Source organism: Nannobrachium achirus (assembly GCF_963921795.1).
Source record: "Nannobrachium achirus genome assembly, chromosome: 2".
NCBI lineage: Eukaryota > Metazoa > Chordata > Actinopteri > Myctophiformes > Myctophidae > Nannobrachium > Nannobrachium achirus.
The window spans coordinates 1,227,678-1,299,766 of record NC_137811.1 but is presented as its reverse complement, the minus strand read 5'-3'; the positions used below and the strand labels follow the sequence as shown (position 1 = coordinate 1,299,766).

Sequence of the window (72,089 nt, the reverse complement as noted above, 5' to 3'; positions counted from 1 at the left end):
TGGCAAGATCGCGGTTCCACTAGTTTTTAGTAGGCTATAGTGTAGGCTTAGAAGCCTTTTCAGAAGTTAATTTAATGTTCTCCATTTAATGATTTCCTTTATCCCCAGTCTTTACTCTTTTATTACCTTTGCTATGGTACTGATGAGGCTGCGCAGCATCTCGTCCGTTGATGTCACATAAATAAATAAATACACATTCACCAGTAACACAATCAAAGACTGTTTTAAGATGTTGAAAGGCTACCTTGGTGGGAACATGTATAAAATACACTATTTGACCAACCTACAGACGATTAAATGGCTACAACGTTTCAATGCATTCACCCTGTTATTCTCAATAGTAGTTTAGAATGTATAGCCTACGCCTTTTATTCATAGAACTATCCTTTTTACTCTTGCTGTTTTGCATTCATGTTTAATCAATTATTCAATCAATTCACAATGCTAAATCCTCCTTTCACCCAAACCTGTGAGCAACATGAGACACATTGTTTAAATAATTCATTGTGTACATAGTCTGTATAGCCTACAGTATGACAATAGGCTATATGGGCCAATCAAGCCTGCTAGCACCTTGATTTTCATGCAAATACACCAATACCATGGATTATAAAGAGTGTCATGTCATCACCAGATGAGTCAAAAGAAGTAGCCAACCGATTTTACAGATATGTTCCAATGTCAAAACAATATAATTATATTGAAATGATTAAATGTCTTCTTAAACTGGTACCCTCAATTTAATAAAGACATATTAGGATTTCCATTTCCATATTATTTAAACGTTTATTTGGCTCAATAGTAAAATGTAAAGAAGACTGTAGAATGTAATAACATATTCAATCAGTTCAATGTATACATCCTTTGTAGTTTTATTTTAGCAGCTTGTCGGATGTTTAATTGAACCATATTTCAGTATGTGTAGTTGTTACAGTGACAAGTTGAAGGCATATTTTGTTATTATTTTGATTGAGAAGATGTTTGTTTGGCGTTCCAGCTGTGACTCTCCACCCCCATTGTTGAAGGTCTGGACTGGGTTTGCAGCAGAGCTGAGTAGGGACTCCTCCAATGTGTTGTCTCCTTGAGATGAAAATGAAAAATAATGTTCAAATGAATACATTGATGAACACATGATAGAAAAAACATGATAACATTGGGATTAACATATTTGTAAATTGCTATGGAGTGGGGGTTGACACACAGATAAAGACCATAGTTAGAGACAAAAGGAAGGAATGTAAGGGTAAGCATGTTACGTGGGGGAAGGGGGATATATTCAGAGGTGTAAAGCCAAGCAAGTACTGTACTTTACTTGAGCAACGTATTGTGAGCTTGTAATCTGCTATTTTCAAATATTGTATACATTTGAAAACTTGGGAAATGGTTTGAGTAGTCTACTTTTCCACCAGTGGAAATACTATACGAGACATGATACAGCAAAGACCGACAAAGTAAAGACTGATACAGAGCTCTGTAGCTAATTCAAAAGAACAAAAGATACATTTATATTTTGCCGTTCCCAGATTAAACTCTGCGTGTGTAAACACAACAGTAGCTCGTTTGATACCCCCTCGCTCGCCCCATTATTACTGGATCGCGTTTTACTTTTAGCTTAAGTTTACAGTATTTTATTTATAACGGTAGTTAGGCTATTGTCCCAGTTTGAGCAGCGAGATGTTTAACTGCACTAAAATACAAAATGTCGTGCAGCAATACCGTACACAGCTGTAGTGTATGTACTGTACTGCAGGCTGCAGCATTGTTGAGCCAAAGTTATGTAACGTGTTGTTTATAATCTCTAGTTGAAATATCGTCAGATTAATATTTTTAACTAGAGCACTACAGTGCTAACCTGGCATAGTCATACTAAATCACACACTGCAGTTAACTGCGTGAGTATATATATTTCTGTCTTTTGTTAACATCATGGGTGGATAGTTTAGCTGTGCTAGGCTAACTTTATTCAACTGCAACACTAGTACTGTTATGCAATGTGCACACTAAACACAGAAAATAACGAAATACTTACAGTTGAAAGACGCTGAGTTGGTAGTGATCCACTTGTGAGAAAGCGCTTTTTCAAACCCAACTTTGTGGTTTGAACTAAACTAAGGTCCCAAGTTGTGTAAACATTAGAATGAGGAACTAGGTTCAATTGCTTCCCACCGGAGCCTAAACGCTGACGGAGTGCACTGGGGAGGAGGGGTGAGGCGGTGAGCGGAGGGGGGTGGGGAGGAGGGCGGGGATCGGTGAACCAATAGGATTCGGCGCTGGATCCAGGCGGGAGATTTGAATCCGCCCCCCAATGCCAAATCGTCCTCCTCTAAAGACAGACTAATAATAGCCTAACAAACAGGCGTGTGTGATGACCGCGTGCTTAATCCCGTTGTGTGCCTGCCCTGACCTGATCTGAGTGAACTTGGTAGGCCTACTGTTCCCACCGGGATTGGTCGCCAAACAGCGGAAAAATAGCCGATCTACAAGCTCAGAACGTGGTGGGTCTACAGACTCTATACACAACATGCTTGCGAGTTTGCAGATCTGCTATTTTCGGTGAGCTAAAGCCATAGCCTATAAAACTTTGATTAAATAACCCATGTCACGGCGACCCCATGTTGTAATTTGGCAGAGCCTATTTATTGTTAAATCAAGTAGGCGTATATGGACCTATATAGCAGGGGTTTTCAAAGTGGGTGACGGGGCACCCTGGGGTGCCGCGACGGCAGTCCAGGGGTGCCGCGAGATAATTTGATAATATTTGGAATTTATTTGGACACTTGAAAAAAATATTTTGTATCATTTTAAACTTGAAGTACAAAGTTATTTTCAGTCAGTTCTAACCAAAATGGCTATTATCTCAAAATCTTAATCACTAAAATATCGTCTCTGTCGGGCAGAAAGCTTGTATCTCCAAGTTTCAAATGTGTACGTCTTTTGGTAAAGCAAAGCCCTGCTTCATCATACAAGACTGTCGCACAAAACTAGTGAAAACAGCAGATCTACAAGCACATCGCGAGGCGTTGTATGCTTGTAAATCGGTTAAGTACATTTTATAGATGATAAATACAAAACAAACGGTTTTGGACATACAAGGTTTCCACCCGACAACGACGATATGCTATAAATATCAGGGGCTGGGAGTGAAAATTATAATGTAGGGGTGCCTCGGATAACAACAAAAATATTTATGGGGTGCCCTGAGACAAAAAAGTTTGGGAACCCCTGCTATATAGTATATAGACTATATTTATTTATTCATTGCTCCTAATAATTAACAAATTAAGCACTGGTGTGGCATTACAGCTACAGATGTCATTTGTTCTGTAGGATCATTATTCATTCATTAATGGGGAACGGCGCTGGGTGTCCCAGAACGGCGGGGTGACAGGCGGTGGTCCGCGGACCCCCCGGGGAGGAAGCAGGAGCCGTGGCGGCTGCCTGGGTGTCGGCGCCGCCTCGGTGGGGGCACAAAGCCATAGAGCTCTGTCACTTCTCAATGGAGTTTAAAAATGTAAAGTACTGTATATCTGTGAAGTGCCTGTATTCATTCATTGTATATAAATCATGTTTTAATTGTCCCTCCATCAAACCATCAAGCTTGAAGTAAACGTCGCATGTAGCTGGTGATGTATAGCTCTCCAATAGAGTAGCTCTCCACTAGCATTGCAGTAGACTTCCCTACCGAGACCTCTGCGACGTCACAATGCGGAAATCTCGGGAGGAGCGTTATTCGTGGCCACAAATAATTAATTTGTGGGAAAGAAATAATGTAATCGTTCCCTCATCGTTTCCCTAACAGGTGAAATATGTTTGAGGTTTGTCTTACAGGAGCTCCAGAAACCTTAGATAATCACACAATTTTAACCACACGGTAGTGACAACTTCACATGATACTTAAATTCCACTTTTTTAACATGGTGGGTAAAAATAATAATGCATTCACCAGAGTGCTCTTACCCGTAGCGTACATCCACAGCCAAGGCGTATGGCAGGTCCAGGCCGGTGTTGACCAGAACTGCTCGGTGTTCCCCGGTCAGTTTGGACACCTCTATGGTGTCCCGCCCATAGTCACTCCAGTATAGGTTTCCTCCTACCCAGTCAACAGCCAGACCAAATGGTCTTTCAATTGACTGGCTGTGAAGGACCTGTAACAAGAAATGTGCTCTGGATAAACTCACGTCTTATTACTCTCTCTCTTTCTTAGGCAGGACAATGCTATAGCTTTAGTCACATTTTAGTCATCTGAAATGTTTTATTGTTAGTCTAGTTTTAGTTTGCTAAATGCCGGAATATTTTTTACTAAAATGTTTTTTTGGCCGGCTGTGATGGTGTCTTAATGCCTGATTTATGTTGTGGGAGAGTGACACCTGCACACACCCAAGCATAAAATGAGTCTATCAGATTTAATTGTTGGGAAAAAAAGGTCAATGTATTTAGTCATGGCTATTTTATTTTATTTTATTTTTACATTTTTATCTCTTTATTTTGTGACCCATTTTTCACCCAGTGCCAATTGCCTAAACTGTAATCCTGGGTGCTGCTCTCCCTATGCCAACCCGGGGAGAGCCCTGAACTGAGCTCATGCTTCTTATCACCTGACAGGAGAGAGTTTCCCTGCCCTGGTAAAACGTAGCGATGAGATTTAGCCTCTCAGACCCCAAAACTATTATTATTTTTATATTATATTGTGTTATCGTTGGATAAGGTACTAGGAGAGATTACATGCAAACATTGATCCAAATAACAATTCTTTACATTCTCTAATTGTTTGGACTTATTGTAAATTAATTAATGCACATGGTATAACAATAATTTAACCATTAATTTGACATTCTCAACAGTCAAAGATCTACAAGGGTCCATTTGGTTACCAACTCTCCGTCATTTAGCAGGGGACCACCTGGAACCCCCTCAAGGACCACTGGTGGACCCCGGACCACTCGTTGAGAACCACTGAATTAGTTGAATAATATGAATAGCATCTTGCTCTCCAATCTGGTGCGGTTACACATCGCCACTCCGTCATGTTTCCTTTCCGACACTAACCCTATCTCTTACCCTAACCATAAACATAACCTCTGTGGAAGTGTTGCCACTCCGACAATAAGAAGTCAATGTCGGAGTGGCAACACGTCACAATGGAAAACCGTCACCATCTGGTATTGTTGCTTTTCTCCATTCTCCTTTTTGCAGAGTGGCTTCAGAACTGCACATAAGTTCATCCAAACCGTAGACTCCAAACTGATCAAATCACATAAACATGTCATCTTGTCTTTCATCTTTCACCAGAAACGAATGTTGCTCCAGTGCTTTAATCTTATAACATAAACTGTATGCCGGGGTTTTGTCACTTTAACACATTTACCGCCACGGCCCGAGGAACCTGAAAAAATGCCGCTGTCTCTCTCCACCAGGCCCGAGGAACCTGAGAATTTAATATGCTTTAATCGCTATAAAACAATTAAAAGTATGATCGCTGATCAGACTTTTTTTTGTACACTAGAGTCCCCACTATCCGTTGAAACCGGTTACGGATGTCCGGGACGGGAAACAGGGGGCGGGACAACCGCTCACTGAATCCTGCATTGCTTCCTTGTTTACGCCAAGGAAGATCAAAGAAGGAATGGACACCAACGTCATTTTAGGCTCCATGGCCATCCGCCATGACACTTTGGCCACCCAAAATAACATTAGCGTCTATGAGCACTTCGTCACTTCTGCCACCCAAAAGTGTCATGGCGGCGTCCCATGGTGTGCCAACCACAGACATAGAAAGGTAGACGCCTCTTCCGGCTGGGGGGTGCTGGTCCAAGACTCCTGGCAAGCCTCCCAATAACTCTATGCAAGCCTCCAGAATTCTGAGGCGGGGCTCTTGGGAATTCTGAAGGACGCTTCCTTGTGCGTCACAGAATGGGAAGCTCGGTAGTCCAATCAGATGCAGTCCTGGCAGGACTCCCTCTTTCCCATTGGAGGGGGCAGAGTGCCTTCCGCAGTTCCACAGTTATGCACTTCCGCCAGGGGTGTTTGACCAGTCGCGCTAATGAACTGCAGCGGTAGAGGAGGTATCTAGCTTTTTATATCTGTGGTGCCAACTTCCGGGTGTTGTCTGTTCCTGCCTAACCTTCCTTGGTTTACGCTGGCTCATTGATCAGAGCAGACATGCATGTAATGGATTATCGAGGACTGTTGTTTTTGAAAGTTTACCACGTCATGTTCACAGAGTGTGTTTACCACGTCATGTTCACAGAGTGTGTTTACCACGGCATGTTCACAGAGTGTGTTTACCACGGCATGTTCACAGAGTGTGTTTACCACGGCATGTTCACAGAGCGTGTTTACCACGTCATGTTCACAGAGCGTGTTTACCACGTCATGTTCACAGAGCGTGTTTACCACGTCATGTTCACAGAGCGTGTTTACCACGTCATGTTCACAGAGCGTGTTTACCACGTCATGTTCACTGAGCGTGTTTACCACGTCATGTTCACAGAGCGTGTTTACCACGTCATGTTCACAGAGCGTGTTTACCATGTCATGTTCACAGAGCGTGTTTACCACGGCATGTTCACAGAGCGTGTTTACCACGTCATGTTCACAGAGCGTGTTTACCACGGCATGTTCACAGAGCGTGCGCGATCGGTGAACCGTTGTGCACGATGGACAAGCACGCGCCCACGTTAAAAGGTAAGGACATAACACAAATAAAATCGGCGTAGAAAGTCTTAAACAGGCGATAGAAACGTCAATGTTTAGATTCCACCGACGTCCGACGCCATTTTGAGCGCCTGAATTCATTAGGGGCACATGTTTTAGCATAGCACCGGGCCGCTCCCTGACCGTAGTGGCACAGCGTGTCGGGTGCTACACCAAAAGGGGTGCCCCTGATGAATTCGATGACCGTCATACACAAGGGACGGCGCTGAAATGTGACGTCTCTATACAGGGACATGGTGCATGCACACTGAAACTAGTGCAGTCTCTGCTGCTTCTACTTAATCTCAAGTTGCTATAATAGTTTAGATAGTTTAATTTGTTTTTTTAATGTATTGTGTAAGATAAACACTATAAAGATTTATTATCAGTTAAAACTGGAACAGCTAAAAACAATTTTCACTAGTGGTTCTCAAAGTGGGGTCCTGGGTCCTTGAGGGAGTTCCAGGGGGTCCCCAGATAAATGATAGTTAGGAAGCAAATAGAACTTTATGGGTCTGTAACTCGGTGAACAAATGGAACCAAATGCTGTTCCATTTGTACTGTAGTATTTTAACATTTAATATAAATTGGGGTCCCACAGTGATATAAATATAATTAAATGGGTGTCGGTAGCCTAGTGTATTTAGAAATCCTAATTCTATGTTCAAACATTAGCCAAATTGTAAAATAAATATAGGCAAACATTTTGAAAATAGCCGATCTACAAGCTCACGTACAGCACTCGAAAAAACATTTTATTGAGGACTCATACAACTTTTCTGGGACCCATTTGAATGACCACCTGTGGGTCCTGGGACCCATTACTTTGAAAACCTAGTAACATCACTGCATTTTGACCTGGGTGTAACAGACATGATTGCGGTGTGAATTGTTTTTACCACCACAGACCAAGACGTCCCATTAGTCTGACTTAGGGTTAGGGATAGGTTTAGGTTTAGGGTTAGGTTTAGGCAGTGTTTTACTGAGGTTAGGGTTAGGTTTAGGTTTAGGCATAGTTTTACTGAGGTTACGGTTAAGGTTAGGTTTAGGCAGAGTTTTACTGAGGTTAGGGTTAAGGTTAGGGTTTGGCATCGTCGGACTAATGGGACGTCAGAACAAGTCTACACACCCATTCTCAGTTGGGTTGATTTATTCTGTATTATGAACAATGGCAATCCTAATGAAACACTTGCTCGGGTACAGGTATATTCCACAGTGATCACGTTTTTCGTTACGACTGCCATTGTCCATAATACAGAATACAGTAAATCAACTCAACTGAGAATCTCTGTGGTTTCACACGGCAATCACGCTGTTACACCCTGGTCAAAACGACTTCCCACGGCTATGGTCAACACGATTCCTTGTATTTTGAATATAGTTTCCCTCCCCAGTCATCTGTCCTCATAGTTGTCATTGTCACACTGACCTGGGTGCCACTGCCATTGATGTGCATGCGACTGATCATGTCGGTGCCCGTATCTGTCCAATAGATCATCTGCTGCCGATAGTCAAAGTCCAGAGCCACTGGAAACATCAATTCCTGTAACACCACAGCAGTTGTTTAAGTCTCTGACAGAAATACATTCTGGCATTATAACTGTGTGGAATATAGGATAGGATGTGTTGCTAATGGTTTTCACCTGTTTGAGCGTTGAGACGTTGGAGCCGTCCAAGTTCATCTTCTTCAGGCTTTTGCCATTGACAAAGATGAGGAAGGGCTCCATGTCTAGAGAAAGTAAGATAGAATGACAGGGACAATGTGACCAATCTCTAGGTTAAATCAAGGATTTTACTGTGCATATTATTATTATTCAAGGCAGCAGTGTTGATAGGCTACAGCAGTGGTTCTCAACCTTTTCAGGCCGCGACCCTAAAAATAATCATTTTTTAACTGGTGACCCCACCCTGATGAGCACTAAGAGTTGAGGCATTACATTTTGTATAACACGGTTCTATTTGTCCAATGTTTAATTTGTCATTTTAGAGGTTAGGGTTAAAAAGTCCTTAAATGCCACTTTAGAAATGTGCAGATACCCTCTATACACTTAAACTTTATGTTGGTTTGTTTTCAGTTGAGTGAGAAAACAATGTTTCACATTAAGTTAATCATCCGGGGACCCCCCTAAAATAATTTGGGGACCCCCCTGGGGGTCCCGACCCACAGGTTGAGAACCACTGGGCTACAGTCCTGGTTTATCATCAATGTTTTCATGCATTCAACTATGTACAGTATGAATGTTTATGATCTGCAGTCTATATTTGGATTGATTGGATCAATGGGTCACCCAGGGGCCCCTGGCAGAGCCCCAGGGCCCTGGGAGCCACATGTGGCCCCTGGTGTTGCAGACCACTGAACACTGTTTGTGCCAAGTTTGGTGTGGATCTAGGAAATGTTAATATAGGGTAGTTAAACTAAGAATGGACTGCTGTCATTAAAGCCAGACTGTGACAGTCTGGAGAAACCCTAACCCTTACCCATGAAGCCCAATGAATCATAAGGTTGTCGGGTGGAAACCTTGTATGTCCAAAACCGTTTCTTTTGTATTTATCATTTTTAAAATGATTTGAACTAGCGAAAATAGCTGACCTACAAGTAGATCTGCTATTTTCACTGTCTTGTGCTGTCTTGTGCTGTCTTGTGCTCTCTTGTGCGACAGTCTAGTATGGTGAAGCAGGGCTTTATTTACAAAAGAAACGTACATATGTGCAGCGCCAGAGGAGACAGAAACGCCGCTATAGGCAAGCTCCGTCAGACCTTACCTTTCAGAAATGAACACGGTGGGCATTACTGTAATAAGCCTCTGAAAATCCACTTATAATCATCCTTGCGACTGCACTTGGTTTTGGGTAAATTAATTCCTCTAACTCTGTGTGCCCTTCTCTGGTCCTGCCTGGTAGTGTATTCTCTCCAGTCATTGTCAACAGTTTCTTGAGCAGAACATGACGGTGTACACCGTGGACTCACAGCCTGATAATCTTTATAGTTAGTCTTTTTGACATGTTTGCTATTTATATTCGTTCGCTATTACTACCTGTCAGTGGTTCCTGTTTACTTTAGTTCAGACTTGGCGGGTTGAGTTGAGTGGGTGTGTTTACCAGGGCAGGGCTGCTGCTTGGCCATTACCAAGGTTATTATAGTAAACTAAAACTAACGAAAAAAACGAAAACTAGAATGGAAAAACATTGTCGTTAACTGAAATAAAAATAAAAACTAAGCTTTAAAAAAAAAACGAAAACTAACTGAAACGGTATTGTGTGTTTACAAAACTAACTAAAATAAACTAAAATTATATTATTTGTCAATTTATTTTGGATGTATGGATTGGATCTATCTTCCTCCTTCTCCCTCTAATCCTATGCTCTAACCTCGTGCCGCCAGGGCTCTTCTCCCTATCTCCCTCTGTGCCAGTTTACCACGCCCTTCGGACACGCCAAAATGCAGAACCTGGTATCATGGTGGTTTTGAAAGTTCATTTGGGATTACTTTGAATATGACTGTGTTTCAGATAAGAGTAAATGCCTTGTAGAAAATGATAATAACAAATCTAAAAGTCCATTTGAACAGCACGCATAAGAAGGCTAACCTAGCCTACCTTGACAAGGTAAAGGACACCGCCCCAGGGGAGCCAAAATACAGAACCTGGTATCATGGTGGTTTCGAAAGTTGGAAAAAAGCATCCCATTTGGGATTACTTTGAATATGACTGTGTTTCAGATAAGAGTAAATGCCTTGTAGAAAATGATAATACGGCATGCGGTGCATTACTCAAGGGGAAAAATCCCACAAATCTAAAAGTCCATTTGAACAGCACGCATAAGAAGGCTAACCTAGCGTGCCTTGACAAGGTAAAGGACACTGCCCAAGGGGAGCCTCCCTCCCCCGAGACAGATGCCAATCCTCGGCCAGGCAGCAGAAGAAGAAACCCATGACCAAAACAGTCATATATTCTGTAATTCTGTTCCTTAGGCATGGAATGAAAGTGAAAATAAATTATCGCCCTTTTTGCTGGGGACCCCCTCAAGGACCCCTGGGGGTCCTCAGAGCCCACTTTGAGAATCACTGGCTTGGTTTTTAGAGTATATAAAAACCACCAGGTGAAAGAGAGAAGTTGTATGTCTCAACACTGCCACTCTCCACAATATTATGTTTTGTTGATTTTTTATTAGACAATACTTTTTTCAGAGATGTTTTAATCTCACCCCTGACAAATACCTTATATTACGTAAAAGACTAAAACTAACACTAAAACTAATCAAAACTAAACTAAAACTAAGCATTTTCAAAAAATAAAAACGAAACAAAACTAGCAATCCCACTTTAAAAACGAATTAAAACTAAACTGTAATGGAAAACAAAACCTCAAAACTTATAAAAATAAAAACGAATGAAAACATCCAAAACTATTATAACCTTGGCCATTACGTGGGCGCCTCTCCCTCCTCCGAGGCGGCTTCAGATGCAGTGATTGGCACATTTAATAGCTGCACGCACCGGGTTGGCCAACACTGCCGCTGCCCGTTTTTCTTTTCTTTTTTTTTCTTCCCTCCCTCGTTCGCCCTCACTCGCTCTCGCTCTCTCTCTCCCTCTCTCTCTCTCTCTCTCTCTTCCCCAACACATTTTCGGCGCCTCTCAGAAGTGCCGCTCTAGGCAGTTGACTAGTTCGCCTTCATATAGAGCGTCGCAGCGGAAGTGGATTCCTGGGGTCACTTAACTCAGTCGGTGCCATATTTAAAGTGGGATCTCTTATATTGCCGTTTCGCCAACAAAGGGTTAAAAAAAATAGTGTGCACGCTGGTGCACACATTCGTGCACAGATCATGCACTATGCATGTGCATGCTTTTCACAGCTTTCAAACAAAAAATCCGCTTGGAAATCCGTTCAGGCATTAAGGAGAAGGCAGCCCTTATGTTTTCTTCAAATGTAAACAAACATGGCTGCCATGTTTGAAAGATGTGGTTGGTATGGGGGTTAAACATGCAATTTCGCGATCGCGATCATGCCTAGTACACTGTTGGAGGTCCAAAATATTTTTTTTCGAAAAAGATTTTTTTTAAATTATTTATTTAAAAAAGACGTCCAGAATACGTCTGGCAGGGAGGTCCATAGTTAAAAAGACGTTTTTATTATAGAAACGTCTTTTTTGGCAGGGTGAGTGTTAATATTCCCCATTCATTTTCGCCATAGACTTTTACAAATATATTTATAACAATTATGTTAAGCCTCGAACCAAGCCATCCAGGATGGAGGTGAATCATGACCATATAACCTTTGATCCTATGTGAAAACATATTTTAATACTAGAAAAGAACATTTCTAAGAAATTTTAAGTGTGCCTGCAGCTCACTAAGTATGTGCAACCTTGTATAGCAGTTGGTGTTAGCATTAGCATTTGTTAGCATTAGCATTATCATGTGTTAGCATTAGCATTTGTTAACATTAGCATTTGTTAGCATTAATATTTATTAGCATTAGCAGCATTAGCATTTGTTAGCATTAGCGGTTAGCTGTTGGGACTGTAGGACCACCCACCGAGTTTGAGACCAGTAACGTGTTAGGAAGTGGAGACATGGCTGTTTTAAGCCCAGCCAATAGGAAGGCAGAGGGGGTGGGGCTTAAGTAATTACAGATAATTCCTATTGGCCATGTAAGTACACACAGCGAGTTTCGAGACGGTACCATGCTGCAAACTGGATATATAGCTGTTTAAAGCTCAGCCAATAGGAAGATAGGGGCGGGGCTTAAGAGGGGCGGGGCTTAAGTAATAAGTCCCTATTTGCCGTTTAAGTCCAGACACCAAGTTTCAAGACGGTACCATGCTGTGAACTGGAGTAGTGGCTGTTTAAAACCCAGCCAATAGGAATACAGAGGGGGCGGGGCTTAATCAATTACAACTCATCCGTATAGGCTGGAAAAAGACCAAAGTTGTTTGTGCATTTTAAAGTTTAAATGACGTTGCTAGGCAAAAGTATGGCAGAGTTATGTGGTGCCAAAGTTTCTGGGTTTTTTCCCAGAGTCCCCCATTCAAAGTCAATGGGGTTTTTTGCGCGTAGTTTTTTACGAATTACGTCGCCATGGTAACGCGGATCAGAAAGAAAAGTAATAGCACACCATTCCCGGCCGAGCCGCACATTTTGATGTATATATTGCGGGGGTGGCGTAAATCGTGCGGCAGTTATTACGTGCCGAAATTTCCCCCATTCTAAGTCAATGGGGTTTTTGGGCGTCGTTTTTTGCGAATTATGTCGCAATGGTAACGCGGATCGGAAAGAAAAGTAATAGCACACCATTCCCGGCCGAGCCGCACGTTTTGATGTATATATTGTGTTTAGCGATTTTCAAAATGTTCTTTTCATAGAAAAAAAGGTTATATGGTCATGATTCACCTCCATCCTGGATGGCTTGGTTCGAGGCTTAACATAATTGTTATAAATATTTTTGTAAAAGTCTATGGCCAAAAAGAATGGGGAATTTTAAGTGACCCCAGGAATCCACTTCCGCTGCGATGCTCTATACGCGCCGGCCCTGCATATGTGAAACTTGGAGTGTAGCTCCCTTCACAACAAACACAGGTCGGCGTCGGTTCTTTATGAAAACGGGCAGTTTATTCTCCTCCTCTCTTCTCCTCCAAACATGCCGTGAGAACTAGGTTCACACAAATAATAAACAATAATCAATAAACTTGTACAGTACTCACAAACATACAGTACATGAAATGAAAATACAGAACATGAAGAAAATGCGCAACGCGCAGTGTCCATTATACAGCGTCCACATCAAAGTCAAATCTAAATATAGAATACCTCGGTGGCCGCTATTGTGAACGGAGGTTCTTCGGTATGCAACGAAGGTTGCATACAGTTCTTATAGTCCTTCTTTTCAGCGTTTTCCTTTGTCCTTTTTAACTTAAAATAAACTTTTAGAGGTGCATCTTATTTGACTGCAAGACACAGAGCTCAGCTAGTGCTCCTAGGCAGAGTGCAGGTCTGTTTGTTACACCTGTGAGCAATGACATGTAATCAAGCCTACATCAAAGAGGTCCCGTGTGCAGCTAATAGACATGCAGGGAATCATTGTTCCATCCCATAATGTTTTAACCACATATCTTCATATTATGCATTTTAACCTTACATGAAATCACTTATGAACCCAAATATTTATTTATACCATGAACTTATTTTAGTTATTTATACTTTATGGATTTATGACCATTAATTATTGTATTTTAGCATTTTTAGTATTTTTATAGTTTTTTAGTCATCAACAGCACTTACATGGAGATACAAGGTTTCTGCCAGACAGTGATGATATACTGTAAGGGGAGCAGCACAGTGATGACGCTGGCAGCATATCAACTAGAAAAGAAAATTTCCAAGAAATTTTAAGTGTGCCTGCAGCTCGCTAAGTCTGTGCAACCTTGTGTAGCGGTTGGTGTTAGCATTAGCGTTACATTTTTTAACATTAGCATTTTTTGCATAAGCTTTAACATTATGGTTCTTCATATGACACCACCCACAGCCATTTCGACTAATTAGTGGCGTTTTGGCGCATTTTTGGCCGTTATCACGGGTCGCACTTTAACAACAGTTTTTTTGAGAAAAAATTGTTTTGTGAGAAAAAAAATTGTTTTGTGAGAAAAAAAAAAGTTTTTTGAGAAAAATTTTTTTGAGAAAAAAACATTTTTTGAGAAAAAAAAATTGAGAAAAAAAAAATTTGAGAAAAAAAAAATTTAGAAAAAAATTTTTTGAGAAAAAAAAATTGAGAAAAAAAAATTTGAGAAAAAAAAATTTTTGAGAAAAAAAAATTTTTGAGAAAAAAAATTTTGAGAAAAAAAAAAATTGAGAAAAAAAAAATTCTTTTGAGAAAAAAAAAATTAGAGAAAAAAAAATTTCAGAAAAAAAATTTGAGAAAAAAAAAAGAATTATGACACCAGCCGCGAGTCTGTACGACAAACGGTTCATGAGTTATAGAGGCACTTCCTGTTTGGCGAAGGACACTTCCTGTTACAGAGGGGGCGGGGCTTAATCAATTACAGCTCATCCCTATTGGCCGGAAAAAGACCAAAGTTGTGTGTGCATTTTAAAGTTTAAATCACGTTGCTAGGCAAAAATATGGCAGAGTTATGTGGCGCCAAAGTTTCTGGTTTTTTTTCGGAGTCCCCCATTCTAAGTCAATGGGGTTTTTGGGCGTCGTTTTTTGCGAATTACATCGCAATCGTATCGCGGATCGGAAAGAAAAGTAATAGCACACCATTCCCGGCCGAGCCGCACATTTTGATGTGTATATTGCGGGGGTGGCGTAAATCGTGCGGCAGTTATTACGTGCCGAAATTTCCCCCATTCTAAGTGAATGGGGTTTTTTGGCGTCGTTTTTTGCGAATTACGTCGCAATGGTAACGCGGATCGGAAAGAAAAGTAATAGCACCCCATTCCCGGCCGAGCCGCACGTTTTGATGTATATATTGGCGTAAATCGTGCGGCACTTATTACGTGCCGAAATTTTGTGGCGACATTACTTACTTACTTACTTACTTAAGTATGGCGGATTACAATAAGTGTTTTGCCATTGCATGGCAGGCACACTTAATTAGCCAGTAGCTATGCCCCTCCCAAAAAGCTTTTGTCCAATGCTAGCTTAGAATAACTTCCTGCTTGCCAAGGTTTGCCTTGGTAACAGCCTTGGCAAGCTGCCGGTTGCTAAGCTAGCATTGGACAAAAGCTTTTAGGGGAGGGGCACAGCTACTGGCTAATTGGTCCAGGTAAATGGGTAACATACTTACTACTTTTCATCCACACATAGTCTATGTATCTGATTGGTTTCTCAAACAGACATTAAATAAAAATCACACCCAATGTGAAGTGAGCGGTGGTCGTGCTTGCATAACGTCTTCAGACTAGGATCTAAGTCTAGGGCTGGCTACAGACATTTAAGCACTAAGTTGAGTGAGAGTTGTGTGGGGGAGGCGGGGGGCAGAGATAGCACAATGCATTCCGGATGGAAGTCACATGGTTTGAAGTCTAGTGAGAGTCCTGTGGTGTTCTGTTGCATGCATCAAACACCACCCAACTTGCTTAAGCACAACCACAGAGAGTTGTAGGCAAGCAGTAGAGGGCAGACAAGCTGCACTTGATGAGACAGAAGGGCAGGGTTTAACTGCCAACCAATAGGAGAGAAAGGCCATGATGCAATCCCACACAGCTGTGTTCACTTGTAGTTTGTACTCCACAGCAGCAGTCTGTCTGCACTGCAGTGACATGAAACCTCCATTTCAGAACGAAAACTATTATAAATTAAAGTTAAGTGCGTGTCACAGTAAACATTCAACAATAACAATGAATATTACAAATATGTCTTTACATGTCATACATGGTGACAGTGATGCCTACACAGATGCAATTGATTGAATGTGCTATTCATAATAAAATGTAAGCTTTATACAGTGGTGGAAAAATACTCAAATTCATTGCTTAAATAAAAGTATCAATACTGAAACATACACATACTTTGTTAAAAGTAAAAGCCTGGAATTCAAAATGTTTTGAGTAAAAGTATTAGTGTTGGCATTAGAATGTACTTCAAGTGCCTAAAGTAACTTTTTTAAATAGCAGATCTACAAGCTCACAATGTGTCGCATGGTGGCGCGCTGTGAGCTTGTATATCCATTTTACGTGTCACCAAAAAGCAGCAAGTACTCTGCCTTCACCCGATGACAACTCCAAAAGAACTACATGGCCAAATACCATATCTGCTTCCTCCTCAAGCGGAACTGCCCACTTCCGCAAAGCATATTGGGAAATGTATTCTTTGGAACAGACTTTGACTGAACACACAACTTGGACTGAACTCAGTGCGTTCCAGTGTGATTGCAGCCTCGGATGTACAGGCTATGCTACGCACGCACGCACCTACGCACGCACGCACGCACGCACACACAATGCTATGGCAAAACGCTGAGGAAAAAGTGGCTACAGACACACACCCAGCCACTCTATGGAGCGGTTTACCACTGCTCAAAACTATTATGGGCTTGCACCTCCTCCACTGAGCCAGTTCATATAGGGTGAAGGGAAAATGCTGGCAGGGCATCAAGGGCAACTACCAGAGGAGACTGTATTATTGTACCATACAGACATAACAACTACCGTACCAGAGGGGAGTTTATACCATACATACATAACAACTGGTACCAGAGGAGACTGTATTGTACCATACAGACATAACAACTACCGTACCAGAGGGGAGTGTATACCATACATACATAACAACTGGTACCAGAGGAGACTGTATTGTACCATACAGACATAACAACTACCGTACCAGAGGGGAGTTTATACCATACATACATAACAACTACTGTACCAGAGGGGAGAGTATACCGTACATACATAACAACTACTGTACCAGAGGGGAGAGTATACCGTACATACATAACAACTACTGTACCAGAGGGGAGAGTATACCGTACATACATAACAACTACTGTACCAGAGGGGAGAGTATACCGTACATACATAACAACTACTGTACCAGAGGGGAGAGTATACCGTACATACATAACAACTACTGTACCAGAGGGGAGTTTATACCATACAGACATAACAACTACCAGAGGGGAGAGTATACCATACAGACATAACAACTACCAGAGGGGACTGCACATGGAACGCATTATTACTTTATTTTATGCTTTAAAGGGATATTCCACTTTTTAAAAAAAATGTCACGATTAGCAGAATACTGAACCCAAATGTAGAGCCACAAGCAGAATAGAATCAAATAAGATATTTAATAAAGTCAAAGTAAAGCTTACAAACATAAAGCGGCAATAGATGCAAGCAAAACATAAAGTCCAAAAAGCTTAACAGCAAAATCAAAGGCAAAAACTGGAAGTCCAAAAATACAAGAAAATACAACGGCAAAAAGCCAAGTCAAGAAGTCCAGGAGCAAACCTCACATAGCAATAGGCAAGTTGACTAAAGGCATGTTTTCACTACAGTTCCGAATTTTTCCTGCAAAATAATTAGCATAATGATTTTCAACTTGCCGGGAGTTTTGTTTTTTGGGTGTTTTCACATAAGCAAAAATGCTGGCATAGCCATAAAATACCTCGTTTTCACTAAAGCGTTGTCGCGGTATGAAAGTCTGTGTTGCCAGACTTTGCGAGAGAACTAAGCAACCAGGTGTACGAAAATAATCCCAAAAAAGTGATATTATCTAAGCCACACAAGCACTTTAAAACTACACGCATCGCCACATCAGCTAATTGAAAATTACTGATCTACAAGCTCACAACAAATAAAACGAAACAAGCAACTATCATATACAAGCAACTTTACGGAAATGAAGCCCAGAGTCGCTTATAATTAGCAGACATGGCAACACTTGGACTGAAAGACCTAAAAAAGAAAAAAGAAAAAAAAGAAAAACACTCTCCTGTCTCCCCAGTTCGGTGCGTTTACTGCGGTGGCATCGGTGCCTCTCTCTCTCTCTCTCACTCTGAACGCTACAAATGGATTTAACTAAACAAAATATTCTTCATGCTCAGCAACAACAACGCATAAGGTCCGTTCAAAAAGGATCTAATGCAACGTGTTGCACCTGTGGCTGTGGGCTTTAGATTAGCTGTGGACTCGCACTCGCTCACTGGAAGAGGTTCCAAAAGGAGCTACCGTTGAGAAATCATTGCACTTTTGCAGGCAGCCAGCCATGGTCACAATGCGACTCTACTCTTACTCTGTATTTTATTTCTACTGTATATCCCATTCACATTCAGATCGTTTTCAATCCCAAATAATGCCTTTAACTGTTATCATTGGCTCCTTACGCACCTGCTTGTCAAAAAGACGCCAAAAATAACGGTATGCGTTTTCACAGAAGGGAAATTTGTATTCTCACGGTAATTTCAGCAAAAATTACTAGGTATTTTGCCGTCAAATTTAGGACTCCAAAACTCCCGGAACACAAAATAAGGGGCCGTTTTCACATGGCATGAATTTCAAAATTGCCGTCATTTTTTAAGAAACTTCCAGAAGTTTTGCGCAATGAAAACGGGGCATAAATCAGAAGTCCAAACATTGACAAACCTTCAGAGGTGCAAACAAGGGACAACAAGACTTCAAGGCAGGACAAGGTGATGGCGAAGTAGCAACAAACAAGTCCATGGCAGAGTAAGGTGACATGCAACAATGTACTGGCAGTGTGTGTGTGGAATGAGTCCAGTCTTATAGTGAGTAGGTGATTGAGAGGAGTGGTTACAGGTGTGGAAGGGGCATGGCACTTTAGGGCTGATGAGGGAGTGAAGACAGGTGAGTGAGAATTCTGGCTGGCAAGCCGACGCCCCCACAGAGGCACAGAATGCCCACACCAAGACACAGTATGGCCACACAGCGCCACATACCATGACAGTCCCCCCCCCCCCCAAAGGGACGGCTTCCAGACGTCCCATCATGCTGATCAGGAACACCGAGCAGGGCGGATGGAGGGGGTCTGGAGGAGGGAGACCAAGGCAGGGGACTGGAGACAAAAACCCAAACGATTGGCCTGGTGGGTGTGATGAGGAAAAACCAGAGGCATCGGATGGACGGCCAGGATGCTGGGGCGAGGCAGCAGCTGTGTCGTCGGGAGGACGGCCTGGATGCTGGAACAGGGCCGAGCCAGATATGTCTGGCGGACGGCCTGGATGCTGGAACAGGGCCGAGCCAGAGATGTCAGGCAGACGACCTGGATGCTGGGTCGGGGTGGCAGTAACAGAGGATGGACGGATGGACGGCCGTCAGATGGACGGCCTGGACAGCAAGATGAAGATGAGGTGACGTCTGGCAGACGCCCAGGACGGTGAGATGAGAGACAAGGCGGCTGCAGCAGAGACATCGTCAGGCGGAAGGTTGGGATGCAGAGTTGAGGCGGGCAGGGTTTCATCCAGCAAGCTGCAAGGATGCTGAGACGAGACAGATGAGGTTGAGGTGCTGGTGACATCCGGGGAGGACGCCAGGGATGCTGCAGGCTCTGGACGAGATGCCAGGGATGCTGCAGGCTGTGAAGGCGGCGCCTGGGATGCTGCAGACGCAGGAGACGCCTGGGATGCTGCAGACACAAGAGACATTCATGTCCCGTTCTTGTCCATATATGGTCATTCCAGTGCAGAATGAACAGGTTTTATCTGTCCCGTACATGTGTGTCCCGTTCATGTCCATATATGGTCATTTCAGTCCAGAATGAACAGGTTTTATCTGTCCCGTACGTCCAGAATATTTGTGTAACGTCCGTCCCAGTCTGATGATTGGATGATTAAAAATGTCCAATGAGACCATACTTTGAGGATTGGTCAAGCTTCACATGACAATTCGGCCCTCCAGATAAAATCATTCATTCATTCATTCAGAATGGGAAGAATGTATAGATCACAGAGTTCATAGCTCTAGAACACATAGAATAAAAGTTCACCGCTTGACTTCGAACTGAGGTTTGATTTTTACTATCGTGAAAGAAATGCAAATGCCCCTCTTTCCATGCCATACCTGAAGGCAGCATTCAAGAGAATTGCCTTGTCCAAACTCTCCTGAACTTGAATGCAGCATCTTATGTTGAAAGAATTACACTCTTTGTGTAGAAATCTATGCCATATACGCCACATCTTCAGTATTGACTTGATCATGCTTAGCTCAGTGTGGAATCACGCAAAATAGCTTACCTATAGGCCTACAGTACAACTCATCACAACTGGTTGCGGATGCGATGTGAGCTTGGAGGTCTGCTGTTCTCGGCCGTTCTGTGCACGCAACGGCGTCACAGAATGGAGAATAATAATGACGAATGGTTTTACTTAGTTTTGAGCATAACTTTGAACATGTTGATAACTTTGTACAACCAAGAGGCGGCCGACCCCCACCAGCCCTTCCCGCGAGTTCAATGCATTTTAATTCAAAACAAGTTGCTTTAGTGTTTCCATTCACTAATGTGCATTACGTTTTTCGATAAAGCCTCAAAATCCACCTCCTCCAAGCGCATAAATGTTTTTACGAATAATGAACGATTTATTTATTTTTATTTTTATTTTTTTTATTTTGAAGTGTTTCCATAAAAAGATTTATGCGCAAAAGCCTTAATGCGCAAAAAACAACTTTATGGATACGCAACTTATAATGACATCACTCTGGTTATGTCCACATTTAAGTCATAACTGGTTAAAAAGTCTTCCAGTTTACAATTTGATCAATACTCAGAGAAATAGTAATAATACTGCTTGGCAATTTGACATGGTTGTATAAAACAAGACACAGGCAAAACAAAGTAGTATACTAATAACTAATGTTAACCCTCTAAGGCCCACTGTTGTAATATTACAAGTTTGTACATTTCCAAAAAAAGGTTTAAATGTTTTTATTTTGGCTCCCCCCACCACATTAACATAGTCATAGGGTCCTATTGTTCATTCTCACAATGCTAATAGATAGGAAATGTGTATATAAGTACCGCCTACAAGTTCTTGAAGTTACCACAACTGGCAGAACTTCGCAGAGTGACAACGCTTTCTTTCACTGGGCCAAACTGATCAGATCAAAGAAAGTAAAATGACTTTAAGATTTTTTCTTGTGTACTTCAAAATGTCTAGAACATGTACTGTACATATGTTGTTATTGTGAAATATATCCACCAAAATATGAATTAGATGATGTTTTATACCGTACATGTTGTAATATTACAACGTTGGGTCTTTGTGGCAGCACATAGCCATTTTGCCAGTTTACATGCCTGGATATTCTGTAGTCTAAACAGACATGTTTTGTCAGGAATCTACAATATATTTTAAATTACACACACTTTCTACACATTCCATACCATATTATAGATATATTATTACATAATGTAGGAAATATATGTATTGTTACTTCAATTTAGAATCCAATAATACTTGTATACTATTGTACTCGAAGCTGAGTTCCAAGTTCTTCTTCTGTTTGTGCACTTCTGCACATTACTTTTGCAAAGATCTTGGAACTGTTTTGTAGCTGTAGTGTAGCTGTAGATTATAGCAGTAATAGCAGATCTGCGACACATTGTGAACTTGTAGATTGTCTATTTTCAAATGGCTGAAATGCATGAGGACAGAAGTGGTTAGTGTATGTTTTGTGATGAAAATCACAATCTAATATACTGTATGTATTGTTACTTTAATTTCTAATCCAATAATACTGAGTTGAGCTGAGTTCCAAGTTCTTATTCTGTTTATGCACTTCTGCACATTACTTTTGCAAACTAAAACTAAAATCTGTTAGTTCATGGAAGATCTTGGTACTTGTTTGTAGCTGTAGATTATAGCTGGGTAAGAGGTCTTCTGCATTACACAAAATAACCTGTTTGGCAAGCACCAATGTCTTCCCAGAATAACAAAATTACCTGTTCTTTTGTTATTCTGGAAAGATATTGGCGTCTAGCACCAATGTCTTCCCAGAATAACAAAATAACCTGTTCTTTTGTAATAGGGTGGTCAGTCAGACAGACAGACAGACAGACAGACAGACAGACAGACAGACAGACAGACAGACAGACAGACAAACAGAAAGACAGTATTGTTTGATTTGTGGTTACTTTAGGGAATGTGGAATCAATTTGCTCACCACCCATACTAAAGCTAATCCAATTGTATTTTTTTTTCTCCATTTCAGTATGCAAAGAATGCCACCTCGCTACAGTGTGCAGGATGCCCTAGATGCTGTCCAGAATGGAGAGAGTGATGTGGACAAAGACATTGATGGTGAGTGACACTGATGAAGAGTCAGATGAAGATATCTCAGTGTTGTATCTTAAAGAGGTGGTGCCATGATCCCCCCCCTCCCCCCTATAAAACATGATTATCAGGTAGTATGATTATACCAGGAGGAAGATTTTTTTCCAAAAAAAGTATACAGAAAGAGTTAGAATTGGGTTTTTATGTGGACACACCCCCAGTTCATTAAGTATGCATGGATGGCATGGTGGGTGGTGACCCAGCTGATATAGCCACACCCCACAGTGTTGGGTGAATGGTAAATAGGGGAGGAGTTGATTCTGTGATGTCATCTTATCTGTGTTTTTTAACTGACACTTTTCACCACAAGGTGGCAGCCTCCAAGAGAAAACAAACAAATACTAAGAGAATACATCATTTCTAAAAAAAAAAAAAAAAAAAAAAAAACACATAAGGGGGTCTAATGAAGTACTTTCAACCTCCTAGACACATGAAAAACAGAAAAAGTACAAAACTATGGCACCACCTCTTTAATGTTTCTTTGACATGTATATTAATTGTTTTTGTTCTAATCAGATGGACACTACTGTCAAAACCACTCCAAAGAGAGAACGACCTTCAGGCAAGGGAAGCCCAGCATGAAGCAGCCCTGTCACTGGGAAGAGACCATCCTCAGATCCAACCAGGCAGCACCCCACATGAGAGCATGTGGTCACCTGCCACCGGATGTACGCCAGGACCAGATGGGGCATATGCCAATGAAAACAACGAGGGGGCGCTGCAGGCATTGCCCTACTGGGTTCACCACCACGCAATGCCGCAAGTGTGATGTGCGTCTCTGCTTTTCAGAGACCACGAACTGTTTCTCTGACTTTCACTGCAAGTGAACAGTCAGAACCTGAGAGCTGGTTGCCAGAAGACGACAATGAAGAACACATTCACACAAACACTGTTGTACACATTTCACTTGTATGCACAAATGACCATTTTCTAAAGTGCTAAATAATGTCATATGCAAAGCCACCTTCTGTATATAGCCCACCCTGTGAAGATGTTGAAAATGCATGTTTTTCTTTTTTATATATATATAAAATCAACTATTCATAAAAATATGACCAATGTTATTATTATCCATATTATATAGTTGACTGGGTCTAGGTGATAAACAATCAGCATGCAAATGAACCCTTAGTTGTTTACTGAAGTCTCAACATGTGAACCATGTTGTTCAGACAATGTGTACAAATGGCCTAATTCTGCTACCCTTAGAGCCCAACGTTGTGATATTACAACATTTCCATAAAACCTTACTAAAAGATGAATAAAAGAAGAATTTTGCAAACACTTCATAAATATAGATATATATATTTTCAAGTATTTCTATTTTTGGGCCTTAGAGGGTTAAATGAGTTACTATAATATAGTCTTACCTGCAGCATTCACTGAGTTAAGAGTATGCAGCCATGTGAAGAGGAGACAGCATTGTATTATCACACGCATGTCTGCACATTAAAACTGTGAAAGTATAGGAGTGAGAGCAGCGAGAACAGTAGAAAGAAAATAACTGTTGTTTTATATTCTCTACCCTGCACCAACAGGAAGGGTTCAAAGGTGGATGTGACCACACACTGCCCTGATATGACTTACTGTGAACCATGATGAAGTCAGCACTTTAGATTGGATCAGGGATGCAATGTTTACTTAAAGCTCTTTATATTTGTCTTAAAGGACCTACACCATGAATTTTCACTTTTTCTATTTTAAAACCTTTTTTTGGTGTCCCACTGGCACCTTCTATCCTCACAAAGTCCTATTTCTGACAAGTGTGTCTTTCTCTGGTTTTGGGAAGACAGAGATGAGAAGCTCTCAGAACAGTGCTGTTCTGAGAATTGACGCGTGTGACGTCACACACGTTTCTGTTTAAAAAAAAATAAAAACAAAATATTTTTTTTTTTTTTTTTTTCAAAAAAAATATTTTTTCAAAAAAAAATTCTTTCCTTTGGAAAAACCCCACTAGATGCGCCACTGAGCAAACAGAGGCCGATTTTGGTATTGCAGCTGGAGAGCCTCATTATAGTAGAGCTAGAACAAACAAAGGAAAGGTCAGAGTGTTTGTTGAGGGTTAAAACCTGTCTAAGACTCAATTTTGAGCATATATTTATACAAAAAATATAGTTTTAAAAGCATGGTGTAGGCCCTTTAAAGGACAATTTTGTTTTTTTACAAGGGTTCATATTTTACATTGTAATTAGAGAAAAGAAAAAGTGACTGTTACATTTTTTTCATTTGCTTCGTTCTATTGTTTTATCACGTTTACCGTGCCAAAATGTGGGGCATGCGTACGCATGGGGGTTGGGGGCACGCGTACAAGTGGCTAAATATGTCTTTTTAGACCCAATAAGCCAGCAGTTTCTTTATTGCTATTTACAGTAACAATTCTAGCCCCCATAACTCACATCCAAGATCCAACCATGAAAGGTTGCGTTGTATCTTGGGAATGGGCTCATTCTGTGTAAAATGACATATTTAGCCACTTGTACGCATGCCCCCAACCACTTAACCCTTAAGTTCTGTTCAGATTCACTACACCTTTGTTCTGTTCGGGTCATTTTGACCCGGTGGATATTTGGTTTAAAAAAAAAACAACACTAATATAAATTTTAACTTAACAAATCATCATGATACATTGACTTTGACTCAATACCAAACAATTCATATGATATATTTGGTAAATGTTTGCATTTCTGCTTTGCTATATCACATTAAACACTGAAAGAGCTAGGCGTTTTTACTGATTTAGCTGAAATCCATGTAAAAAAAAACTACTTCATTTAATACTGGGCAATATTGCTCATGCTTATAGGAAGGGGGGGAGGGTTCGGAATGGGGCTTCGGAAGGGGGGTGTTAGAAGTGGGGGTGACTGTGTGTCTGTGTTTTGGCATAATACTGTGTATTTCTGTGCTTCCGGGTCAAAATGACCCGAACAGCACTTAAGGTTCAAAAAATATGAGGGGGGTGTAGCATGGGTGTAGTGCAAAAATATTTTTTTTACATGTTCATCTCAGAAGAATCTTTAAGGCCAGTGAGTTTCAGGTGGAAACATTTTTAACTTCTACCTTTTTTTTTCAAATGAAAATGTAAAACGGGTCAAAATGACCCGAACAGCACTTGGGTTAACTAAGAATCTCTTTTTGAATCTCTAAAACAATAGAAAGAAGTAAATGAAATCATTTTAACACTCATCTTTTATATTCTTTAATTACAATCTAAAATATGAACCCTTGTTGTAAAAAAACTAAAGTTGTCCTTTAAAGGACATATGACATAAAAATTTCACTTTTTAAATTGTAATGTTTATTTTTATTTTCATATATATTTCCTGACCTCAATTACACACACAAAAAAGAAAAACCCTGAGCTTTCAACATTCAGTGTTTTTTTTTTTTTTGTAATGCCATGGCTCCCTGGAGTGGAGTTCTCAGTTTTAACATTTTAATACACGTTGTAAGGACCAAGACAAAGACTTTTATGAAACGGCATGTCATAATTCCTTTAGAATCCATAAGCAGGACAACTTTAGTTTTTTTACAACAAGGGTTCATATTTTAGATAGTAATTAAAGAATATAAAAGATGAATGTTCGATCTATTGTTTTAGAAGTTCTTATTTCAGTGGTTGCGGGCATGCGTACAAGTGGCTAAATATGTAATTTTACACAGAATAAGCCCATTCCCAAGATACAACGCAACCTTTCATGGTTGGATTTATGACTTATGGGGGCTAGAAGTGTTACTGTAAATAGCAATAAAGAAACTGCTGGCTTATTGTGTCTAAAAAGACATATTTAGCCCCCATGCGTACGCATGCCCCACATTTTAGCACGGTAAACAAGATAAAACAATAGAACGAAGCAAATGAAAACATTTTGACACTCACTTTTTCTTTTCTCTAATTACAATCTAAAATATGAACCCTTGAACCCTTTAAATAGGTTAAAATAATGTAAATACAATATGACAAGTTAAAAGAATAGTTTGAGGTCAAACTCTTCATTTCGACCATGAGGAGCCATATTGAATTGACATAATGAATGTAAAACATTTCTCCTTGTAATATAGGAGCTTTCCCACCTTTTCAATGCCTACAGTAACAGAATGAACTACAGTAATACTGGGCCCTGCCTGCTTAAGAAGAACAGCTATGGGATTTCTCTCTTCCTTGCATCTGATATCAGAGCCATGCTCGCTGATGTATCTGATGGCAAAATCTCGATATTCCGATGGCCTGAAAGTCCGACGGCACGGAGCTCCGAATCCGATGTCCCAGAGTAGAGAGAGAGAGAGAGAGAGAGCCCCCCCCTCATGCGCAGAGGTTGGCATGATTGAAATAATTAATTAGCCTAAAAGCCAGCAAATAAATAGCCACATCTGAGCACATATCAAAATATAAGGCCACATCTCACTTACAAAAAAGTATAAAAGCCATTTGAGATGTTTATAGATTAGAATATTTACACACCTGCTTCCAAATAATTAATTATATAATTCCACAGCGCATATTATTATGTAGGTCATTTCAATTTAGCTCTCGCACTCACTCCTGTCAGCTGCTGGTCTGAAAAGAGTCGAGCAGCTCCCTTAGTTTAAACTAGGCTATAAAAAGACATATAGGCTATATAGAATGGATTTTTAGCCAAGAAGTTGTGAATGAAAACGTCACCTCAAGTAAACGCTGGATTATTATTTCTTCAAATTGACTGGATGCAACCTGAATCACACAATAAGAGGTAACATCCAGGTCTTTATCCATCATGCTTTCACATTAAACAAGTAATCACTCAAACCTATGTGTGAGTGTGACCAAGTTTAACATGTTAAACATCACATGCTGCGAGCGTCGGCTGACTCCCTCTCCACTCTCCTCTTCTTTCTCTCCCCTGTGTGTGTGTCTCCGCTCTCATAGGCTACTAAATTGAACAGCCTTTTTGGACTTTAAGTCTCTCGGACTTAAAGGCCATCGGAAAATCACCACGCGCCCGTATCTGATATCAGAGCCATGCTAGCTGATGTGAAGGGGTCTGTTGGTTTTGTCTACGTACCCCAGGTCACAGGGACATTCAATGAATACGTTACACCACATTAGTAGAACTACAGGTTATCGCACCACAGATGTTAGGTTTTTCCACTTTCTCAATGCAATGGCTCCTCATGGTTCTCAACCTTTTCAGGCCACGACCCCCGAAATAATCATATTTTAACTGGGGACCCAGACCTCGTATGTTGTCTTGTATTCTGTAGTGTACAGTATATAGCTGACTGTGTGTGGGTTCTCTGTTGTTCAGGTTTCATTGTGGACAGGAACAATAACATCTTATGTGTCTGTTCACTATGACACAGACTGTATTTGTGAATAATTGTCTGATTTGTCACTCTTTACACACCGTTACACCTGGCGAAGGCCACAGAGGCTGAAACGTAGTTTTCACTGTTTCAATCAATGTGCTTGAGAGCATTGAGACGGTGTGAGGATCTTAGAATGCATAACCCATACATGTGATGATGATTGTGACTGAAGGTCGCAGTTTACCATGAGAAACGTCACAGCTTGTCCGCGTGTAGACTTAAGGTCTATGGGCAAACCCATAGACCGTAAAAATGTGTCATCATGACGCCATCATGCTCTGATGTCACTGTGATGTCAGGGGAACCACTCTGCCAGAATGGGTTTGCTGCTCTGACATCACGCTCTAGCGACACTGTGATGTCACACTAACAGAATCCCTTTCATGCCCATATATGGAGTTCCCTGATGTCATCAATATGAATGATGCCCTGTTAGAGAGATCCCTGTGATGCCAGGGGGGACAAATCCCTTTTATGCCCTTATATGGAGATCCCTGTGATGCCAGGGGGAACAAATCCCTTTTATGCACTTATATGGAGATCCCTGTGATGCCAGGGGAACAAATCCCTTTTATGCCCTTATATGGAGATCCCTGATGTCCACATCACTGTGTGAGGCGTCTTAATAGTAATTATCTACTATTGAATTGTAGATAATTGATGACATTCATGAGTATTCCTGTAAATGTTGCCTTCTTGTCTTCTGTTAATCATTTGCAGTAATCAATTAAGCAAAATGCTGATCCAAAAAGAAAGAAAATATAAAAACGTTCAAATTAAATGCATAACAAATACACACATAAACACCGGTAAAATACATATTGTAGCAAAATCTGATTGTTTGTGGAAAGAGGTTTGTGCCACATCAATGGTTTTAACTCATTAACTGAAATACATTAAATTGTATGGCAGTGGTTCTCAAACATGATCATGTCAGTGACCCCCAAATCGATAAATTCTTCGGCCACAGTCTGTGACCCCATTTGTTTTCCAGAAAAAGGGCGGGTGAGGGGGTAGATGGGAGAGAAATCAAACTGTTGTGACTTTGTGAGGATAACTTATCTGGAAGCGTTGCAGACGTTTTGTGTGATTGAGTATTGATGACTCAACATAGAGGTTTGAATGCTTTGTGGAGAGCAGCAGAGATTGGAAAACACACACACACACACACACACACACACACACACACACACACACACACACACACACACACACACACAGACACACACACACACACACACACACACACACACACACACACACACACACACACACACACAGGTTTGCAATTGCTACTTTGTGGGGACATTACACATAGTCTACTATCTTTGTGGGGACATTCCATTCATTTTTAACCCTAACCCTAACCCTAACCCTTAATCTAACCCCTAAACACCTTGTGGGGTGTTAGACCTGTTATAGCGCCACTATGAGGCCAATTTGAAATTCTTCCGTGCAAAGTTTCTCTGTGTTCATGAGACATTTCGTTCAGAACGGGCCACTCCTGCAAACTTTGGAAGCCAATCTTTGCCAGCCAGGATGGAATATGAAAAATCCGACAGATCCTTGATCACATAACTATAGAGATACAAAATATGTAGGAATACTATCCAAAAAGACTTGTTTTGCAAGAATGAGCCTCATGGTGAGCAGGCAAATGTGAAACATTTGGGGCAGAGGTTTTTCCTTGGCCTCCTGGGTAGGGCTGTCACGATTATGACATTTTACATGGCGATTAATTGTTGCTCAAATTAATTGTGTTCCTGTCGTTGACAATGACATTTCTGTTTGGCCTGTAGGCTAAGAAGTTGCACATGGCAGATATGACACAAAACCTAAATATACAAAGAAATGACTGACATATTTAACAACTTTATATTTGAAAAAGCACATTGATAGTGGAAATAGCCGATCTGCAAGCTCACAACGCGTCGCGATGCAAGCTTGTAGATTGAGCTATGTGAGCTTATAGTGAGCTTGTAGATTTGCTATTTCCACCATTTTTTAAAGTGATTATTATGAACATTGTTCAACGATAATGTTGAAACGATTATGACGATTAGGCCAAATAATTACAATTAGGCGATTATGTAATAAGTGTGACAGCCCTACTCCTGGGAGTGTGCATGCAAGGTTTCACTTCTGTGACCGTCCAGCCCATAGGGGAGCCCAGACAAGATCTACAAGCTAACAACACATTGTAATATGTTGCATTGTTAGCTTGTAGATATGGTCTTTTTGAGCATGCGCCTGTCTATTTACAAGTCACGAGTAGCAGCCGCCTGAAACCTCATGCCTGAATTTGCATGAGTTTTTTTTTCTCCAGGTGTTTCGCCTTGATGGGACTCAATTTTTTCAGGTGTTTCGCCTTGATTTTAGAGAGAGAGCTAGATCTCACACCTTTCAACAAAAAGAACAATCAAATACCCCTATAATGGCCGTGGCTGCATATCAGTGGGTCTTTGACACATTAGCCTACTTATCACACAAAAAGTGTGAAATGAGAAATGGTAAAAGAAAAAGAAAAAACTACTAGGCTACTTACAAATATGAAAAGGGTGAAAATCTCCTGTTTTGGGGTACATTCTGGAACAGGAGACAGGAGACTTCTTCCTAAAACAGGAGGGTTGGCAGGTATGCCTGAATGTGACTTTTCATACCAATTTTGAAGGAGGCTAGGGATTTGCTCTCCTTTAAGTGGAGCTCCCTTTAGCTATTATGACCTGCTGCAAACGTGATGCATAGCCAGCTGCCAGACACCAGTTTCTGGCTGCGTTCTGGAGGAATCTTAGCCCACTTGCAATGACCTCCGGTTCACAAATAATCTGGGGTTTGCTTTTGATAGCCGCATTCTTTAAATCCTACCAGAGGTTTTCTGTTGGGCTGGCCATGGTAAAATTCTCAAATTGTACCCGGCCATTTAGCGCCGGGCCGTAATTTTCAGGCCCATTGAGAATAAGTCTAAAGGTGATAATACTTTTCCTGCAGCTGTGCTTTGGGGATGGACATCTTTGAAGTGTAGGCGTAGGTCAGCAACAAGTCAATGATGTGAGGTTCTCCTCCATGGAGCTCAACCCTGTCCTGTGTGGACTCCAACATGTCAGTTGTAAACATTGCCTATGTGGAGGATGAAAAGGTGAAAGGTTGGCTTAGTTCTAAAGTACATGGTATAGGCCTCTAAATGTAAATGATTGTGTAGCTCATTGATTACCGGTATGTACATATAGCATGGCCTTAAAGAGTAGTTCACCCCCAAAATGACGTTTTTCTATTGATTACTCATGCCATGGAGACTTGAGTTCAATATTTTTTTTAGTTTTTTGTTGCATTCCTAAGACAATAATTTGAGTACAATAAATGTACCCCCATTGATTCCGGATGGGGACCCGAATGCATTTGGGTCCCCATCTGGAATCAATGGGGGTAAATTTACTTTATCCAAAGGTTTGTCTTTGGAATGCTACAAATACCAAAACATATTATTGAACTCAAGTCTCCATGGCATGAATAATCAATAGAAAAAAGTCACTTTGGGGGTGAACTACTCCTTTAAGTTCACATGAACGCCCAGGTCGCATTCGATGTCATTCCACTAACAGCACCAGGTCAATAAATGTTCACATGGAACGTTGAGGATCTGTGTTCACCTGAAAGTAAGAGCTACAGGAGGCCAGTACAACTCTATGACAGGGGAACTCCCGTCCCCCACAGCACAGAACCACATCACACAACTCATTACTGAGAAGAAGACGGTTTAGGCCTTTAAGGACCGTGATGGGATGCCCAGTCACCTCCACAAACACAAAGTTCTCCTCATCCATGACTCCTTCTGCTGGCCTTTCTGATGAGATGGAACAAATGGTTAGTCGTTATTTGCATGTTACCTTTAATGAACATGGAGAGAAAGGACAAGCATGACAACGTCACGTGGATGGAGTCAAACAAGCAACCTGTTGACAAATGTGTTCATTAGTGTAGCCACCGTTCCTTTGACTTAGAACTTGTTGTGAACTATGCTCAAAACGGTACTTTTTGGAACAGTCAGTGTCTTTGCAAGTGTCTATTATTGCTTTGTACTAGTGATGCGCGGGTGAGTTTTTTTTTTCATAACCCGCACGACCCACAGCCCGCACGGAACGTAACCCACCCGCGCCCGCGCCGCAGAACAATATACAAATCAACGAATCCGCCCGCCCCGCAACCCGCATTAAAAAAAAAGATGGTATATCATCTCCACAATATTTCATCTTTATATACGGCTCTTCTAAGTACCCAAAGTCGCTTTACAGAAACGTTTACAGTAGCAGAATATTGCCATGGGCTAAATAAACAAACGTGTTGTTCAAATTGGGGTTTAGCCTAAAAGACATTCATTCAAAGACATTCATTCTCTCTAAATCGCCGGGCATCGTCGGGGTAAGAATGGCGGTTTTATGTCAATCATATTTATACAGCGCCTCGCACTTTAAACAGACAGCAGAAGACGGACAATATTAAATCCTGTTGGTTATTGATTAATCGCCAGATTGGAGAGATGGGACGACTCGAGGTAAGCGTGGTTGGTTCATTCAGCCAAAAAATCCGCCTCACTTGCAAAGTTGTGTTTCAAATCGTATCCGTTGACTGGCTGGTTATATAACTTAACCGACACAAAGCATTTAGCTATAAACGGACTTGTGTGGATGACAGAGACATATAAGTGAAATCCTGATCAGCGACACGCGCTGAATTGTTTGTGCATCTTCTCTGCTGTGCTCACGTTGTGTCAAATGTTGGCAAGATGTGGTTTGCGGCCCCAACAGGAGCGGAATTGGGACGGTCCTCGCACCAAGGAGCGGAGGAGAACCTCTGCTCGGGTGGGGGCACTACTTTGTACCTTTTTTGTACAAAGCAATGATCTCTTCTCTGAACATTAATTAGAGTTAGCCATGTTTCTAACTGCTCTAATCACAGTCAACAAGTCAACAAACTTCTAGTCAGGCCAGATTGCACACCTGATGCAACTATTTAAGCCCTTGATTAGTCTATTTAAGCCCTTGATTAGTCGATTGCAGTTGATTACAGATGTTTTCAGGTGTAATTAAGAGTTGAATGAAAGTGGTGTTGAAAGTGGCATTTAGCATTGCATTTGGAAGAGCAAAAAAAAGACAAGAAATATTACTTTTGTTGAGCTATTTACATCTTGTATGATTTATGGTTTTCATTCAGTTGTCAGTTTGTGAATTTAGCCAATAAACCAGATTTGCAGAGGGGGGTTGAATAATTGTGTCCCAGCGCAGCTGACGGCTAGTCATTGCATTTTTTCTCATTTTCATTTTTTCATTTCATTTGAAAGCTGGGGATCATAGCTACACAATGAGATTGACCCAACAGTTTTGAAGAAATGGCTTATAGAATGATGCCATGCTGAAATACTACTTTTGAGATATTCAAGTTCTAAATAAATGTCTAACCTGCAAATGACCTGACGATCTCTCACATTAATTAAAAAAAGTCTTATTTACATGCAGAGTTAAGCTCTGCCGTTTAAGTGAAATGTAGCCTAGATATTTTGAGATGCATTTGTGGCTTTTGTCATTTTTAGAAAAAAAAAAGTCATATTAGCAGTAGTGAAAAACCCTGCCTTCCGAAATGACTGCCCCTCAGTCAAGCTGAGTCACAATTTTGAGCACAACTGTGTACAGGGACGTGCTGGCCATTGGGAAAAGCGGGACAACTCCTGAACGGCCGGTTCATTCCCGGCCGGTCCAGGCCGGCCATTAGGAAAAAAGAAAAAAAATTAAATGTCGGCCTTCGTTCCATTTTTGCCAACAAAGTAAATCGTCACTGTCAGGCAGAAACCTTGTATCTCCAAGTTTCAAATGTGTAATTTTTTTCGCAAAGCAAAGCCCTGCTTCATCATGCAAGGCCGTCGCACAAAAGTAGTGAAAACAGCAGATCTACAAGCACACAATGTGCTTGTAGATCGGCTGTACATTTTTTAAATGATAAATACAATGTATGTCCAACGGTTTTGGACATACAAGGTTTCCACCCGACAACGACAAAATATAACTGGCCCACTGGCTTGTCACTTGTCATGATCTGAAATGGCAAATCTTTGAGTAGCAGCAGCGCTATAGAGAGAGATCTCTCTCTATAGCGCGCAATGAGGGCCTCTCCAACTCTTTTTCCCGGGCTGAATCAGGGGCCCAGCATGTCCCTGGGACAAATCATATAAACTGCAGCAGTATGGTATCTCTGGAATGAACAGAACAACACAGATCCTGCACCTGAGGAACCTACACACATAGCCAACAGTGATGTTACTAGGTTTTCAATGTAATGGGTCCCGGGACCCACAGGTGGTCATTCAAATGGGTCCCAGAAAAGTTGTATGAGTCCTCAATACAATGTTTTCGAGCGCTGTGAGCTTGTAGATCGGCTATTTTCAAAAATGTTTGCCTATTTCTTATATTTATTTAACAATTTGGTTAATGTTTGATCTTAGAACTACTAAAACTACTAAAACATGTGCCCCTAATGAATTCGGGCGCGCAAAATGGCGTCGGACGTCGGTGGAATCAAAACATTGACGTTTCTATCGCCTGTGTAAGACTTTCTACATGGATTTTATTTGTGTTAACGTAGGGTAAAGTAGGATGCTTTCACCCATGAACAATGGTGGTGTCTGTGGAATTTTAAAATGTTTTTCTTTTACCGCGACGCGGTAAATTATTTTAACATGGACTCCAATGGAGGTGCATCCCCGGGACCCCAGGACTTTGATTGATTGAAGGCTTTATTAGAAGTTTGCATAGGAAAATGTACAGATTCATGACGGTACAGTTCACTGGTACAAGGTCTACTAAAAGGAGATCCATGAAAAGACTAAGCTTATTTCAACAGGAAACCATTTAAGTATCTCATATAACATTGAATGACAGACAAATAGAACACAGTACTATGCAGTAGACATGTAAAGAAAAAAAGAAAGAAAAAGAAAACAGTAGGTCTATACAATCAGTAAGTACAGTATATACAATATATACAAGGAAGGGGCAGGTAACAGTAAGTCTAAACAATCAGTATGTACAGTATATACAAGGAAGGGGCAGGGAGGGTAGGGTCCATGACATGGGACCATGACATGAATGAGTCCCTGGGTGACTTGAATGAGTTTTTGATGCGGGTTGCGCACGTAATGACATCACTGAGCCAATGTTCTTATGGATTATTCTAATTTATATCAATTAATGTTTTAAATAACAGTTCACATTTTTTTCAAATATATTTGTTGTCAACCACGCCCACTTATGACACAATTTGTGCATAATTTCAATTAGGCTATCAGCAGTATAGCCAGTCCATATACTTTGACTCAAGTACTGGGGTTAGCCCCTGTTCAATGGCAATCAATCAATCAATTCAATCAATACATGATTGAACACTGATTATGAAGAATGATCCTCATTAGCTATGTTCCTTTGGCGAATATAAACTGGCGAAGACAACTGCGGTTGATCTCTTCAGATTAAGAGTATCCCTGAGGGCATTGAAACATGTGCACATGATATGCACATTAAGCATTTAAACGAACCTATGCAACGCAAATTATGTTTCTGTGTAAAATAAAATGTTTTAATAACATTAAAACAATGTCTAAATGGAGAAATGCTGTTCACTGGTGTGCAACATAGCCTTTATAAATGGGCGTTATAGACTGCTCTTCGTGTTGTCACTTTTGACACACGCACATGTTCGGGGAGACATCCTCTGACACACCACACTCTCCACAGAAACTCATCTGCTAATGGCAATTATCACATTGTGGTCAGAAGTTGGTATGGAAAATGTGCTAATAAGTGCCCATTTACAGGGGATCAATTGCCAATTTAAATATCTTAAGCGCTGTTAGGTTATTTAGAAGTAGGCCTACTCCAGTATAAGCAATTAAAAGAAAAATACCAACATCATGAATACATGTTTTAAAATACAAAATGTCCTTTAAAAAACAGACACACACACACACACACACACACACACACACACACACACACACACACACACACACACACACACACACACACACACACACACACACACACACTAATTACTATGATTTTATCATCAATTAAACCGGAAGTTTTATATTGGCCAGCTCAAAAACCGGATGTCTTATATTGGTGAAAGGAATGGACCTCTCCGATCTCTCCTCATTTAGCCTACAACAACAGAACAGCAGGGGGTGCTGTAGGACAGTCTTAACTCTATACGTCCACAGCTCTGGTTCAGACCTTTGGTTCAGTACCCGAAAGGAAGTTGTCGGGGCTTGGAGGGCGGAGGGTTTGTTTTGTTTCTGCCTGGAAATGTTTCAGACAGTCTGTCTTGTTTTTTGGTTAAAGTAAAATTAACTTATAGTTGTCTGTTACACGTTAATAACATCATTTATTGGAGCTTAGTGTCTCCAAACAGAACACAATGTTCTGTTTGTTCTGTGTATTGCTCGTGGTTCAGAGTTGTTGTGCTGGTGGTAAGTAACTCTGTCTTTTCATCTATTCTACATGCATAGCCTATACACACGTTTAAAGCGACATTCCCACTGGGCAAGATGACTGTCTATAACTATACTTTCACCATTTATTTTTGTAATAGTTGTTGAAAACACTGCCATCCACTTGGCTTCAGAACTATTTTAAAACTATATATTTTATAGTTATAGTTAGGCTATAGAGTGCTCATAGCCCCTCCTAGACTGAGGGTCTCTGATCTTATCTTTGTGTAATATTCTAAATGCATGTACACACTAACAGACATTGTAGTGCTCAGTGTGATTGGCCAGTTTCAGTTTATTTCGCTTTCCTAATCATAATGAGTCATTAATTATTCTGCTCTGTCCAAATACATAAACATGGCTACACGAGGACGGTCAAAATAATTAGGTAGGCTACCATATAAAAATGTGATGTAGTGGAAAGGATAAAGATCTGTAACAGTTGGCTGCTGCTGACACTGATTATATATTAGTCATTTGATATACACTGTACATGGATGGATGGATTCAGGCGCGTCACAAGGGGGGGGGGGGGGGGGGGGAAGTGGGACTGAGTTACTAGGGCCCAAGGTGGAGGGGCCTCAATAGACCGTTTGTCAGCCTTCTGATTGGTCCCTGAGACTCCCTGACTGGCCAACCAGAAAAAAAAATCACTTTTTGCTATCGGGGGTGGAGTTTGTGCAGTGGAGAATATTGAATGTGGCTTTCAACAACTGTCCGCAGTGCGCGACACGGAGATCGGCCGGTACGGTGATAGCGACGGCAAGCGTCAAGCGATCTCGCTCATCATAACGAATAAGCTTCAACAAACTAGTTCACATGTACCTTATCAATGGTCTAAGAGTCACGATTGGGTACATATAATTTAAATGGGCAGAATTACGAAAAGCCAGCCTATTATGTGAGGAGAAACATTCTCTCTGTCCTCTTCCTAGTACCCAAGATGCAATGCGCTTCTCTTTCTATCTCTGATCCAGAGGATTAAACTAATTAAAACATTTATTTTTCGGGGGGAAACTACTGTTTTGCTATGTAATTACTGTACCTTTTTCTTCCCTTTTTATTAATATCACGTAGATGTGTTTTTTGTGGTACTTTATATAGCTGTAATGAGGCTATGAAGGGAAAAAAAAATCCCATCCACTTCTGCAAAGAGGATTCTGTCCCACTGGGATTAAACAAATTAAAACATATATTTTCGGGTAAATCCCCTGTTTTGCAATGTAACTACTGTACCTTTGTCTTCCCTTTTTATTAATATCACCTAGGTGTTTTTCCTTTGGTACTTTATATAGCTGTAATGAGGCTATGAAGGGAAAAAAAAATCCCATCCACTTCCACTATAAAAACAATCTGCCCAGGGTTAATGTCCCATCATAGTAACAGGGCAGAATGGGGCGGGATTTGCAAAAGGGTTTATTATTTTATACTTTATCTATTGAAAAATAGCAGATATACAAGGGTGCCGTGCTGCAGGCTTGTAGATCTGCTATTTTTGAAAAGTCGGGAAACTGTGTGCAAATCTTTGAATATGTCTTTAAGCGAACATTTGTAACTATAAAATGTTGCTTCGGGGGGTCTCTGGAACTAAATATTTTGAGATGGGGGTCCATATACATATCATTTTGGGGGTCCTTCACATGAAAAGGTTTGAGACGATTTAGCGATTAAAAAAAAAATAGCAGATCTACAAGCTCCCCACCCACCCCCTTGTGACGCCCCTGTCCCCACCCCTGTTATGTTCAGGTAGTTTACTCACGCATCTGACCATTGTGCTGTCTCTATTTTTCTAAGGCTCACATGGAATAAAAAGAGCTCCATGCTACGGGGGTAATTCTACCACCGACTGGTCGGACATGGGAATCGAACCCTCCCGTCTGACCATGTTCTTCACTCCAAGTCGACCCGGCAGCCAAAGGGTACAGGTGTCTGAAAGCGGAGTGGTGAGTGTAATCCAAGCGGCGGGGGTAATCCAAGCGATGTGCTGAAACAATACTTTAAAGATGCTCGTTTTGTCAGCCAGCTCCATGTTTTCCCAGTGAAATGTTACGGAAGCAGTCACGTGACTCGCCATTAATCTGTGTTGCGAGAAATGGGAGCGTGTCGCGAGATTTTCCCACGAGAAATGTCAACAGGCTGGCAAAAAACACAGACCGGGGCTGACAAAGTGAGCGTTTTTAAAGTATTGTTTCAACACAACGCTTGGATTACCCCCGCCGCTAAAAAGGTAGAGATGCAAGAGACGGGTAGGAGATAGGACCATTGCTTTTTGGATACAACGCTTGGTGACGGTAAGAGAGCGGTTGATAACCTGGCGACAGGGACGTGCTGGCCATTGGGAAAAGCGGGACAACTCCCGAACGGCCGGTTCATTCCCGGCCGGTCCAGGCCGGCCATTAGGAAAAAAATAAATATAAAATGTCGGCCTTCGTTCCATTTTGGGGGCTGGGCGGCCAACAAAGTAAATTGTCACTTGTCGGGCAGAAACCTCGTATCTCCATGTTTCAAATTTGTACATTTTTTCGCAAAGCAAAGCCCTGCTTCATCATACAAGGCTGTCGCACAAAAGTAGTGAAAACAGCAGATCTACAAGCACACAACGCCTCGCAGTGCGAGGCGTTGTGTGCTTGTAGATTGGCTGTTTTCACTAGTTTAAATCATTTCTAAAATGGTTTTGGACATACAAGGTTTCCACCCGACAATGACGAAATATAACTCATGTAATTGGCCCACTGGCTTGTCACTTGTCATGTTCTGAAATGGCAAATCTTTGAGTAGCAGCAGCGCTATAGAGAGAGATCTCTCTCTATAGCGCGCAATGAGGGCCTCTGCAACTCTTTTTCCCAGGCTGCATCAGGGGCCCAGCACGTCCCTGCCTGGCGAACTACCCCCGGCAAAACCTCATGTGGGCATGCTGTGAGCAGGAACCACATCTCGGAGCGGCATAGCTGCGGAGCGAGTGGTTCCGAAAGGAGCTATGCATGGCACATGGCAAGTGACGTGCCACTGCGTGTGGCAGCAGGTAGGGGTTAGGCATCTTGCTCAGGATCACCTCAACACATTGCTGGAGCCAGGAATCAAACCTGGGACCAGCTCCTTCCCAGACAGGCTCTCTACCCATTCAACAATGGCTGCCCAGAGATCTAACTTGAATTAGAACAAGGGCAGAATAATAATTAAATGGCATCTCTGACTACTGTATGTACCGGTATGTATGTATTTATTTGTGTGACTATGCATTTTATTAAAGAGGTGGTGCCATTGTTTTGTACTTTTTCTGTTTTGTATTTGTCTATGGAGTCAACATTACTCTAATAGACCCCCAGGTGTGGTTATAATGTGCAAATATGTCTTCCCTGTGTATTTTTGGTTACTTCCTGAAAGCTGAAAGCCTCTTGAGTCAAAAGGCGCAACTGAAATTAGAGTTCTCAAGTCAGAGGCCTGAAAATTAAGGCCCGGCCTTAACTGGGTCAGCCCAAGGCCTTACCCGGCCCAATTAATTAGCAAACATTTTAGGCCCTACTCTACCCTAAATGTCAGTTCGGGTTCGGGCAGAATTTGAGAACTCTAACTGAAATACACTGATATAATGACATCATAATATCATCCGCTCCCCTTTTTAACCATACAACACTGTGGGTGTGGCTAACTTCAGCTAAGCAGGCATACTTAATGAGCAGATGGGTGTGGTCATAAAAACATATTTTTAACACTTTCTGTACACTTCTTTTTTGAAAAACAATCTTCCTCCAAGTATAATCATAATACCTGATGTTTATGTTGTAGGGAGGAGAAAATACTGCACCATCCATGTCCGTCCGTCACGTCACACGTCGCACATTTCCCCTACTCATATCTCCACCACCGCTGCCCCGATCCATGCCAAACTTTGCACACACACTCCTTGGCTGCCTCTCATTTCTCACATGGCCCTCTTCTAGCGCCACCATGAGGCCGATTCTTGCAAGACACATTTTTGGACACTGCTCCTACAGATTTTGCCCTAAAATCACGTTTGCTGCATGAATAAAACACATTGGATTTGGTGTGCATTGCTGTGCGGAATCGGCGCTGTGGATCCCAAAAGGAGTCATAAAAGGAGTGATGAGTTTTTTACCGCATGCGACAAGACGCACGAATCGAACTGGGTTCGATCGAGAAAAAAACGCACGGCCGCAGCCACTCGTCGCACGGCTAATTCGGATCCGGTGTGCATGAGGTCGTAGAGAATCATTGTTTTCTTTTTAAAAAATGAAATCCGTTTTATCCGTGCGGGTAAACGCGCCTGTGTGCAAAGGGCTTTACTATAGTCTACAGCTTGTCATCAACATGGATCTGTCCCATTTCCCATATTCCCTCCTGATTGGCTACCATTGCCTTCCAAAGTTTGTGTATGCGACCTGACGGTCGCTTTTCTCCCGATTTAGGGAGTCTTACTGGTGTTTATTTGTGTTGTCTCCCCCTGCAGGTGTTAGACCCACACTACATGTTCTCTGATGGCGCTTTCACCGTACGCAGTGTGACGGAGAGAGATGACGGGGTGTTTTCTGCCCTTTTGAACGGCGTCATGACAGATGTCCTGACACTGTTGATCAGAGGTGAGACAGTTGGACCCTTCAATCCTCCAGGGACCTTATAGTTAATTAACAGAATGATGGAAACAAGAACATGAAATTAAAAGTTGAAATAAACATGAAAACAAGGCTTTACGCAACAACGATAAGTAAACTAACTCTTAACTCATTTCCCGCTGTACCACTCTGCGATGCCCGTCGATCCCGGAAATGTAATTAGCTTTAATCATTATGAAACGATTAAAAGTATGGTCGCTGTATATAGCCGCTTCGGAGACTTTAGGCCCGCCTCCTAACTGTATCCGGTCGTATTTCCCGTTTTGACCGGATCTAGGTTTCCATATCCGGTCTGACGTCCAATCGCAGCTCCGTTCGCATAGCTTTTCATTGTAAACAAGTGAGCTGACTGCATGGCCATAGAATGGTATTTTTTCACGCGTTTCTTTTTTATTTTGTAGCTGTTTGACAAAACAGCTACAAAATAAACCCGCCTGGCATATGATCTGCGCACATATCGTCTGCTATGTGCGCGAACGTGTCCACGTGTTACCATAGCGCACAGCTGGCTGTTCCAATGTAAACACTGGCGGATAAGCAGGGATACAGCGTGGCAACGGATATGTCTATTTCAATGGGGTTTTTTTTATTCGAAAGCTGTCACCGAGTCTACACGTCTACTAGATGAGTCGCGCACAGATAGTGCACGATGCGTGCGCGTGCCCACGTTAAAAGGTAAGGACAATTTGGCAGCTGCTTACTACAGCTATGTTTAAAATGGCAGCAAAATTGTTAATGTTAGTCTTCGTCAACATTTCATACGGGTCATTAATACAGTTTTAAGTCCTTTTGTCAAAATATGCTGAAAAGTCAATCTTCAATCTGATGAGCACATAGCAGTATCACTTCTGCTGCCCCTTACTTTGAAGGGATGAATTTTCCTTGCTGCGATAGCAGATTGAGCTGTAAACATGCCAGCCTTGGGATCAACATGTTTTTTTTTTTCGAGTAAATGAAGTCTCTTTATGGGAAGATCAATGGATTTCTAATGGAGGAGCTTCACTTCGCGTGCACGCCAGGGGCATAGTTCCGCAGATTTAAAACAAATCCAATACGGAACTAAAACGTATATGTTTGGCCGCTATTTGCGCTGTTTTCCCCCCGCGAGGTACCAAAAAGAATGTGTCTACATTGGACCCCATTCGTTTTCCCCTTTGATTTTCTAACCTTAAAGGAGTAGTTCACCCCCAAAATGACTTTTTTTCTATTGATTACTCATGCCATGGAGACTTGAGTTCAATAATATTTTTAGTTTTTTTGTCGCATTCCTAAGACGAAAATGTGATAACAATAAATGTACCCCCATTCATTTCGGATGGTGACCCGTTTCGAAACGGGTCACCATCCGGAATCAATGGGGGTAAATTTACTCAAATCAAATTTTTGTCTTAGGAATGTGACAAAAAACAAAAAATATTATTGAACTCTACTCTCCATGGCATGAGTAATCAATAGAAAAAAAGTCATTTTGGGGGTGAACTACTCCTTTAACTCATTGATTGCCAAGGCCCGAGCTTCCCGAGTTATTACAGTACTCCCAGGCTGCCACAGCCCGAGTTTCCCGAGTTGGCAGCCATTTTGAAAAAAAAAATATATATATATATATATATATATTTTTTTTTTTTTCAAGAAATTTTTTTTATAAAGAAATTTCCAAAAATGCCTAAAATGTATTAGGCATGATCGCAATCGCGAAATTGCATGTTTAGCCCCATAACAAACACATCTTTCAAAATGGCAAAATGTTTGTTTTGTCTGACTTTCAAGGCTTGTATCTCATGAATGCCTGAACGGATTTCCAAGCGGATTTTTTTGTTTGAAAGCTGTTAAAAAGTACTACACATATGGTGCATTTATGGTGCATGGGCGTGCACGATCCATGCACTAACGTGCACTAAAAATGTATCTGTACACTAGAAATTTAGGAACGTGGCAGTGTTTGTCTGACTTTGAAGGCTTCTATCTCATGAATGCCTGAACGGATTTCCAAGCGGATTTTTTTGTTTGAAAGCTGTTAAAAAGTACTACACATATGGTGCATATATGGTGCATGGGCGTGCACGATCCGTGCACAAAAAATTGATCCGTGCACTAGAAATTTAGGAACGTGGCATCCTGGTACTTGGCGGCCATCTTGAAAAGGGCATTCAATGAGTTAATAAACTTTGTCATAAATACTTTATGGTTCCTGTCGCTAGTAAAAAACTCCCTTTCAATCGCCATGATATGCGTTTTGTGCAAATATGGTCCCATTTATGTTAAAAATTGATGATAAAGTTGCGGGGGCGTGGCCAACTAAACTGATAGCAGCCGGCTGTGTTCTTCTTCGTGTGCTGTATTTCGGGAGGCTCCGAACACATTCTCCCATGTATCCCTGCGGTTGCACGTGACCGTTGGCAGCCAATAGCATTCCTTATGATTCCTGGGGTACCAGGCAACACCCGATACAAGGGACAAAAAAAAAATCATTTTCGCAGCATAGAGACCAATGGCTTCGCTTCGTCCATATTTTTCTACAGTCTATGGTGCACGCCCAGTGTGTGTTGTAAACAAATCGCGGACATCGCCAATGCAGAATGGACAGCCAAGACGTACATAACAGTGTTACTGTATTTACAGTAAGAGTGACAAGCTGATCCGTCAACGGCGTCATGGTATTAACCCTTTCATTGACGAGCTGACATGTCAACGGCAGCTATAAAGTTAAATATGGACTCAAGGCAGAGTGTTTCACAATATTTTATATTTTGGGTGCTAGGTCGCATTTTGCCCTCTGTGTGTGTGCGTGTGCGTGTGTGCGTGCGTGCGTGCGTGTGTCTAGATTGCACTTTGCGCGAAGTGGACGCAATCTATGGAGACTCCTACAACTTCTCCCTGGGCCAGGCTCACACCCTGGAATTCACCCCTCGGCTGTACTGGGATGAGCCGCCGTTGCTGCTGTGGAATCGCACCGGCAACCCGCAAGCCGTCGGGGGACGCAGGGGAAGGCTGGTGGACAACACGTGGGCCATGGAGCGCGTCACGCAGGAGCACAACGGCTACTACACCTTGAGGCACAACAACAACCAGAGACTTCCTTTCAGGAGAAAGCTGACAGTTAAAGGTTAGGATTCAATAACGATTAAAGGCCATTTTTTGGGGAGTGTGAATGAATGCATCAGAGGTACTCAAACATTTTCACGTCAAGGACACCCAAATTAAACTGTAATTTACTGTCTGGGGCAGCCGCGGCTGAAGAGAAACACTCCAATTCCCAGAATGCAATGGCAGATAACATGATCAGGAAATACGGTTTTATGAGATTCACAAAAGTGGATTTAATCTAACTCCAGATCACGTTCATGTTTAAAACGAGCCCTTCTCTACCGGCCGTTACAAAAGCACTGATGACCGCGATTGTCATTTTTCTGTTCTGAGTAAAAGACAATACTATCAATACTATAGACAATACTATATAGTCAGATTACTTTTACTCTGATCCCCCAAAATAAGTAAGAATCAATAAAATAGCATGGCACTCTGCGATTAAATCATTGTTTAATCAAAGTGTGTTTGTCCCCGGAACCCCATCTGTAAATATTTTATTGCAGAGAATCCCTGCGTTCTCATAAGATTTGTTAAATATTCAAAATTCTACCATTTATTTTCAAGATGTGTATTAATCGTACAAAATAAAAGCCTCCTGGTGTGAAAGGAACATAATCCTTTGAGATCCTTGCATTTCATCTTTTTTTCACAGTGAAAGTTATTATTATTGTTATCATTTCATATCCACCATCTCTCCTGTCTCGTATTTCAGCACGGCACCTGTATTTTCACAAACTGCATGGCGAGGATGTTACCTTCACACTCGACATGGACCCCGCTGAGGTGGACCTGGGCTACATCCCAGCCAGGCGCCGCGTCCTGGCCGCAGGCCCAAAGGGGAACTCCAACTCCACCTCCACGGTGTACGAGTGGGAGTGGGTGTTTGGTGGTAGGATCTCCATCAGCTCCGGGAGCAGACGGCTGCAGGTCAGCATCACAGACGTCCAGCCGTGCGACGCCGGTGTCTTCGAGGTCAGAGACCAGCAGGGCAACCGGGCTCTGTGGGCGGAGCTGGACGTACCCAATGGTGAGTAGTGATCAACAGGGACGTGCTGGCCATTGGGAAAAGCAGGACAACTCCTGAACGGCCGGTTCATTCCCGGCCGGTCCAGGCCGGCCATTAGGAAAAAAATAAAAATAGAATGTCGGCCTTCTACAAGCATCTACAAGATCTACAAGCACACAATGCCGTTGGGTGCTTGTAGATCTGCTGTTTTCACTAGTTTAAATCATTTTTAAAATGGTTTTGGACATACAAGGTTTCCACCCGACACGAAATATAACTCATGTAATTGGCCCACTGGCTTGTCACTTGTCATGATCTGAAATGGCAAATCTTTGAGTAGCAGCAGCACTATAGAGAGAGAGCGCACAATGAGGGCCTCTACAACTCTTTACCCGGGCTGAATCAGGGGCCCAGCATGTCCCTGGTGATCAACCTGGCTCTGTGGGTGGAGCTGGACGTACCCAATGGTGAGCAGTGATCAGAGTAGGGTAAAACTATGAGAAACAAGAATACAAATGTTTTCTAAAATAAATGTGTTTTTGCAAAGAAACGGTGGGATTGAAATAAATCTGTGACCACAGCGCGTATAGTTGCGTGGTTGGTGACTTGATGTTGCATAGATATTGGTGTATGGGGCTTTTGGTGTGACACATGGGTTGCTTTTCTTGTTTTTCTTTTTTTATCGGTCACCATTAACCGTTAGTGCGTACCGATAACCAATTTCTTATCGGTTAAACGGTAACGGTTAACCGATGGCCATCCCTAGATCAGGAATGTCGCACCAAATTCTGGTCACTGCGGGCCCCCCATGAATGTTCTTCATAGGGGGAACTGGGAAGGCATTATTAACGCAGTATTTTGTGCTTTAACTATTGACAAATAGCAGATTTACAAGCTCACAGCGCGGCACCGAGTGCGGCGCTGCGAGCTTGTAGATCTGCTATTTTTGAAAATTCTAGAAAAGTCTTTGAATATTTACCTATATAAGGTTTTTTGAAAAACCTATGTTTCTATGTCAGTGGTGCTCAAACCTTTTCATGTCAAGGACCCCCAAAATGATATGTATTTGGCCACGGACCCCCATCTCAAAATATTTAGTTCCAGGGGACCCCCCAGAAGCAAAATTCGAGTTACAAATGTTCGCTTAAAAAATACATTATATTCAAAGATTTGCACACATTTTCAAAATGTGCATATCTACAACAAATCTACAAAAAATTGCAGATCTACAAGCTCGCAGCGCGACACTCGGTGCCGCGCTGTGAGCTTGTAGATCTGCTATTTTTCAATAGTTAAAGCATAAAATAATTAAGGCTCCTCCACTTTGGGCCCTAGTAACTCAGTCCCACTTAACCCCCCCCCCCCCCCCCCCCCCCCCCCCCCCTTGTGACGCCCCTGGTAGTGATGTCACGATTATGACATTTTACATGACGATTAATTGCCACTCAAATAATTGCGATTTAATTGTGTTTTTGTCGTTGACAATTACATTTCTGTTTGGCTTTTATGCTTTGAAGTTGCACATGGAAGATATGACACACCTAAATATAAAGACATATTTGACAACTTTATACTTAAAAAAAGAACATTGACAGTAGCCGAAATAGCTGATCTAGATCTGCTATTGCCACTATTTTTGAAAATGTTTGAAATGATATGAACATTTTTCAACATGGAAACGATTATGACGATTATGACAAAACAATTGTGATTATGTCAAATAATTGCCATCAGACGATTATGTAATAACATTGGAATAACGTGTTCCTTCCACGCGCTACAGCTTAGGCCAGGGGTCTTCAACAGGGGGTCTGGGACCCCTACGGGGTCCTCAGAGTTACTACAGGGGGTCCTCCAAACCTTCCAATCCTTTTTATATTAACACCTTGAACCCTAGTGTCCATATTCTGAGAACTGTAGCCAAAAATATCTACTGTGAGGCGTTGTGAGCTTGTAGATCGGCTATTTTTGGCAAAGAGGTTTGGTATAGAGGGGGAAAAGAGCAGACTAAGTACAGGGTGAAAAGTCAAGTTTATTAGGTAATGAGGCCCAAGTGGTTAAATATCTGAAAACACAAATTGACATGAATCCAAAATACACTGATGATTGTGCTGTCAAACGATGAAACTGTATGGAATCTATGAACAGGTTGTGGGGGTCCCTGCTTCATCTCTCTCTCTCAACTAAGGGGTCCTTGGCCTGAAAATGTTGAAGACCCCTGGCTTGGGTAATTGACCAGTCGCTATGCCCCTCCTAAACCCGTCCTTGTCCCATGCCACGTTAGCAACAGGTTACTAAGGCAGGTGACTTGGCAAGCTGCCATGGTGGCGTGCATCGCAGTTCAAAACATACCCAAAGAAATCATAGCACATTTCTGGAGTAGTGGTAAATATCCGAGAGAACATGGCAGAAAGGATTGCAATATGCATTTGAAAAATACATACACACTATTATCTGTCACGGGAGTAATGACAATGACAAAGTATTTAAAATCGAGGCGAAAGCTCACCGGTCGCAATGCAAAAGTCAGCCACCCCACGTCTTGTCCATTAATAACGTGGATAGACACATAACGGAACAACAATGTTCTTGCATTGCAGGGTAAGTAATTAGCCTATATTATTTTATTTGAAGTTAAGGTTCCGTCATGACTTTCTATAGGTTTTCGCTATCTAATGTGTTTAGCCCCTTATTGGTGAATCATCCTGTTTCCATTTGTTTATAGCACCCCAGGATATTGTTCCCACATCGTGGGTTTAATAAACACACTGGATGTGATGATGGCCCAAGTGGAAAGCCCAGGAAGGTCATGTACTAGTTTGCCACAAGAATGGCACATCCCCAGGGGGGCAAAAATACAAGCACTGCCCATATCCAGCGTGGTGGTCAGTAAAGCCATAAAGGTGCACAAACGAAAATGGTAAGGGGGGGGGGGGGGTTCTTTATTTACACACCAGGGTAAGTTAACTTGCACAGTGGGCCAAGTGGCAAAGCCTCATTTGAGTTAAGAAACCTTTGTTTAACGGATGCACATCATCAGCTCTGGTTCAATGCGTAAAGGTGGTTGCACACTGCTGCGTTTTTCGTAGCGAAATGCGTTTTTCAGGGCAAGGAGAGAGAGAGAGATAGAGAGAGCAAGGGACCGAGTGGTGCGCGAAACGGGCGGCAGTGTGCAAACGTGACTGACATAACGTGAGGTTGATTTTTTTGTTCATGCGCTCCGAAATTCAGTCCGATATTCGGCCCGAAAAACGCAGCAGTGTGCGACCAGCTTTAGTTCTCCTAGCCCTGATAACGCTGTGTACTCAAGCTAATCTAGCCCTGAACCAGGACGGTCGACTCGTTGATAATCCTGGGTGAACCTTTACCTCGGTTTGCGCACGCGAATCCGTTCGCGTCTACAAACTACACAAACGTTCAAATTTCACAAACAAAGTGCTTAATAAAGTCACAACTGATAGCTTACCTTGGCCGGCAATGTAGAAATCCTGGCCGGCATTGCGTTCTTTAATAAAAAGCCTTTTTATCCGATCGTGTTATGTTTTCCCATATATTTCCTGGGGTTACCAACCCCATAGATTCTAGCTGCCAGACTCTTTACACAGCGATGCACGCCGCCATGGCAGCTTGCCAAGTCACCTGCCTTAGTATAACCTGTTGCTAACGTGGCATGGGACAAGGACAGGTTTAGGAGGGGCATAGCGACTGGCTCATTGGCACCGGGTGAAACATGCGCTACAAAAAAGTGGGATAAACATTTTAGTAAAAAGAAAATAAATAATGAGAGGCTCCAAGGAGAAAATGTTGGACAGACCGCTGACATGTTCTTGTTGTTCTTCCAGGCTCTGATTACTGTGATGACTCTGGTCAGATCTACCTGGGCGTTGGTGTTGCCGTGGGCGTGTTGTTGGTGCTGCTGCTCTGCTGTGTGTGTGTGAGGAGGCACAGGAACAAGAGCAGAAAGACCAACTCTGTTCCTCTCAATGAAGCTGCAGACGTTTCTTTCTCTGATGTAAGTACAGAGAAAAAAGGAAAACTAATAATTTGTATGTATTTATAACAGACTAAATCAGGGGTCTTCAACATTTTCAGGCCAAGGACCCCTTAGTTGAGAGAGAGATGAAACAGGGACCCCCACAACCTGTTCATAGATCCCATATAGTTTCATTTTGACAGCACAATCATCAGTGTATTTTGGATTCATGTCAATGTGTGTACTCTGTACTTAGTCTGCTCTTTTTCCCCTCTACATCAAACCTCTTTGCCGAAAATAGCCGATCTACAAGCTGAGCTTGCGATCTGCTATTTTTGGCTACAGTTCTCAGAATATGGACACTATAGGGTTCAAGTTGTTAATATAAGAAGGATTGGAAGATTTGGAGGACCCACTGTAGTAACCCCAGAAAACAATGGTTTAGTGATGAAAAGTGATGAGTCACAGGAATGTTTTCTGCGCAAAACAAATGCTTGCAATGGATTCAGAACAGGGGGAGAGTTCCGCCGATTTAAAATGAGCCCAATACGGAACTAAAACTTCCTATGATTGGCCGCTAGTTGCGCTGTTTTCCCCCTGGCCGGTTGCAAAAAGAATTGTTCTCCTTTGGAACCCATTCATTTTCCCCTTTCGTGTTCTAACCTTAATTAACATTTTCATGAACACTTTATGGTTCCTATCGCTAGTTAAAAATTGCCTTTCAATCACGATGATTTGTGTTTTGTGAAAATAAGGTCCCATTTATGTTAAAATTGATGATAAAGTTGCGGGGGGCGTGGCCAACTAAACTGATACCAGCCTAGCCTGGTTAATAAACCAGACTGCACAACACCACCCCCTGTTGGTAGTGAAGTGTGTGATAGAGTCTGACGCTTGCAGTCAGGCTAATACCAGCCGGCTGTGTTCTTCTTCGTGTGCTGTATTTCGGGAGGCTCCGACCACATTCTCCCATGTATCCCTGCGGTTGCACGTGACCGTTGCCAGCCAATAGCCTCCCCCGTTTGCATTTCAATCTATGATGGCAACACCCATGCCAAGTAACCATATTGTGTCATTTGCGCTGCATAGAAACCAATGGCTTCGCTTTGTCCATATCATTTATACAGTCTATGACTCAGAATCATGACAAACCCCTAGTTAGACCCCTCACATCCTACTTAAAGAAGATTTATTTTCTGGGTATTTTCCTCCTGTATAGAATAATAATAATAATAATAATAAACTTTATTTGTATAGCGCTTTTTAAGACAGAGTCACAAAGTGCTTGACAGTGAAGGTGCGGCAAAGAAAACACGCAAATCATCAAAATCATTACAGCAACAACACATCAGAAATAAGAAAAGCAAAAATAAGAATATATAAAAAGCATACGAGGAACAATAAAAACATCTGTGAAATCACGTGCTAGGGGTTAAAGGCAGCTCTATAGAGGTGGGTTTTTAGCAGTGTTTTAAAGCGGGGCAAAGAATCAGCAAGTCTTATTTGTTCAGGTAGGGCATTCCAAAGCGTTGGGGCTCTGAAAGCAAAGGCCCTTTCACCTCTAGTTATATAATTACAGGTAGGAATGATCAGCAGTCCTTTGCCTGAGGATCTAAGAGCACGAGACGGTTCATAGGGGACGAGTAGATCAGATATGTAAGAGGGTGCGAGGCCGGACAGGGCCTTGTACGTGATGAGTGAGATTTTAAAGTCGATTCTAAATGAAATAGGTAACCAGTGCAGGGAGGCTAAAATGGGTGTGATGTGGTCAAATTTTCTGGTGCCAGTTAAAAGTCTTGCAGCTGCGTTCTGAATGAGTTGGAGGCGGTGAATTGATTTTTTAGAAAGGCAAGAGTAGAGGGAATTGCAGTAGTCAAGGCGTGAATAAATAAATGCATGGATGACCTTTGTCAGATCAGGGGTGGACAGAAATGATTTAATTTTAACTATGTTCCTGAGATGGTAGAAAGCGGTTTGGACAACCTTTTTTATGTGTGTTTCAAGGGAGAGGTCTGAGTCGAGTAAAACACACAAGTTTCTTACTGTGGGTTGTAGGTTAGGTAGCAGTGGCCCGAGGTTATTTATTATGGGCGCTGGGTCTTTGGGCGGGTTAAAGACTATAATTTCGCATTTGGTGTCGTTTAGTTGGAGAAAGTTAGCGGTCATCCAATTTTTTATGTCGGCTAAGCAGGAATGGAGATTGGCTATGGTGAGATTGTTGTCAGGACTGATGGGTAAATATAACTGGGTATCGTCTGCATAGCAGTGGAAATTAATGTTATGGGCCTGTATAATGTTTCCCAGGGGAAGTAAGTAGAGGGAGAAGAGGATGGGACCTAGAATCGATCCCTGGGGGACGCCACAATGTAGGTGGGCCTTGGACGAAGTCGACTCGCCGATGCAAACTGAGAAATATCTATCGCTCAGATAGGAGACGAACCATTTAAGGGCGGAACCAGAGATGCCCACACAGTTCTCCAGGCGGTCGATGAGGACAGCGTGGTCGATTGTGTCGAAGGCTGCGGTCAGATCCAAGAGGACAAGAACGGAGGAGTTGCCTAAATCTGCCACCATGAGGAGGTCATTTATGACTTTCAGGAGGGCCGTTTCAGTGCTGTGGAGAGCACGAAAACCTGATTGGAATTTCTCGAAGAGATTGTTTCCACTCAGGTAGTCGACCAGCTGGGTGAAAACCACCTTCTCTAGGACTTTCGAGAGGAAGGGAAGCTTAGATATGGGTCTGTAGTTGGACAGCGAGGAGGGGTCAAGGTTGGGCTTTTTTAGGAATGGGGAGACCAGAGCCATTTTGAAATATGGAGGGACAGTGCCAGAGGACAAGGAGCTATTGACAACAGACAGGATGTGGGGGGCGACAGTGGGCAAAATCTCTCTGAGGAGGGAGGTGGGGATGATGTCTAGGGGACAAGAGGAGGGTTTCATGTGCCCAATGATGTCCAGAAGAGTAGCAGGAGATATTTGAGTGAAGGAGGCAAATGAGGAGGCAACTTCTGTAGCATTTGAGATGGGCACTACTGGTACAGACTGTGTGTTAGTCAACTGAGACCTGATGGTATTAATTTTATTGGTGAAGAAGCTGAGAAATTGATCACAGCGTTCTGGGGAGGCTTGTAAGTTAGGGTTTTGGGGGGCTCCTACTGCCTGTTCAATTGTCCTAAATAGGGTGCGTGAGTTCTGGTAATTGTTGGAGATGAGATTGGAGAAATATAGTGCTCTTGCAGCTGTAACTGCCTAGTTGTAGCCTTTTAGAAGGTCTTTTAAACTTTCATAGAAGACTGTTAATTTGGAGGTCTTCCATTTACGTTCTGTTTTCCTCAGATCTCTTCGCAGGGCCCGAGTGTGGTCGTTGAGCCATGGTGACGCTGACTTAGACAGGTGGGACTTTATTTTGAATGGGGCTACAGAATCGAGGGTGGTTTGGCAAATGGTGTTGAAGTACTTAAGCTGATTGTCAGTAGTGTCAAATACAGCTGGAGCGGATGCAGAGGAAATAAAAACAGACCTAAATTTACTGGCGGTTAGGGGGTTAATAATTCGAGAGTGTGTAGGGGCTGGGGGTGGCATGGGGGAGGGGAATTCAGTGCATTAAAAGCAATGGTGTAATGATCCGATACGCCCAAACGGCTGGTTTCTAGATTAGAGATGTTTACCCCAGAGGACAATACCAAGTCGAGTGTATGTCCCCTGTCGTGTGTAGGGCCAGTAGGGTGAAGATCGAAATCAAAAGATTCCACAAGAGTGGTGAAATCTCCGGCTAAGGTGTTATTGGGGCAGCAAATATGAATGTTGAAATCACCCAGCAGAATTACTCGCTCAAATTTAGGCATGGCGAGTAATAAAAGATCAGAAAATTCTGTGATAAAGGAGGTGTTGGGTTTAGGAGGACGATAAACTAGAATACACAACGTTGACTGTTGCTTGAAGCAGATGGCCAAGTGCTCAAATGAATTAAAGGTAAGTATGGGTGGGGGGGGAGGCTGCATTCAGTAAGCTAAAGTCGTTTTTTATCCAGGTCTCGGTGAGGAAAAGGATATCAATATTATCTGAAATTATAAAGTCATTGCAGATGAATTGCTTATTATTAAGTGACCTGACATTCAGCAGTGCAAGTTTGGCATTGTTTGAGGGTCTTTGTGATGTTAGGGGGGTGTAAATCAATTCTCTAAGGTTTCGGGGAACCGTACCATGGCGTAGGTGGGAGTGTGTTTTTCTGGAATGCTGAGTGATTAAAACGGGGATAGATTTAGGAGTTGGATCTATGATGGTAATAGCGTGAGTGTATCTGATATGGGAATCACTCTAGCGCCCCTTGTGGCCGGCGGCACCGTATGAGTTAAAAGCCAGGGAAAACAGATGGGTTTTTAGTAGAGTTTTGAAAGTCCCAATTGACTGTGCAGATCTAATTTGGAGGGGTATACTATTCCAGAGCAGAGGGGCCGTGGCTGTGAAAGAGCCGTAGCCCCTGCTCTTTTTTAAATGAGTGTAAGGTGCAACAAGTGCAGATATATATGCTGGAGCCAGCACATTTAATGATTTATAAATACATAAAATTCAAAAATGTATGCAATTTACATCATGCATACAATTCTACATTCATTCAAACTGATAACTTTGACTGGGTCGAGAGAAGTGGGTTATTGCTTGAGACTAATGATCATTAGGCCTACATCCTAATGTAAAAGAACACTGTATATCTCTAAATGTTGATCAAGAAAATGAAGACATGGCACTTCATGTCTAAGGCCGCGCTCACACATGTGCGTCACGCATCATCATCTTATCGTCTGAGAATGGCCACTGGGGGCGCCGTACTAATGCATTGTCAATGGAAGGTTGTTTGGTTTTTTGTCGTTGCCGTGTCTCTAGCTCAACCGCAGCCTGTATGCTCTTGAAGAGACACGGCAACGACAAAACACCAAACAACCGTGCATTGAGAATGCATTAGTACGGCGCCCCCAGTGGCCATTCTCAGACGATAAGATGATGATGCGTGACGCAGATGTCTGTACGGCGCCTAACAGGTTGCCGACCCCTGCTGTAAGGCAGTGGTTCTCAACCTTTTCAGGCCGGGACCCCCAAAATAATCATATTTGAACTGGGGACCCCCACCCTGACAAGCACTATAGAGTTGATGCATTACATTATGTAACACGGTTCTATTGTGAAAATAGCAGGCGTTGTGAGCATGTAGATCTGCTATTTTCACAATCTCTGCCTCTAATATTTGACAATTTGTAATTTTAGGGGTTAAAAAGTCTTTAAATTGTCTCTTTAGAAATGTGCATAGAAACCCTCTATACACTAGTTGGTTTGTTTACCGTTGAGAAAGAAAACAATGTTTCACATTAAGTTAATCATCTGGGGACCCCCCAAAATAATTTGGGGACCGCCCTGGGGGTCCCGACCCACAGGTTGAGAATCACTGCTGTAAGGTAACTAGCCGTGTGTGTGTGTGTGTTTTCATGTAACTTGGACATCCCATTGGCTCAATTCCAGGACCCCGCCCAGCCTTCCACTTCTGCTCATCCTAGTTCATCAGGTGGACTGACGTACTCTGCCCCCCTGCTGCTCCCCAAAGAGCCTGCACCTGATTACACCCTTCCACTGGTAGGTGCTATATCACCTGATTACACCCTTCCACTGGTAGGTGCTATATCACCTGATTACACCCTTCCACTGGTAGGTGCTAGATCACCTGATTACACCCTTCCACTGGTAGGTGCTAGATCACCTGATTACACCCCTCCACTGGTAGGTGCTAGGGATGAGAAAAACACTCCCGATAATCAAATCATTTATCGTGAAATTATCCTCCGCCATGCACTGGGATCAATTCACCTGTTAGAATCAGGTCAGTATATTCAAAGACTTGCACACATTTTCATGATTTTTCAAAAATAGCAGATCTAAAAGCTCGCAGCGTGGCCCTCGGTGCCACGCTGTGAGTTTGTATATCTGATATTTTTCAATAGCTAAAGCATAACATAATGGTTAAAGTAATAATATGTAACTAGAAATACTGTTCCTTCGAAACAGTGTGGGCTCGCTTCCAACCCAACAAATAGGATACTTTAAGGTACTGTAAGGTACAGTATTGTACTGTACCTTACTATACTGTACTGCACCTTACTGTACTGTACTGTACTGTACTGTACTGTACTGTACTTTACTGTACTCTACTGTACCTTACTGTACTGTACTGTACCTTACTGTACTATACTATACTGTACTCTACTGTACCGTACTGTACCTTACTGTACTGTACTGTACTCTACTGTACCTTACTATACTGTACTTTACTGTACTCTACTGTACTTTACTGTACTCTACTGTACTTTACTGTACTCTACTGTACCTTACTGTACTTTACTGTACTCTACTGTACCTTACTGTACTGTACCTTACTGTACTGTACTTTACTGTACTCTACTGTACCTTACTGTACTGTACTGTACCTTACTGTACTATACTATACTGTACTCTACTGTACCGTACTGTACTGTACTCTACTGTACCTTACTATACTGTACTCTACTGTACTCTACTGTACTTTACTGTACTCTACTGTACTTTACTGTACTCTACTGTACCTTACTGTACTTTACTGTACTCTACTGTACCTTACTCTATTGTTTTGTACTTTACTGTACTGTACTCTACTATACCTTACTGTACTGTATCTTTCTGTTCCTTACTGTACTTTACTGTACTCTACTGAACCTTACTGTACTTTTACTGTACTCTACTGAACCTTACTGTACTGTACATATTCTATGTGTTCTAGAGGTGTATATTGAGTGCATATACTGTAGGTTAACAATCCCAGATCACATCTGTCCTCCACTATGTCTATAACCAAGGCGTTCTTCTATGTGGCCACTCCAGACTGAGGAGTGGCCACATATGCATTTTCTGATTTGAAAATGCATTGGTTGTGATATCTCCCTGACAACCAACAACAACCACTAATACGGCTGAGTGTCCCTGCGGGTTCTAGGATATATACTGTAAATCCCATTGCCCGGGATCCTAAAACCTTATTCTTTTTAACTAAAATTTCTAAAACACTACAAAACATGTCTCAAAGACAAATACAAGCAAACGTCTCCACAGTAACACAGTAACAGTTGTTTGTGTGTGTGTGTGTGTGTGTGTGTGTGTGTGTGTGTGTGTGTGTGTGTGTGTGTGTGTGTGTGTGTGTGTGTGTGTGTGTGTGTGTGTGTGTGTGTGTGTGTGTGTGTGCGCGCGTGCGTGCATGCGTGCGTGTGCGTGCACATTGTAGATCAACTTCATAGCAGTATTAAGTGGTCCATCTATGTTTTTTTATTAATAATAAAATCTGCAAAGTAACAAGTAACTGAAGCTGTCAAATGCTGTATTTATAGTAGAGTATATGTAACAAAAATGGAAAGTACAGTAAAAGTACCTCAAAATTGTACTGTAGTGTAGGTACAAGTACTTGTATATACTTGAGTAAATGTACTTGGTTACTTTGCAGCACCACAGAACAGCCAATGACAGACAGGCCTTTAATCACAGCTGTTTCAATCAGTAGAGTGGAGAGGGACATTTAGAGATATTTGTAGTTTTAACTCAGAATATATACATCACAAAGCTTAGATATTTGGATCAAATCAGAGAGCAGACCTGTGTGAACGCAATGATATAAATAGCATATCTGAAGTGTGAACACTGCAGCCACAGCGCCTTAACATAAACATGGGTATATTATCCTTCTCTCCACTCTGTCCCCACTCACTAAACCCATTGGAAATGCATTGGGTGCTTAAAGTTAAACATTTTTTTTTTTTTTTTAATTATTCTACAAAACATTTCAAAATGAAAAATACAAGCACACGTGTCCTCAGTAAGCTGAACACATAAAATTTTGAATGGTGTTGAAAGGTGTAAGCGTGTAGGAGATGAATCGCGCCAAAGTTTTGAGGAGATACACATATAGCTATAAATAAATAAACAAACTAGAAATACTGTTCCTTCGAAACAGTGTGGGCTCGCTTCCAACCCAACAAATAGGATACTTTAAGGTACTGTAAGGTACAGTACCTTACAGTATTGTACTGTACTGCACCTTACTGTACTGTACTGTACTGTACTGTACTGTACTTTACTTTACTGTACTCTACTGTACCTTACTGTACTGTACCTTACTGTACTATACTATACTATACTGTACTCTACTGTACCTTACTGTACTCTACTGTACCTTACTATACTGTACTTTACTGTACTCTACTGTACTTTACTGTACTCTACTTTACTTTACTGTACTCTACTGTACTGTACCTTACTGTACTGTACTTTACTGTACTCTACTGTACCTTACTGTACTCTACTGTACCTTACTGTACTATACTATACTGTACTCTACTGTACCGTACTGTACCTTACTGTACTGTACTCTACTGTACCTTACTATACTGTACTTTACTGTACTCTACTGTACTTTACTGTACTCTACTGTACTTTACTGTACTCTACTGTACCTTACTGTACTTTACTGTACTTTACTGTACTCTACTGTACCTTACTCTATTGTTTTGTACTTTACTGTACTGTACTCTACTATACCTTACTGTACTGTACCTTTCTGTACCTTACTGTACTTTACTGTACTCTACTGAACCTTACTGTACTTTTACTGTACTCTACTGAACCTTACTGTACTGTACATATTCTATGTGTTCTAGAGGTGTATATTGAGTGCATATACTGTAGGTTAACAATGCCAGATCACATCTGTCCTCCACTATGTCTATAACCAAGGCGTTCTTCTATGTGGCCACTCCAGACTGGGGAGTGGAGCATGACTTTTATTGTGTGTGTGGATCTGATTTGAAAATACATTGGTTGTGATATCTCCCTGACAACCAACAACAACCACTAATACGGCTGAGTGTCCCTGCGGGTTCTAGGATATATACTGTAAATCCCATTGCCCGGGATCCTAAAACCTTATTCTTTTTAACTAAAATTTCTAAAACACTACAAAACATGTCTCAAAGACAAATACAAGCAAACGTCTCCACAGTAACAGTTGTGTTTGTGTGTGTGTGTTCGTGTGTGTGTGTGTGTGTGTGTGTGTGTGTGTGTGCGCGCGCGCGCGCGCGTGCGTGCATGCGTGCGTGTGCGTGCACATTGTAGATCAACTTCATAGCAGTATTAAGTGGGCCATCTATGTTTTTTTATTAATAATAAAATCTGCAAAGTAACAAGTAACTGAAGCTGTCAAATGCTGTATTTATAGTAGAGTATATGTAACAAAAATGGAAAGTAGAGTAAAAGTACCTCAAAATTGTACTATAGTGTAGGTACAAGTACTTGTATATACTTGAGTAAATGTACTTGGTTACTTTGCAGCACCACAGAACAGCCAATGACAGACAGGCCTTTAATCACAGCTGTTTCAATCAGTAGAGTGGAGAGGGACATTTAGAGATATTTGTAGTTTTAACTCAGAATATATACATCACACAACTTAGATATTTGGATCAAATCAGAGAGCAGACCTGTGTGAACGCAATGATATAAATAGCATATCTGAAGTGTGAACACTGCAGCCACAGCGCCTTAACATAAACATGGGTCTATTATCCTTCTCTCCACTCTGTCCCCACTCACTAAACCCATTGGAAATGCATTGGGTGCTTAAAGTTAAACATTTTTATTTTTTTAAAATTATTCTACAAAACATTTCAAAACGAAAAATACAAGCACACGTGTCCTCAGTAAGCTGAACACATAAAATTTTGAATGGTGTTGAAAGGTGTAAGCGTGTAGGAGATGAATCGCGCCAAAGTTTTGAGGAGATACACATATAGCTATAAATAAATAAACAAATAAATAATGAAGATAACATACGTGTGCTCGCCTTCCAGGCGAGCCCACAATAAATAATGAAGATAACATACGTGTGCTCGCCTTCCAGGCGAGCCCACAATAATGTGTTCCCGGTAGGGCATTCACGAATAGTGATTTGTAGCATTCGAATTATTCGACCTCAAAGTATTTCGAATAGTCAAATATTCGACAGGACAAACTGTCAAATATTAAGTAAGCAAGAGGCAAACAACGCGAGGCGTTGTGAGCATGTAGATCTGCTATTTTCACAATATTTATCTGTGGAACCGAGTCACATTAATACCTGCAATTCCAAGTGCTTGTCAGGGTGGGGGTCCCCAGTTCAAATATGTTTATTTTGGGGGTCACGGCCTAAAAAGGTTTGAGAAGCCCTGGTATAGAGCATTAACAAATTCATCCACCAGGGGCATTGACAACTCATTCTTATGACTTCCTATCTAGCCAAGCTTTATAAACTATTATATTTTTTAAAGAGAAAACAATAAAAATAAGCGAATATTCGATTTCGGTGAACAACGTCGAATAGTGACTTTGATATTCGAATATTCGATTATTTGGTGAATGCCCTAGTTCCCGGTCTAAATGACCTCTGCTTCTTCCACCAGGCAGGGACCTCCTCCGCTGCATCACATGAACCTGCTTCCAATGCTGCTGCTTCTTCAAATGCCAGGACCCGCTTTGACACGTTCCCCTCTGCTCCACCCGACTGCGACGTTTACACCTCGGACAAACTCAACTTTCCCTCCTGCCCCGCAGAGCCAGAATCCACCGTCTACCAACCCCTGGTAGGTGCTTTCATTGTAGACCAATCCACAGAGCGGCAGTCAGAACTGCGGTGTCAAGCGGCACAGATTGACACCGCGACACCGCAACTAAAGGCAGTGTGCTGTGGATCCGTCTATAGCCCCTTTTCGACTGCAGTTTTAGCACCACACCACACCACACCACACCACACTGAACCACACCACACCACACCACACCACACCACACCACACTACACCACACCACACCACACCAAACCACACCACACCACACCACACTTGATGACTATATACTGTATAATATTCTTTCCAATCTTATTAGATATAAGTGCTATATGATCTTTCCAATTAAGGTTTTCATCTAAAGTATTCCAAGAAATGTTGTTACAGTGACCCTTTCTAGTATAATATTATCAATCTGGATATTATGATGGGTACTCATAACTGGGCGATTAAGAGGCCTAAACATCATATATGAACTTTCATTCATTCAAGGATAATTTGTTTGCTTTGAACCAGATGTCTACTTTACACAACTCCTGGTTCATTTCCAATATTAATTATTGTTCTTCTTTACCGGATAAGAAAATATTTGAATCATCTGCGAATAAATACACGTTTTGGAGAGATTAGATATAAATCATGTATATAAATAAGGAACCATAAAGGACCGAGTATTGATCCTTGGGGCACTCCACAGGAAATCAACGTTGCAAGTGTTTTCTTGTTGATAAGTAGCTTTGAAACCATGTGACAAGGCAATTCCATTTAATCCATAAAGAGAAAGTTTATGTTCACTTCTTTCCTCTCTGCTCACACCAACAAAAAACACTGTTTTTGTTGTTATCCTTTTTGACAGATTATGTGCAAATAATATGCTACATGCTTTATAGTCAAATGAATCAATAAACCAATACTCTGTGATTAATAATGCTTGTTTGATCCTCCAGGCTCCTGATCCAGTAGAGTCCAGTTTAATGTCTGGTCTTCCAGTGTACATCCATCCAACGACCCACTTCTAGTGTTACTCAACCCCAGGCCACTGAGATCTTCCACTCAAGGTCCCCAAAAACCTGCCTCTGCAGCTGCTCCAAAACTATGGACCGAGCTGGTCAGAGCTGCCCGCCGTGAAAAAAAAAAACACTTCTTCTCCCTCGCCTTTGAATGAATTTAGATCGCTCTCCGTAAGTAAGTAACCCCAGGGCTCCACTGCGGGCGTCGCGTTGCTCTGCGTTGTGACGCCGTCACGTTGATGTCCGACTGGCTCCACTGAACGTGGATTTGTTGACATTTCAAATTATCAAAGATCAGATGAGGATATGAGCATTATCAACTGTATAGTTATGCCTAATTTATCATTTATGCTGTGTAAAGTGCCCGAAAAGAAAGTAGCAGATCTATAAGCTCACAACACGTCGCATGCAGTCAGGACGTACTGCTATTACGGCTATTTTCGGTGCACCAGCACCGCCACGACAATGTATACAAATCTTGCTTTAGTGTTCATAGAACTTCAGACTCAGTGACTCACTGCTGACCTGTTTTGGGAGGAAGACATGAGAAAGGAGTTGTTTCCCAGCCTGTTGTGTGTATACCGTACATAATTTGATCAAAGAAGACCACTGTAATTAACGTAACATTTAAAAAAATATGCTAGGATTTTTGGGACATCTAGTCACCCTTGTGAATGACGTGAATGGATAGCCAACAGCAGAAAAGCACGTATACATACATTTAAAATGCAATGCAATTACATTTAATCATAATTTATACATGACTGGACGTTGTGGACGGCGTCAAAAAATTGATCCGGGGCGATTTTTGAGTTTGGACGCCATCACCGGAGTGTCCGACGTTGACGTTGCCGTCGGCAGTGGAGCTCCCTTCATTGATTAAAACTGGAGCGTTCCTAGCGTTGACGTTGACGTGATGCTCGACGCGCCCGGTGGAGCCGGGGGGTAAGCCTTACCGAGCCATGTGCCCATAGGTCAGGAGCATATCTCCTGTTTCTGTAGCATGAGCCGGCTTGAAGTACAAATACACCTCCTGGACGTGTGGCGCTGCTAGTGTGTTGCAGGGACAGGTGACAGGTGCCAAGGCAAGCATCGGGTCCCTTTTGTATACTTTTTTTTTAATGACCCAGCCGGGAAATTGAAATCCCGACCTACCAATCTCAGGGCGGACACTCTAAACTACAAGCCATCGGACCCGTGCCCTATTTATTTTTTATTTTTTTTTCCTCTCTTTTACTTTTGTTTATTTGCGTTTTCTAAGGTTGCTGTGATTTTCTGTCTTTTAAATGTGGAAGAACAAAACACACATGAACCTTTCAACCAAACCCCATCACAGTTGTTGCACTACCACTCTTGACAAAGGCGTTTTGTTTGCACCCACATCCAACACAAAGGATTTTGACTTGAGACAACTTGTCTTTTTCTTCCTCAAAGACAAGGACAAATACGGACTAAATAACATATAGGCTCATTTCCCTAGTTAAGTTGATCCCAAATGACTGGCCATGGGAGCCCATAAGCATATCGCTACTTTTGTTTCAAAGTTAAGCCCTTTGCACACAGGACAGTTGCGTTTTTTTCGTTTGCTGCATGAATAAAACGCATTGGATTTGGTGTGCAAGGCTGTGCGGAATCGGCGCTTCAGATCCCAAAAGGAGTCATAAAAGGAGTGATGAGTTTTGTACAGCATGCGACAAGACGCACAAATCGAACTGGGTTCGATAGAGAGAAAAAAACGCACGGCCGCAGCCACTCGTCGCACGGTTAATTCAGATCCGGTGTGCATGAGGTCGTAGAGAATCATTGTTTTCTTTAAAAAAATTAAAAATGTCCGTTTTATCCGTGCGGATAAACACGCCTGTGTGCAAAGGGCTTTATTCTTTAGTGTTAGGAGTGCTGGTGATCTTTTCAAAGAGACTGCAATTATTCGCCATGAACAAGGTTTTCCCAGTAAGCTCCTACCTGGACGACCTAACCAAAAAGAAGAAACGTTTTTCCCACAACATAAGATACCTACAAACAAGTGTTCATACAGCACCCAGAGGAGCAATTAAAGGCAGTTACTCTAGTGATTCTCGGTGTGGTGTTGTGTTCTCTGCTTTGGACAACACTTATAGGGGTACTTCAGCCATCAGGGTCCTCAATGCACTGGCCCAACACACAATCAGCGAGCATCGCTCTAATATTGGATGCAGGGATGAGCAAAATCTGTTTTAAACAGGCACATTAGTAGTTCATTGAAAAGGTTGAAAAGCCACCAGGAGCGCCGTCTGTTACAAAGAGAAATGTTTCACATTCATTGTCTCGATACAATGGCTCCTCATGGTCGAATTATAAAAGTGAAGAGTTTGACATCAAGCCATTCCTTTAACTTGAACTTTTAATACTGTGTCTTTTATCCTGTATATCAGACAGTAGGTGCACTGCATCGTTCAGGGAGCTTGGATTAACATTTCTACACATTGTGGACAGGTGTTCTGTATGGGGCACGCCGGCACTTGATGTTTTTACTTCTGTAAACCTGTGATGTGACAAATATGATTTGGATGTCTTTGTGTGTGTGTGTGTGTGTGTGTGTGTATACATTTTTTTTGAGCGGTGGTCACAACGCTCCTATACGTGGCCGTGTGTGTGGGTATGTATGTCTGTCTGTCTCCGTGTCCGTAGCCTGCAGTAACCTTTTCTGACCACACATGTTAATGGAGGGGCGCTGTTGCACGCACACACACACACACACACCACCGCTCAGTTCACACAAGTGTGATTTTTTCTTTCCTGATTGCTATAGGAACAGTCACTTGTACTGTAGCTCACTCTGACAGACTATCTGGTTTGTGATCGGTTCCAAATCGGGGCGTTGTCCTTGGGTGTATTTCATTCATGGACTGATGTGTGCTCTGTCCACGTGTCCCTTTATATACCTGCCTCTATACATTTACACACTGTTCAGTACACCAAGGCCTTTTTTTTTACAGCTATACAATAATATTTTTGTGATAATTTCTACAGTGTCAGAATTCAGACACATACAGTAAAGCGTGCATGAATGTGCACAATGTGTGTGTGTGTGCGCCTCTCATTCAATGTAAAAACATATGGTGTAATAATAATGACAATAATTATTGACAAAGGCCTTTTTTCCCTTTTTTTTTTACAGCTTTATAATAAAATGTTTGAGAATTTCTACAGTGTCAGAATGCAGACAGACAGTAAAATGTGTATCTCTCATTCAAAGATGTAAAAATCTATGGTGTAACAATTGTGTGTGTGTGTGTGTGTGTGTGTGTGTGTGTGTAATGTGCACACGTTGTCAGCTGTCAGATCTTCTCTGAAAGCAAACATTGATGAACACTGCATATTTGACTTCTCTCCTGCTTTTCTCTAAGGCAACAACCATGGGACAATGTAGGATAGATTGACCATAATATTATCTATCGACACGTTGCGCTTGTAGATGAGCAATCTTTGATGCTTTTGTTTGACAATACAATCTGGCTAGCCATCGTCAAGGAAAAGTTTAGTCTGTAATGGAGAGACTAGACTAGTATGATGAAATGTGGAGAAACAAGGTTTCTGCCCATTAATAGTCATGAACGTTTGTGGAAAGGTGACAGTTTGAGTCATGGTTATAATTATAGCCTGGAGACCAAAACTGATCTGCCAGAGCAAAATCATTGGCTGGCCATGCTAGGCTAGAGCAGTGGTTCTCAACCTGTGGGTCGGGACCCCCAGGGGGGTCCCCAAATTATTTTGGGAGGTCCCCAAGTGATTAACTTAATGTGCAACATTGTTTTCTGACTCAACAGTAAACAAACCACCATACAGTTTATGTGTAGAGGGTATCTGCACATTTCTAAAGTGAGAATTTAAGGACTTTTTAATACCTCTAAAAGGACAAATTAATAAACAATGGCCAAATTGTCAAATATTAGAGGCAGAAACTGTGAAAATAGCAGATCTACATGCTCACAACGCCTTGCAACGCGAGGCGTTGTGAGCCTCTAGATCGGCTATTTTCACATTCGAACCGCTATATACGAAATGGAATCCCTCAACTCTTTGGGCTAGAGGAATTAAACCCCAATGGAAAACAATGACATTTAAACTCCCAGTCATCATGACCTTGCTTTGAAATGTAGACATACAGTACATACCATCCTTAAAGTGCCTAAAGATTAAACACGCCTTTACTGCAAGTCTCTAGTCCTGCAAAGCTTGCTAAAATGTCTTCAACTAGTGCAACATGCTGCAGCCTGTCTCCGTTAAATGCAGAACCGGTTTTAAAGAACCTACGGTTAGTATTTCACGCTTACTGTCAACACCCTATACCAGGGGTTCCCAAACATTTTTGTCTCAGAGCACCCTATAAATATTTGTTTTAATCCGAGGCACTCCTACATTATAATTTTCACTCCCAGTACCTTATATTTATAGCATATCGTCGAGTGGAAACCTTGTATGTCCAAAACAATTCGTTTTGTATTTATCATCTATAAAATGTACTAAACTAGTGAAAACAGCAGATCTACAAGCATTGCGAGGCGTTGTGTGCTTGTAGATGGGCTGTTCTCACTAGTTTTGTGCGACATACTTGTATGATGAAGCAGGGCTTTGCTTTACCAAAAGTACACATTTGAAACTTGGAGATACGAGGTTTCTGCCCGACAGTGACGATAGTTTAGTGATTATGTCGCCATTTTGGTTAGAACTGACTGAAAATAACTTTGTACTTCAAGTTTAAAATGATTCTAAATATTTTTTCAAGTGTCCAAATCAATTCCAAAAATGATCAAATGATCTCGCTGCACCTCGGGACAGCTGCCACGGTACCCCAGGGTGCCCCGTCACCCACTTTGAAAACCCCTGCCCTATACTATGCGTGCCTTATGACATAACAGGATCTTCTATGAATGAAATTTAAAGCAATCATAACATGTATATGCACACAAAAAAGCATGGCCACACAAATGTAATGTTTTAATGTGTACAAAATAGAACTCTTGTACAGCAGATGTCTGCCTTAATGGCATCACTCTGTAACAATGTCAACTTCCATCCTGCATCCTTATATTTACATCAATGTCCTTCTGCGAGTACAACTAAGTGAACAAACACATAAGCCCTTTTAGACTTGGATGCATGCCAGAAATGGCATTCAATCTTGTGAACTTGTAGATCTTTTTTTTTTTTTTGGTGTGCAAAAGTGTCATGCAACCAAGCATAAATCAGGCTATAGTGCATCGCAGCGGAAGTGGTTTACTGGGGTCACTTAAAAATCCCCCATTCATTTTCCCCATAGACTTTTACAAAAATATTTATAACAATTATGTTAAGCCTCGAACAAAGCCATCCAGGATGGCAGTGAATCATGAACATAAAACCTTTGATCCTATGTGAAAACATATTTTAATATTACATTATTTGATATACTACATTTAATAAATACCCTTTGTTTAGTGATTTTCAAAACGTTCTTTTCATAGAAACAAAGGTCTCATGTTCATGATTCACTGCCATCCTGGATGGCTTGGTTCGGGGCTTAACATAATTGTTATAAATATTTTTGTAAAAGTCTATGGCGAAAATGAATGGACATTTTTAAGTGACCCCAGTAAACCGCTGCGATGCTCTATAGCCACTTAAGCTCAATAATAGCAACTGTACATGATGGTAATGTCAAAGGGCCTTGGTGGTGCCATAACGTTTACTTAAAACTTCTGATTTGTTTTCATAAGAATCACCTTCATGTGCAAGTCTTATGACAACCGTGTGCCATCCGCAAATAAATTAGCATAAAAAACACAATTTACATAAAGTTGCCATTGGACAAGGCAGGCCCACAGTGAAGAAGTGGTGGTGGTTTGTTGTGGTCGTTCTCAGGTCAGAGCGTTCCAAGTTGTTGAGGTCAGATTGATGTCATTTTGTATTTTGTGCATTTTAGCACAAACTTAAAAGTCTGCTTAATTCTTGTCCAAAAGCTTTCACTATGAACGTCAACTATGTTGCTTCTTGTTTCCTACGTCAGGGGTCTTCAACGTTTTCAGGCCAAGGACCCCTTAGTCGAGAGAGAGATGGAGCAGGGACCCCCACACAACCCATAGATACCATATAGTTTCATCGTTTGACAGCACAATCATCATTATTTAACCACTCGAACCGTCAATACTTAATAAATTGATCTTGATCTTTAACTCTGTACGTAGTCTGCTCTTTTTCCACTCTACACGAAACCTCTTTGACCGAAAATAGCCGATCTACAAGCTCACAACGCCTCGCAGCGCGAGGCGTTGTGAGCTTGTAGATCTGCTATTTTTGGCTAAAGTTCTCCGAATATGGACGCTAGGGTTCAAGTGGTTGATATAGAAAAGGAGGGAAAAAAAGCTTCTATCACACAAATATTTGGAGGACCCGCTGTAGTAACTCTGAGGACCCCCTAGGGGTCCCCTATGTGATATCATGGCACTGGTCTGGAAGATATCACAAAGTCCCAGCCAGCCAGAGGAGCGGTCATGTGGATGTTCGGGGGTTTCGGCTGATCCTGATCTCATTTCACTCCTGCCTCCTCCTCATTGGTAGACGGAGGCTCAGTGGGTGGAGCCTCATCCTCAGAGTTGGTTTGACGGGCGGCTGTGTGAAACAACTGCATCAGGTCCCGGAACCGTCGAGACACCTGGTCCACACACAAGATAAAAAAAGGTTGTTTTACTGCTGCAACGTTTAATCGATTAATCGTAATCAAATTGATGACTCAATTAGTTGCCAACTAATTTAGTAATCACAATCGAATCGGCAACTAATCGTTGGAATTTTGATTTATACCGTGCAGGAATATAGGGTCAAGAACAAAAAATATGACTTATTTGAAAAGAATACTGTTACCCTTTTGCCTGACAAATGTGAAGCTATTCTTTATTCACTATGCAGTACTACCCTCCCCTGCCCCTTCTTTGTATATACTTACTGTTTGTTTAGACTTACTGTTTTCTTTTTTTTTGTTCTCTCATTTTCTTTTCTTTACATATCTACTGCATAGTACTGTGTTCTATTTGTCTGTCATTCAATGTTATATGAGATACTTTAATGGTTTCCTGTGGAAATAAGCTTAGTCTTTTCATGGATCTCCTTTTAGTAGACCTTGTACCAGTGAACTGTACCGTCATGAAACTGTACCTTTTCCTATGCAAACTTCTAATAAAGTCTTCAATCAATCAATCAAAGAAAAAAGGTATTTATTTTTTGTCTTTCATTAGAAACCTTATCGGCAGCTGAGCAAAATGTAATAAATGATGTATTTTTGAAAGATTATTCATCTTTAATGTATTTTTTGTTAGTCAAAACATGTCTACAAGAAACTCATATCTAATGTATAAGGTTATAGCTAAACAAATGCCATAATCCGATTAATCATTTAAATAATCGACCGATTAATCGATGGCTCAGGGGTAGAGAAACCATCATTAGAACATGGAGGGTTCCCAGTTCGATCCCAGGAGTCGATTGGTCCTTTGAGCAAGACTCTGAACCCCTAACTGCTCCCGGTGAGCAGGTTGGTGCCTTGTATGGTTTCCTCTGCCATCGGTTTATGAATGTGTGTGTGTGAGTGTGTGTGTGTGTGAATGGGTGAATGTAATGCACAATCTCTGTAAAGCGCCTTGGATAAAGACGGCGCTATATAAATGCTCCATTTACCATTTAGGAGATGACGAGAGTCATCATTACATAAGCCAAATCCCCAGAGATGTAGATTGATGAGAGTCAATTGTTGGCCACTAGAGGGAGCTGTTCACCAAGCTATGGAGTCACACTCTGTTCCTGGCTTCTCTGTGAGACAGCATGTGTTGTCAATCACATTACCATGTGTGTGAGAGACGCAGGCACGCACGCCCACATGTGCCTGCTTTTTTCCCCTTATACACCAAAAATCTTTTTGTATATATATTTTTTTATGCCCATACATGGAGAGATCCCTGATGTCATCAACATCTATCCAACAGGACTTGAATGGGAATGCCCAATTGCCCATACATGGAGGCCACATCAGCCACATACCACTCTAACAGAATCCATGTATGGCCAAGACAGCCCATATTTGTGTGGCTGGTTCTACAGACAGGGATTGGACAAGGCAGGCCCACAGTGTAGCCCACACAGACCTCTACAGCTCTTGTACTCAATGAATGAATGAAGTGAGCGCTCACCTCGTTGGGCGTTTTGTTGCCCAGCTGGGTGGAGATGGCCTGAAACGTGCTCTGATTGGCTCCTTCCTGCTGGCATGTGGTTAGAATGACACGGTCTGCTTCCCTGGAAAAAAAAAAAAAAAAAACGTCCAGTTAAGGTCCCATCATGCACCTAACATCCAAGTTTAAAATTGGTTTAAATTGGTATAAGTATTTATTTTGGTATAATAATCGTTGGGTATGTTCATGTGTTGGTTCATCTTTTATTCTAACTCGTAGCGCCATTATATGGAATCATATATATCAGGGTCTTCAACAGGGGGTCCGGGAGCCCTAGGGGGTCCTCAGAGTTACTACAGGGGGTCCTCCAAATCTTCCAATCCTTTTTATATTAAAAACTTGTACACTGGTGTCCATATTCTGAGAACTTTAGCCAAAAATAGCAGATCTACAACATCACAACGTCTTGCAGTTGTGAGCTTGTAGATCAGCTATTTTTGGCAAAGAGGTTTGGTGTAGAGGGGGAAAAGAGCAGAGTAAAGTGAAGTTTATTAGGTAATGACGGCTCAGGTGGTTAAATATCTGAAAACACAAATTGACATGAATCCAAAATACGCTGATGATTGTGCTGTCAAACAATGAAACTATATGGAATCTATGAACAGGTTGTGGGGGTCCCTGACTCCCTGCTTCATCTCTCTCAACTAAGGGGTCCTTGCCCTGAAAACGTTGAAGACCCCTGGTATATATACAGTATATATATAAATTATAAATGATTACATTATAAAACATACATGAATCCACTTTAGCCCTATTTTGTACCTTGGCTATTTGAGAATAGCTGATCTACAAGCTCACAACGCATCGCGATGCGATGTGAGTTTGTAGATCTGCTATTTTCAAACATTTTTTGTACTTTTACTTTTGGTACTTTAAGTTTATTTTGATACCAATTCTTTTGTACTTTTACTCAAGTACAATTAGAATGTTGGACCTATTCCGCCAATGCATTTCAATGGGAGTGGTATCCTGCCAGCAGGGGCGTCAATTGGGTATGGCAGGGGTATGCAGCTGCCATACCCTGGTTCCAGGGGGGAAATAAAAATTACTTATAAATATAAATCTATGAATGGTTATTATGTTGTTAAATTACAGTAAAATAACTACAAATGCAAAATTTAACAAAATGGTCACTTTAACAAGGTATTATAATTATAATGTCCACACTTGTATTCTCCCCATCTTGACAAAACGGTATATTCCCAGGTTCCACAAGTCTGAGGTCAGCTGCACAGGTGAAATGCATTATTGTTAATTGTGGCACGTTTACTAACATGCCAAGTTCAACTTGAAGTTCCAGGCTGCCATATCCAGCCCAAGAAACCGTAGAAACGGTGGGTAAAAATAAAATATACTTCTTAAAATAAATGTATCGTGCCTGTTGCTAATGTATGGCAACATGACTGGTGTCATGTTGCCATACCTTAGCTTCTTCTGAACTGAGGCCACTGCCTGCCGGTAGAGGATTTTCTGCAAAAAAAAAAAACCCTCCATTCTCATTGAAATGCATTGGTGGAATCATAGGTAGTTTGGTGTGACCGCACCCTAACAGAGTATATATCGCAGCCTTGATACTTTAACTGAAACGAAACATTAGAGCAGCGGTTCCCAAACCCCCAAAATAAACATATTTGAACTGGGGACCAACTGGGGACCAAGTGCTTGTCAGGGTGGGGCCCTGACAAGCACTTGGAATTGTAGGTATTACGTCTAATGTGACTCGGTTCCACAGTTAAATACTGTGAAAATGGCAGATATACACAACGTCTCACAACGCCATCGCCTCTTGCCTACCAGTGTTGTTTTTGACAGCAAATTTTGATTTAGTTTTAGTCATAGTCTTATGAATAAAATGTCTTTTAGTTTTAGTCAAATTTTAACGTTTTAGTCTAGTTTTTATATTGTTGACGAAATTGTCAATATACTTCTTAGTCTTCGTTTTAGTCATCACAGCTTCGTTTTTGTCAGTGAAGTCGACAAAATGTTTCGTCATAGTTTTAGTCTACAAAATCAACACTGTTGCTTAATATTTGACAGTTGGCCAGTTTGGTATTAAAACGGTCTTGAAAGTTCTTAAATTGTCACCTTATAAATGTGCAGATACCGTTGAGTGAGACCCAAAATAAAAGGAGGAGTTTAATTACTTTTCCTTTCCATACAGCTGCACTGGTCTATCGATACATTTGTGTAATCTCTGGGTTCATGTCAAGGTGCAGGTTTGTCAATATACTACAATGTCCATGTATTTGGCAGATAAACACTGTGTCTACTTATTTATATCCATAATAATACATGTTTCCCTTAAAAACCTGCACTATCCACACTTCTCACATATCTAATGTATTTTCTAAATAGATACTATATCGATTTTAAATCATTAAATTGAATCATATCGTATCGCCATGAATGAACCAATATCGTCCATGTATCGTCAACCATGTATCGTGATATGTATCGTGATATGAATTATTGATTGCTTTAACCAGTGAAAAATAGCAGATATAGAAGCTCACAGCGCGGCTATTTTTGAAAAAGTTGCGAAAATGTGGGCAAATCTTTGACCATATGTATTTTCGAAGCGAACGTTTGTAACTCAAATTTTTCTTCTGGGGGGGTCCCTGGAACTAAATATTTTGAGATGGGGGTCCGTGGCCAAATACATATCAGTTTGGGGGTCCTTCACATGAAAAAGTTTGAGAACCTCTGACATAGTAGTCTCTCAAGAACACACTAGCTGAGCTCCAGTTAAGTGAAAAGGACCTTTTCTTTGACGATGGCTAGCCAGATTGCTGACATAGAAACATAGGGTTTTTTTAAAAAAAATAGCAGATCTACAAGCTCACAGCGCGGCACTCTGTGCCGCGCTGTGAGCTTATATATCTACTATTTTTCAGTAGTTAAAGCATAAAATATTAATACACTATAATGTGTACCTTTTCTGGATGGGTTAAAATGTATGGTTACACCCCTAGTAATAATGCTTACCTGGTCCAGAGGATGACCTTCTGTCCCGAGGGCGTCAGAGAGATGTTCTTGGCTGGGACGGGCGGCTCGGCGGGGGCAGGGGGGGGAGGGGGGCTGGGCAGAACGGGACTGTCTGAGGAGAGGGAGGAGGAGACGTGTCTC

General features: G+C 41.6%; 3 protein-coding genes across 3 annotated transcripts in view; 1 reads left to right on the top strand and 2 right to left on the bottom strand.

Moving 5' to 3' along the window:
* Positions 1 to 4,114, bottom strand: part of LOC308294081 (uncharacterized protein) — a 54,376-nt gene extending 50,262 nt beyond the window's left edge. The window contains exon 1 of the mRNA XM_080736800.1: positions 3,958 to 4,114. Within this exon, the coding sequence (XP_080592926.1) occupies positions 3,958 to 3,970 (13 nt within the window). The 5' untranslated portion in view covers positions 3,971 to 4,114. The remainder of the gene's footprint in view (positions 1 to 3,957) is intronic.
* A 32,138-nt stretch (positions 4,115 to 36,252) lies between these two features.
* Positions 36,253 to 63,426, top strand: LOC308306899 (uncharacterized protein). The gene is made up of 9 exons (XM_080751954.1): positions 36,253 to 36,337; positions 38,153 to 38,301; positions 40,827 to 40,956; positions 43,811 to 44,092; positions 44,789 to 45,103; positions 48,925 to 49,094; positions 54,570 to 54,680; positions 59,558 to 59,737; positions 60,664 to 63,426. Exons 1-9 carry the CDS (start codon positions 36,286 to 36,288, stop codon positions 60,733 to 60,735), a joined length of 1,461 nt encoding a protein of 486 aa, XP_080608080.1. The 5' UTR covers positions 36,253 to 36,285; the 3' UTR covers positions 60,736 to 63,426.
* Positions 63,427 to 67,047: 3,621 nt separating this feature from the next.
* Positions 67,048 to 72,089, bottom strand: part of gon4lb (gon-4 like b) — an 81,094-nt gene continuing 76,052 nt past the window's right edge. The window contains exons 38-40 of the mRNA XM_080753945.1: positions 71,949 to 72,089; positions 68,925 to 69,027; positions 67,048 to 67,396 (exon numbers count right to left, since the gene is read on the bottom strand). The exon at positions 71,949 to 72,089 is cut by the window's right edge and continues 75 nt beyond it. Coding sequence (XP_080610071.1) covers positions 67,271 to 67,396; positions 68,925 to 69,027; positions 71,949 to 72,089 — 370 coding nt within the window. The 3' untranslated portion in view covers positions 67,048 to 67,270. The remainder of the gene's footprint in view (positions 67,397 to 68,924; positions 69,028 to 71,948) is intronic.

Coding starts and splice junctions, on each gene's coding strand:
- LOC308306899 (XM_080751954.1), top strand. CDS start 36,286: ATGTTCTGTTTGTTCTGTGTATTGCTCGTGGTTCAGAGTTGTTGTGCT. Junction 38,302..40,826: donor AGGTGTCTGAAAGCGGAGTG/GTGAGTGTAATC, acceptor CTCCCCCTGCAG/GTGTTAGACCCACACTACAT. Junction 40,957..43,810: donor CCTGACACTGTTGATCAGAG/GTGAGACAGTTG, acceptor GCGTGTGTCTAG/ATTGCACTTTGCGCGAAGTG.